Genomic DNA, 70089 nt, shown 5'->3' on the forward strand with positions numbered 1-70089 from the left:
TCTTGTTTAATGTTTCTTGATTATTCCTGCTTAAATTCACAAAGCAGGGAAAAAATCCTTACAGTACAGCAACTTTACTAAACATTGCAACGTGTGCATGTTTGTTGCACGTCACAAACTAAGATCTAAGTTGAAGTGTACTTACAGCAAACATTGCTAGTTAAGTGTTCAGCTCAAATAGCTGATTTTTTTTAGATTGTGTTCAAACAAGGATGTGACTTATGCCAGCTTTCCTTGGCAATTGCAATCATTTGTCTTTGATTTTTAATGACAGTGGCCACATGTTCACATTTTCTGCAACCACAAGAGGACATGCATAGTTTAAGTATTTAAAGAAACCAGTGTACAGTTAATATTCTTTTGTTAAGCACTGAGCTGCGAGGTCAAAAGAGCCATTAAACATTGTAATGCAGCCAAAACATTTTGCTTCTTGTTGACAAACAGAAGAAAAGCGGCCATTTAAAGAGATAAAAAGAAAAATCAATTAGTTGAGCCTAGCTGGATAAAAGAATCAATTAAAAAATGTATAGATCTGTAGCTGTAAGGTTTTATTGTAGCCATCTAGAAGCAGCATACAGCATGGTGGAAACAGGAACAGTTAGATGTTGAAAAAAGAATACACTTATCAAAAACCAAAATAAATTGCATGAATGCAATAAAAACAGATGTGTGCGGGCCAAAAAATAATTTCATAGTCAGTACAGGTTCTAGCTACATCAACTTGGGCCTACTCGTTAGTGCACTATGGACTCTCAGCATAGTTCTAAGTGCATAAAATAAGCATAGGCAAAATCAGATTGGCACTAAAAATCATAAGACATTAACAAAGGATTTTCTTTTACTTTTTTGTATGTTTCTTCTTGCAGCAAACAAATACATTTTCAAATTATATTGAATTGAGACATTTACGATATTGGTGACAATGCAGTTTGTTATATGGAAAATGAGATCAGTTTACAACAAATACTTTGTTGACAATGCTGTTTGTTATATGGAAAATAAGATCAGTTTACAACAAATACTTTGTCAGCTGGATATCATATTCCCCCATTTAATAGGCCTACCAGTTGTTTCCAAACCGTGTTCTTATTGTCACAGAGGTGTCCTAATGAAACACCTTACATTGAAATGTGTGACCTCACATTCAGCACTTATTAAACAAAACTACAAAGGCATCCTGTTTTTTTAATGTATGTTTTATGTATTTTAATTTAATATTTGATACCTCAAAAAATTCATACATCAGCTGATCAACATACATTTTGCCTTGAGGGTTTCTGTGAAATTGTTTGAAAGGGCATATGCATAGTGAACGCATCCAGAAAAAAATGTTGAATGCGTGCAAATACTTTATAGAAATGAAAGAAAGTTGCAAAAACACAAAACGCAAGTTAAGCTTCATCGTGACATTGCTACGTGTCTGGAGTTTATAGTCCAGCGACAGAGTGTCGCTGTGACTGACGGCGTGCGCTAGATGTCGCTGGTCGCAATGACATTTATTTCATACTTCGGGCAACTGCCGCTCTGTGGTCGCTTCAATATTCTCCGAGGATGTCGCTCGGACAAATTCTGCTGATCAAGGTGCTTCGCAAAGATTCTAGCGGTTGATTAGTAGAACCAGGAGCGTTACTGTACTGCTTGGTTGAAACCAGAGACTGTAAAAAATAGGTTGAAACAAAAGCCGACACCCACACTGCCCATTTTCTGGATATGATTGATTGTTAAAATTATGTGATTGCAATTTGCGGTTGGAAAGAAAACCAGCATACACAGGGGGCCCCAGGACCGAGTTTGACTTAGGACTGCCGTCTTCGATAGAAGAAGAGGCCGGTTTAAAAAAGCAGTAGATCAATCACTGGACCAGCGTAATACCAGTGGCTTGTGCAAGCGCGAAGGAATAGGCCTAGTGGTGTGAACTTTTTTGCAGCAGCAGCAGCAGCAGTTGCAGCACTGGATTTTTTAATGGCCTCGTAACACCTTCCCCACTGAACGCAAAGGCATTTCATGGATCTCATTATCGCTTTAACGGCAGCATTTTCTGAGACCAATTACTTAATAACAACACCAGAAGAGGGCGCACACAGCCTATGTTTTTTTCCAATTCCCTGGTTCTTACTATTTTGCACTTCTTTCTAGGCTACACAATACCTTAACGACTCAAGATTCCTCCAGACAGATTGTGATATATAATTGACATATCCTGGCGATCACGCTATGTTGTGATTGATTCCCGAGCGTTATGAAACGCCAGCATGTCGCTGTACGATTATCAAAGAGAATACAATCTATGCATTTGGTATTGGTTGGTATAGTGTTCTTGTAGGCTAATATTACTTCCCAAAACGTCGCTCTCGACCAGATAACGGTACTTACCCCATTTACGCAGTCTATCTATTGCGTTTTAATGGCCAGAACACCTAATATGACAACACCTCCCCTTTAGGTTTGGCGTTTAAAATTTAAATTATTGTTTTTATTAAATATGCCTACTAAAGGCACGAATTCGATTGCCATATCGGGTAACAGGAACATCTGCATGGCAGTGAGAATGACAGCGCTCTATACTATTAAAGAAGCTGGGTTCTCAGCGACTCAGCTTCGTGTCTCCACATTTTCGTACTATTACATCTTTGATACTAGCTCAAGGACAGACTGCGAATTGACCAGAGACTGTAAAAAATGCAACTGACACATAGCATGCCGTGATAATCACGTGATATTGCAGTGAAACTTCAAGTACCACAATGCTGTTGTCGATATGTTCCCCCCCCCCCCCCCTTTTTTTTCTCTCGATAATCCAGTCTGACATCACAGCCGCCAGGCTGTCCTTAGCCAATCGCTGTGTGGGTCTGAGGGCGGGGACGATCGCCTTTTAAGATTGCTGCTCTAAAACATTTTATCCCTGAAGCTGCGGTTCCTTAGTGATTGTGTTATATGCGGATCTATTATAGCAATCCATTCATTTTAGCCTTCTCATTGATGTTTCAGGGGTTTTAGTACAACGTTTACAAAACCAGTGCGTCGCGAAGATAAAGCAGGGCTCTAAAGAAACAGCCACTTTTACCATTATTTCCGTCGTTTTTTTCTTTCATTTTTTATGCCTGATCTATTCGGTTTTTGGGTGGGTGTCGTTACACTAAAATGATCGAGAGACCAGATTCTGCAGTTTCCACCATAGCAGTAAGTATCTGTTAATTTTTTTTACGATCGTGTATCCATGTTTGGCTTCTTGTGAACTGATTTCTATGCTGCCGTTTGGTTTAATATCGCATTCCTTCGCAAAGTATTTAGTGGAGAATTCGTTTTGTAGTAGGCTACCGTACCGTGTTCGGTTTCCTGGAGAGTACTACGAGGATCCGTTCTTATGCAGGGTTGAGCCTCTGCTCTGGCCCTTGGCCGCCCGTATTATATTCCAGGAAATTTCATACCCCGATTTGAGCCCTCCTCTCCCCCAACCCTCAGCGGGGAGACCCCACGGACAGGAGTCCAAACGAAGGGCCTTGGATAACGGGGTGCAGATCTCTCGCCTAGTATACTACGCTGGCTGCGAAAGCACCAAAAGTTAACTGTGCCTGCCCTGAAATTTCGATCTTTCTAAATAACCTGTGCTATTAAGCATTGCCTTGGACAATTCATTAATACTTCAACGTTTTATGTAGGTATTGTAAATGTTTAGAGCATTATTTATTATTATCATTACCCTATTATTATCATTACCCTAATCATTTTAAATTACTCAGTATGCCAAACGTATAAAAATGTTCTATGAAACTATATTTCTTGTGAATTGCAATTTTTTTGGGCGGACCATGCAGTGACTACAGTGAAGGAGCGTGGACACCGCTGGAGATTAGTGGACGTGCATGTTAATTTGTGCTTAGAAAGATGCAGGCGAAATAGGAGCGCGCGTGTCAGTGTAGCAATGAAAATAGTGAAGATGAAAAATGGAGAATGTGTAAGGGAATGCCATTGTTGTTTATTCATGTATATTCCCTTTCTTATATTTATAGTCAGAATTATTTATTTTAATATAAATCGTGTGATCAAAGATGACAGTAACATGATGTAACGTTATATCAGGCCTTGGTTCATGGCTGTTCGTGACCCATGATTGTTGTAGTTAATGTGTGGATCATAATTTGAAAAAATGGCAACATTATCAGTTAGAGTGCGGGTACACATTGACATCTCACATGAGCTAGCTTCCCTCAGTTAAAGAAGATGTCTCTCATTCCTTATCTCCAGCTGGGCAGGTCAGCTGTCATATCTGTCTGATCAAAGAGAGAGGTATCAGTTAAAGCATTACTGTGGCCTCCTTCCAGCTCCTGGGGGGCCTGATTTCAGCTCTGGTCCGGAGCAGCGGTTGCCCTGTCGCGGTCCCTCGGCCTAATTTGCCACTTTTCCAAAGTTACAACATGTTTCAGTTGATGATGGAAATGAGAAATGGCTGATCTTGCCTCTTCCATGCTCAGTGACACCCTTCCACTCCCTTCCTCCCCCCCCCCACCTCTGCATCCGTACATTCATGCACACACATTGACGCGCACGCTCGTTCATGCCTACGCCCACGCACGCACGCACACACGTGGCGGTGACGGACGGCTCCGCTGGAGCGCGATCGATGGAGTCGGATGCCGTCTGCAGTATGTGAAACCGCGTCAGATGAGCTGCACGCCGAACACAGAAACGGCGTCAGGAGAACGTTACGCAACCCGCACTGAGAGCGGCGTCATGGAAACTGCCTCCGGAGGACCGCGCAAAATCACACGACCCCAGTGAGGTCACATGACCTTTACTGTGTGCTCCGTGTCTACCACTGCCAAGTGCAGTTATAGATATTTTTTGCCTTCATGTTTGTGGAGGTGTGTGCAAGTGCTTTCTGGTGCGAGTGTGCTCCCGTGCTGTAGTGGGTGTGTGACCCACGATTTCAGTCTAACACTGGGAGTCCCAGAACTGGACTGGGGAGACCTGGAGTGGGGGTTGGGGGGTGGGGGGGGAGTGGTTGGTTGCTGTGGTGGGTGGTGGTTAGATTTTGATTCAGTCACTATCAGGGTTGGTGGGGTGGAGGGGGTGCTGTTGAAGCCTGTTTTTGTCCAGCACCCCCACCCACAGCCGGAGGGGCCCTGCGGGTGCGTGTGATTGGGTCTCGATGGATACGTGGCATTTGCTTCAGCCATGAGTTTTCCATTGGGCTCCGCATGAGAGAACGGGCCGGTGTTGGGGGTGGGCGGGGAGGGGATCGATTGTGTTTGACTGCTGTAGCGTGTGCACCACTGTGTGGAGAGAGATGGAGAGAGAGCAAGAGAGAGAAAGAGAGAGAGAGAGTGATGGAGAGAGGCAGACTGGGAGAGGAGGACGACGACTCGCAGCTCGGGAAGGCATTGGCCGTCACCTCGTCGGAGCTGCGGCGTCTCCATGACGATGTCAGCCCGATGATGGAGATTATACGAGATGTGCGGAGCCTTCTTTCATGCCCTCCTCCCGCACGCCCCTTTCCCTTACCCTCCGTGCGGTTCTTTAGCCCCTGAGCCCCTCCCGTTGTTTTATCTGCTTGGTTTGCGGTAGCTCTCAAAAAGAAATCAACTGGGAGGCTCTGAACCTTCTATCTGGTTCCAGGCGCATTTTCTTTATGCGTGTGTGACTGTAGTATGCGTAAGAGGTGTTTCTGTTTAAGGGGTGCCTTTGAATTAAGTGTCGTTGGATTGTGTGTGTGTGTGTGTGTGTGTGTGTGTTGTAAGTGTGTGTTAGAGTCTGAGGAGTACTGTTTAGGGCTGTACGACTAGTGAGGAGCTTGGCTCAGGGCATGTGATTGAAGGTCTGAAAGAGGAAAGTTATTGTGTACAGATGTATTGCGCCTTTTGGTTTCTTAAAAAGCTGTCGGTTTGCACTTTGTTACAGGAAATATACCTCAAAGCGGTTTGGTCAAAGTATTGATTTTCTTACTTTAAAACGGTCCTGCTAGTGGCCTGCCACACCAACCCTACCCTTTGATGAGAACCTCTCCCCCTCCCATCTCCCCTCAGGCTGCAGAGCTGGCCCTTGTGTTTGTGGAAGCACCTTGATTTTTTTTCCGTCAGTACCAGACTTAATGGCATTTTATCGGCCAATGACAGAGTAACAGCAGGTTTCCTCGACAAACGGCATTCTAACAATGTGTTTTCGTGGCGATGGACGGAGTAATGATGCGTTGCTCTCTCTCTCTCTCTCTCTCTCGCAGCAGAGGAACCTGGAGGGCTATGTCGGTTTCGCCAACTTGCCCAACCAGGTGTACAGGAAGTCTGTGAAGAGGGGGTTCGAGTTCACGCTGATGGTGGTTGGTGAGTCACTTCCCTCTCTTCAAAGTGTGTGGGTGTGCATGAGCGTGCTCTCTCGTGTGTGAATTTGTATGTACTGTATATATGGTGTGTATGCCCCCCCCGCCCCAATGGGTTGGGAGAGACCATCTGCTTCTCATGCAGTCCTGCCAAGGACTGTGGGAAGCGCGGGGCTGATGCATGATGGGAAATGTGGGCTGCATTCCTTGGTATGAGCAGTGCGTTCTGCGTACGAGAGTTGTGATCTGCTGGTTGTGCCGGCTTGCTTGTCTGCAGTAACCCATGGTAACCTGTCCGCATTGGTAGTGGAGAACGGAGAGCGAGCAGGAGGATTGGGCAGGGTGCGTTCGTGTGTGAGCACGGACGCGTTTGCGCTCGGGCACTGAAAGCGAAAGAGGCGGTTGACTGAGAGATGATTTGGAGTGGAGTTTGTGGGCAAAATGGAAAGCAGCTGCAACTGCAACCCCGTGGGGCTCCGTTTGGCTCTGAATCTGACAGTACTGAGAAGAGCTGTTCTGTGTGTGTGTGTGTGTGTGTGTGTGTGTGTGTGTGTGTGTGTGTCAGTCACTCGCTGAAACAGACACCACAGGATTTTGGCTTCCTTCTATTCCCTGAGCTTGGGGAGGAAAGAATCGGTTTCCTGCCTTTTTACAAGCCTTCCTTCTCTTTCAATCTCTTTCTTTCTCACTTTCTCATAATTTTCCTCACCCCCTCATCTCTAGATCAACAAACACTTATAGCAATCTAGTGATGACTTGAGAAAATTGGAACGTGAGAGTTTAAAAAGAAGAACGAGCCACTCAGCCCAGTTAGACTGAATGTAAATTTGTCCTCTTGTTTTGTTGACAGAGCTGAACTTTATTAGCTTTTGTTATAGTATTAAAATCAATAAAAATCATTCAAAACCTCAGTGCCTCAGTCTCCTTTTCCTAAGATGATAAACATCAACCTTTGGAAGTCTGTCCTTATAGCAAGTTTGATATGTTGTAGGCTGGTACGTTGGCTGCAATGTGAGCATAGAAATGGCGTCGAGTCAGTGTTTCCCGCGCATAGGCTTCACTTGGGCAGACCGCCCAAGTAAATTAACAGTCGCGCAAGTATATTTGGAGACTAGTGCTGAGCAAATAACCAACATTGTGGTGTTTTCTGCAGGCTCGGTGTGCTCATTTAAGTTGTAGTTTTTAAAAGGTAGCTACTCAACACAGTTAGCGCCGAAATAAGCATCGCAATAACTACAATGACCAAAATCCATTGCGCCTACTGACACATGAGTGACGTGAGCAGTGAGCAGACAGGAGCCGTTGGTCAGAGGATCTAAGAGGCCTGGAGGTGGAATAGGGGCAAAGGACGTCAGAAATATAATGTGGCGCCAAATCATGTAGTGCTTTAAAAACAAATAATAAAACCTTAAACTCGATTCTGTATTTCACAGGCAGCCAGAAGCCAGAATAGGGGAGATGTGGTCCCTCTTCTTGGTGCCAGTCAGGAGCCTAGCAGCTGCATTTTGCACTAACTGCAGCCGAGATAGGGATGACTGATTGACTCCCATGTAAAGGGAATTACAATAATCGATACGGGAGGAAATGAAAGTGTGTAGGACAATCTCCAGATTCTTAAATGAGAGGAATGATTTTAGCTTTGCAATGGCTCTAAGCTGGAAGAAGCTACCACGCACAACAGAGTTGATTTGTTTGTCAAACTTTAGGGCCGAATCAAAGATGACACCAAGATTTTTTAGCATGTGCATGTACATTTGAGGACAAGGGTCCTAGGTTGGTGCCTAAACCTCTGGTGGAGTCAGGTGGACATGAACAACGTTGGTGCTTGACCAAAGAGGTAGTCTATATGTACTGAACCCAACACCCCATTAAAACACTTCTGAAAAAAACTGGTAGCCTAGTTTTAACTCTGCCTGAAATTGGTCTGAAAATCTTTTTCAAAGTTACTAGTTAACTTGCTAACGTGTCTCGTGAGGAAAACTGAAAACAGTCGGCTGTTAATGTTCAATGGTGATGCCTGGCTGGCTGGCTGGCTGGCTGCCAGAGAGAAAATCTCTTTACTTCCAGAGTCAGTAGTGTATGATAAGGGAGATCAATTATAAAGTAAAAATAATAATAACAATCATTTTTTAAAAATTCATATACACACCTGAAATTCGTGTACAGTTTTTTAGACATATATATATATTTTAATATGCATATTTTTATATTTTGAAGTGATAATGCAAGTGATTTGCTGTAATGTGCAGTCACAACACTGGAGTCTTTGAAATAAAAAAAAAAATGTTTTGTATCTCTTTTTAAAAAGTTTGTATTTAACATTTCTATAAAAAAATATATTAGGAAAAAATTTCATTTGTCTTAATGCCATGCTACATTCGTATTTCAAAAAAAAAAAAAAAAAATCGAAAACCTTGATTATTTTCCAAAATCAAACCAAACTCAAAAACACTAATTGCTCAGTGCTACTGGATACCCATTTTTCACAATTTTAAAAAAAAATTATTATTATTATTATTATTATTTTAAATTCCGTCCCAGAAAACGGTAAAATTTCCAATCAGTTTACTAACGGGCAATTTGCCATCACTCTAACGTTCTCATCCCTGTTCATTCTGCTTGCGCAATGAGTGGATGTACGGAATCCCGCATGTTCGGCAGAGTTCCCACTTCAACATAGTTTATGTGACTTTGGGCTAGTTTTTTAATGTGCTTTAGCTATGAATTTAATTAATTTAGCAGTTTGTTTATCTTGGCGGTTGGAGTTGTAAAGTGTTACAATGTAAAATTAAGGAAACCTGCGTCAAATGATGGACCATTTGTTATTTGTCATATCTGTTTAATATATGTAAAGTATTTAATGTTAGATTTATATGTTTATTTGCAGTAATGCAAATACTAATATTGGCATTTTAAGAAATAATTAAAGATTGGGTTTAATGAATAATCAATACATATCTTAAGTTACTGGTTTTAGTTGATTCCAGGCTTGGTGTGTTCAGGTTTTGGCTGATAAATTGGATTTGTCTAAGGCTTGGGGTGATGGGTCATTTCAGGTCACAGCTGGATTTCAGTTCACAGGACAGATGTTTCTACTAAACGTTTAAACAGACAAGAAAGAAAAAAAAGAAAGAAAACTTTAATTCACATTACTGTATTCGTCCACGAGAAGTCATGAGGGAAAACCCAGTTTTAAAAAATGATGTAATATTCACAGTGCTGAGCAGAGATTTTCATTCATCTTAAAAGCTGGGGTTTTTGGTCTGTGTTAAGAGTTCAAATATTTGCCGAAACTTAAGGAATTTAACATCCCAAGACAAGACTACATGAGAGGTCAGAGGTCACAGGCTGTTTACAGAATGTCTGGCCACTGAAGAAGGCTGGTTGAGTCTTTAGTTCACAGCATCTGTCAATAATCGGGGTGCAAACAACATTGTTTTGGTGAACTTCTGTGCCATGACCGGTGCTTGAGAGCCTTTTGAATGTACACGCACCAACAGGACACCCATCCTTCATTGTTGAAAGCTTGTCACTTGCAGAGAACTTGCTTGCACTCAAACTAAGAAAAGTCTATGCGCTAAGATAACATTCAAGCAAATCTGCGCCATTCGGTTTTTAGCCTTTTAGGAAAACATGAAAAACTTGAAAAGCGCATGGACATACCTGTCTGAGGTAGCTTTATTGGGAGAGTGTAGGGGGCATGTTGGCTGACCCAGCTGCTGCCCTGGGGCCATTATGTTAATTTAAGGGCTATTAGAGTGTTGACAGATCAAGTTTGCGGAACGCCAAGGATGGTGGAGGGGGAAGTGTCCGGAATTCTCGGCATCTGTCCTGGGGGACAAGTGTCTGTCTGTCTGTCTGTCTGTCTGACTGAGTCAAGCTGAACGAGCGGAAAGGAATTGTGTGTGTGTCTGCGAGTCTGTGTGAGAGAGAATGTGTTTTTGTTTATATGTGAGTGCAGGTGTTTGAGAGAGAAGGTATGGGTGAGTTTGTGTGCAGGCATGCTTCAGACTGTTTATGTGTGTGAGTGCAGGTGGTTTAGAGGGATGGTAAGAATGTCTGTCTGTCTGTTTGTGTTTATGAGAGAGATGGAGAGTTAGGGAGAGGGAATGTCTGCATTTTTGTGTTGCTGTGCTGTACCCTTCACCCGCGTAGCTGTCGTTTTGGTGTCTACTGAGGGTGGTCAGAGTGACTGGCCACGGAAAGTGCCGGGGTCAGGCTTCTGAGCCTCTGTAATGTTGGAGATTGGATCATAAGGCTTGTGTTCTGAGTCTGAGGATGTTTTGGCACCGTTACCCAACCAACATTTTGTGTTTTCACTTCCCAGGTGAGTCCGGTTTGGGCAAATCCACCCTCATCAACTCCCTCTTCCTGACTGACCTGTACTCCAAGGACTACCCCGGCCCCTCCCAGCGCATCAAGAAGACTGTGCAGGTGAGCCAAGAAGCCCTCACTCCAGTCCTGGCCCCTGTACAAACACAACCAAATGCACACACAGCTGTGAGTCAGTCACACGCAGGGTTTGAGGCAAAACGTTTGCGTAGCACAGATTGAGCAGTTATATTTTGTTATTGCTAATTCGTTTAGTTAACAATTTAGCGGACTGTTGTCCTGAGCGACTCGCAAACTAAAACCAAAAGACGTGCGTGGCTCAGACGAAACCGAACGGACGTAGCGATGAGCATTTGGCGCTAATTGGCTGCACTGAACGTACGCGTCCAGCTCAGACTACACCAAGTCAACACGCTCCAGATTATGCAAAATAGAAATTCTAGACTGTTCCGAGCGCACGCGGAGCCGCAGAACCGCGCGCAGGGCTACGTCCTTATAAGGCCATGATAAACAAAGGCGGGAGGGATTTCGGGGCAGTATCTGGGAGATCAGAGAAGGGGTGTGGGGGGGGGAAAGGGGGGTGGGGGGCTGCCTCAAATTCCTCCAGGGGCCGAGAGGGGTCAGTGGCAGGGCCAAGAATGTTCTCACGAAACTCAACACCCCGACACGACTTTCCCACCAAAAACCCCCAAAACTCGGCAAGCTGGAATCTGGCTCGAACATAACAGCTCGATGGTGCTGAATCGCACGCCCACGCGCACGCCCACGCCTCGGTCCTCACATTGAGCGAAGTCGTTTTCACGCTTCATTGTTTACACACGCCGATTGTACGACCCTTGCACACCTACACACTCTCAGCTGTAGCTGAGGCTGCCGGTGGGTTTTTGCGGGAGATGCCACTGGGACACTAGGGAAGGGGGTGTGGGGGGGGTATGGTAGGGCCTTCCAGGCCGCAGGGTAAATTGGGCGGTAAGGCCAGGGGGGGGGGGGGGCTTGCCTCGTGTGGCTGTCTGCTGCGGCCGGCCTGGGGGACGGGCGGATCTGCCGGCAGAGTATTTATACACCGGTCCGAAAAATGCTTATGTACGAAACTTCTGCTCCTCCTGACTGTGGTGGGGGTTTTTCCCCCCCCAAAGCAGCCAGAGATGGTTTATAAACATGGAGCGTTCTTGCATTTTATGACCAGATGTAAAGTGTCAGTAAGATATGTTGTTATGTGTGTGCGCGCACACATAGTTTCACTGCGGGGACAGTCTTGCCCAGTGCTCTGTTTGTGTGAAGCTCAGTGCTCTACTGCGTTCATTTTTTAACATCCTTCCCCCCTGTGTTAAAGGTGGAACAGTCCAAAGTGCTGGTGAAGGAGGGCGGGGTCCAGCTCACTCTCACCATCGTGGACACGCCAGGGTTTGGGGATGCAGTGGACAACAGCAATTGGTGAGCGAGTGAATTTATGCACAAGCGGGTGTAATTGAGTGCAGGATGCCTAACAATTTTTCATGGTTTGCATTCCTTTAAGTTGCTAAAAATGAACAGCTTTTGGAGCATTGTATTTATGTGCTTTGAATGTAAAATAGGGCAGCATGTAATGTGTCTCCCTCCATTTCCTCCCCCTCTCTCCTTTTATGTCTCCTGCTCCCCTTTTTCTCCCCCCCCCCTTTTCCGGTTCTCCCCCTCCCTTCCCTCTACAGCTGGCAGCCTGTCATTAACTATATTGACAGTAAGTGTGAGGACTTCCTGAATGCAGAGTCCAGGGTGAACCGCAGATTGATGCCAGACAACAGGGTGCACTGTTGCCTGTACTTCATCGCCCCCTCTGGTCATGGGTGAGTATTGCACCGGAGCTAGATACGGGCCAAGATGTGGCCAAGACACTGAAGACCAGTCATGTCTTTAAACTCACACACTCAAACGTATACTAACAGATAAACAAATACACACACAAAAGCATATAATTGGATTTACACACAAGCTCTGTGTCTATTACACACACATGCTAGTGCACTGTAAGTATGCCTGGCATTATTCAGTATGTATTGGCAAACGTTAAGAAATATTGCTCTGAAGTAATTCCATTAGCCAGACAAAACAACAGACACCCCTAAAAATAAAAGTGGAGTGATCACCTGGACAGTTTAATATTTTGATAAATTGCAAAAACTCAATGTATTCTGTTTTAGAATTTTCTAGCTCTCGGTCTGCTGGTGTGGGAGCTTGGCTTGGTGTGGGAGTGCTGACAAAATTTAGAGTGAGGAGGGAGCTGGGAAAGTATTTTTCTCATTTTACAAATCCAGATCCTCTTTCTTTTTTTTTCTTTTTTTACAGCTATGGTGGTTTAAGTTTCTGGCTTAACACTGACAAATTTCAAATATTCTAAGCATTAAAATGGCTGCTTTGGTGACAATCTACCAATAGGACTAGTATTGCTTTGTATGAAGGCTCTGTTTGGTTTGGCTATAGTCTTTATTTTTATTTTATTTTTAACACATCAACATTTTAATATTGACATTTGTTAATCGAATGTGATGTATTTTTATTAGTTCTGTTTTTTTGAACACAGCTGACTGCATTGCATGCAGAAGTCTTGCCTTTTTAAATATATCCCCCCTCCCTTTCTTTTGTGGCATCTAGGGCCTGAATTCAGAAAGCTTCAGAGTAGGTGTGCTGATCCAAGATTAGCTTTGCCTTCAAGCTCATAATGCAGTTTGGGAGGATATGCAGTGGAAAACTGTTCCAGGATCAGTACTGTTCCACTTTCAGACGCTGAGTGAATACGGGCCCGCGGTTTGTTCTGTGAGCCTTTTTTGCCTAATTTTTTTTTTGCCTTTTTTGTCCATTGGTGGTACCTGGTTTCATGCCTTCACGCAAATATACTTTCATACTTTTTCATGAATCAAATATGAATACATAAATGAGAGCAAATTAAGGCACTATGTTCCTGAGCTGAAGTGTTCATTTTTGGATGTTATGTAAATCATGGGTTGGCTGTGGTTTGGTGATGGCAGCGTGTGTGTGTGTGTGTGTGAGAGAGCGTGTGGTGTGTGTGTGAGAGAGCGAGAGGGTGTGTGGTGAGTGTGTGTGTGAGAGAGAGAGAGAGAGGGTGTGTGTGTGTGTGTTAACGAGAGCAAGAGGGTGTGTGTTGTGTGGTGTGTGTATTTGTGTGTGTGAGAAAGAGCGTGTGGTGTATGTGTGTGGTGAGTGAGAGAGAGATTGTGTGTGTGTGTGTGAGTGAAAGAGAGCAAGAGGGTGTGTGTTGTGTGGTGTGAGAGAGCGAGAGGGTGTGTGGTGAGTGTGTGTGAGAGAGAGAGACTGTGTGTGTGTATGTGTGAAAGAGAGCAAGAGGGTGTGTGTGGTGTGGTGTGTGTGTGCGCGTGGGGGGGTGCAGCCATGATGAAGGCTGCCAGCGGCCCACATTGTTATATAACGCACTAGTGAGCGCGCTCCCTACTGTGCCATGCGGAGACTGTGATGAGTCCGTCCATCTCCTGCTAGCTTCCACTATGGACCCAGCCAATCACTGCCCGGTCTCTGCAGTGCGCCATTACCCACAGTCCTTTGAGGACTGAGTGCTGGTTACTTGCAGCTGAACAGCTTGGCAGACTGCGTGGTTGTTTTGTGTCAAAGAAACCCAGAGCTCACCGCAGCCCAATTCAGATTTAAACGAGAAGTTATTTTAAGCAACCGCATAAAATATCTAAGTTTTCTTCTGTGTTGTTCCTTTAGAATGTCTTGGCTGTTTTCAGGCAGACTCCAAAAATCCAAAGCCGTTCTTGTGCAGCGTTTTTGTGCATATATTGCTGGAAGAGCGTTTGCTTCTTCGCTTTTGACACATCTGAAGAAAATATGAATGTGTTCAACTGCGGAACACCCCTCCCGTACCTCTAGTCCCTACCTCAGATGAATGGCAGAAAGAGCATTTGCTTCTTCGCTTTTGACACATTTACACTTCTTGTACGTCGCTTTGGATAAAAGCGTCTGCCAATGTAATGTAATGTTAATGTAATGAAGGAAATATGAATGTGTTCAATTGCGGAGCCTCTAATCCCTACGTCAGCCACACTCTTGACCCCGCCCTTGTTTTTGACCCCCATCTCTTAACCGTCTGCTGCGATCTTTCACGTGTAGCGCTGATGTGCTTTCCTCCGTCCGATCCTCCCAACCCCCCAACACTGCTGCCCCGCTTGCACCACACCCCGTCTGTTTCGCGACGCGTTAGAAGAACGACTGTTGGTTTGTCTAACAGAACGGGAGTAAGGATACGTCACTCTTAGGCAAACACAAGCTCCCTTCCCCTCTCTGTTTCTCAGCGGAGCGAACGGCAAAAGAGCAGAAAGCGTCTTTGTCTCTCTTTCCGTGGTCGGCTCAGCTGAGATCAGCTGGGCCTTTGTGCAGTGTGGGGTAGAGTCCCCGCTCGCGTGTGTGCGATTACGTGCGTCTGTCCGTCTGTGTCAGGGGGTGTCCTGCGTCTGGGGGTGGGTGTATAATCACTGGGCTGTGTGTGTGTGTGTGTGTGTGTGTGTGTGAAAAGCTGTGTGGTTTTCTGGTATTTGTCCCCACTATTCTCAGATAGCTGATAGAAGCATGCGTTCTGAGGACCTGTGTAACGCGTAGCCGCTCTCCCACAGGCTAAAGCCTCTAGACATCGAGTTCATGAAGCGGCTCCACGACAAAGTCAACGTAATCCCCCTCATCGCCAAGGCCGACACCCTCACGCCCGAGGAGTGCCAGCTGTTCAAAAAGCAGGTGCGTGCGCATTTATATTTAAATGTGTGACCGCGCGCAAGCGTCTGTGTACTCACTGGCATCTCCGTGGGTGTGTTTGGATTTACGTGTTTGTTCCCCCCTCGTGTTCTTCCTCTTCCTCAGATTATGAAGGAGATCCAAGAACACAAGATCAAGATCTACGAGTTTCCCGACACGGAGGACGACGAGGACAGCAAGCTGATCCGCAAAATCAAGGTAGTGCTGTGACATTTCCTCCACATCTGTGCAGGGTACTGAATAGGTTAACTTCTCAGCCCCTCCTGCACCTTGGCGGGTGAAAAATGTAAATGAATCTGACCAAAATCGTTTTCACAGAAAAGTACGACGAAAATTGGCATTGAGGGTATCATAATTATGATGACATCACATCGTCTCTTACCCACCCATCTCCCCACCCCCCCTCCCTTGCAGGAGAGAATGCCCCTCGCCGTGGTTGGAAGCAATGTGGTGATCGAGGTGAACGGCCGGAAGGTCAGAGGTCGTCAGTACCCATGGGGTGTGGCAGAAGGTAGGTGAGGCATTGGTGGGTGGTGCCTGTTTGGGAGGAATTGTTGTGGGTGTTCGTGGAGTCTGTGAAAGTAGATTGTGGTGGTACTCTGTACTGTCCCTGAATGGCTTCCATCTTTCATAGTTTCTGACAGGGATTCTGGAAAAGGGGACAAGGGTGCATCATGGGTGTTGTAGTTCTTCTCTGTGTCTTCCTCCGTCTCACTGTATGACTCATTCTTCTCACCTTACTTTAGTTTCTTTTATTTCTCTCGGTGGAGGGGGGGGAATGTTTTTTAATTTTCAGTTGTTGTTCTGGTGTGTAAACACGCGTTTATATCAGTCTCGGTTTTCATTCTTTCTTTCTTTTTTCTCTCTTTTTTTTTTTTTCCTTTCTGTCTCTGCTTTTCCATGACTGACAGAGGGCATTTTTGGTAAACAAACCCATCTCTGCTCCTTTCCTCCCTCAGGCCTCCCTCCCCTTCTCACCTTTTTGTTGCCATGACCTTAGGTCAGAGGTCACAGTTCAGCGCTAATTTGTCATGGAGACACACCTGTGTTGCAGCTCCCCTCCGATTGCACTCCTGCAGTACAGCATCGACACTAACTCATATTTCACTACCTCTGCTGCATGTATTGGTCCCCAGCCTGCTAGACGCTCTCTCTCTCTCTCTCCCCTCCCTCTCTCTCTCTCTCTCTCTCACTGGCTCTCTCACTCTTTCTCGTGCTCGGTCTCCCTCTCACACACTCACACACGCACAGTCACTCACCCACACACACCCCTGCACTGGCCTCAAATTCCTGATGATGGAATGTCTGGACTGCTGCGCTTTTCTTCCGAATTTTTTTTTTTTTTTTTCCCTGAAGTCGATCGGATGTCTGAGCCCGCGAGCTTTGCTCCGCTCCGCCCCGTCCCATGCACTGCGGCTGAGGCTGCGAGGCATCCAGACCACAGGCCGTCGGGACCGCTGTCGTCCCCGTAGCACTGCAGACCCCGCCCACCCTGACTGTCTGACCCCACCCACCCCGAACCGCTGACCCTTCCCTCCCCCGAATCTCTGACCCCACCCACCCTGACTCTTTGAACCCTCCCCTTCCCCCCCTTCCCCCGAGCTCCATTTCACGAGTCCCAGTCAACGGCAGCCATCACCATGTCATGTAACCGCCATTCTGAATCGCAATAGGCAGGCAGTCAGTCAAGCCAGGTTCTGAGGCTTCCCCCGGGCCAGACCCGGGCGTGGCCTGGGGCTGGCATGCTCACGGAAGCCCCGCCCCTCCTGCCCCTCAGGAGACGCTTCGCACAGGTATGTGACAGCAGAGGGAGGGGGGGCGACGCCCACAGCTGGCCTGGCTTGGCGCCCCTACTCCGCGGTGCGAGGAGTGTAAGTCACGCCTGTAGCCTCCGGGAGGGGAGGTGGGGGGGGGGGGGGGGGGGGGTGGAGGTGGTCCTTTTCCAGAATCCCGGGTGGCCGGTTGACTAACCGACCGTGGGTGTGGTCTGTGTCTCGCCCGCCTGCCACGTGGCCCCCTCCCTAACGGTCCTCCTCTTCCTCTTGCAGTGGAGAACGGGGAGCACTGCGACTTCACTGTCCTGAGGAACATGCTGATCAGGTGAGGAGGGAGAGTCTCTGTCGATGACGCCTCTGGAATCCGCCGGCGGGAGGGGTCGCCGCGGGTAAAAGCGGCCGAGGAGGCGTGTTCACCCCTCCCTTCTCTCCTCCCTACGTCCCTCTCCTCCGCAGGACTCACATGCAGGACCTGAAGGACGTGACCAATAACGTCCACTATGAGAACTACCGCAGCAAGAAGCTGGCAGCCGTCACCTGCAACGGGGTGGACTCCACCAAAGCCAAGGGCCAGCTGACTAAGTACGCGACAGACAGACAGATTGTTTGTGTGAATGCACAGCTGTGTCTGTTGAAAGCGAACAGTCAGTGATGACTCCTGCCCCTCTCTCTTTCTCTGCCCCCCCTCCCCCCCCACCCCACCCCCCCCCCCGGCCTGCCCGACAGGAGCCCCCTGGCACAGATGGAGGAGGAGAGGCGAGAGCATGTGATGAAGATGAAGAAGATGGAGACTGAGATGGAGCAGGTGTTCGAGATGAAGGTCAAAGAGAAGAAACAAAAACTGAAGGACTCGGAGGCCGAGGTATGTGTCTGCGTGTCTGTCTGTGGCAGTGCCGGTCCTATATAGGGGCAAGGGGGGAGCAATACCCCCAGGCACCACTGTAGAGGAGTGCAAAAATAGCATTACAATGCTATTAATTTGATACTCCATCGCTATACTTATTACTGGTCTAAGTAGCAAAGACGTTTTGCTTGAGCTGTTTCTTCTGAGCAGTTGTATGCACTATAAATATACGTGCGCGTTCAGAGGTGCAGTATATGCAAAAGTCAGAGGCCAGCCTTCTCTTCATTCAATTTTCAATTTCAACCGCATAAGAATGGAGAAAGCCAAAGAAAAACAAAGTTTCCAAAACTGGAGTGAAAGATTATTGCAAGATTACAGAGAAAACGGGGCTCCTAACAACCATGGAAGAACTGGTAGACCGCCGAAGCTATCACTGTTACCAAGATGGTACTTAAACTTAATCTTTATAAGAAAAAAAATCGAGCTCCACTCTTGCTTCAGATCTGAAGAAATCCACAGGTGTGTCTGTCGGTCCTTCCACTGTGAGAAGACTGCTCAATGCTGTGGGTCTGAAAGGATGCGTAGGTATCAGAAAGCCACTACTGAGAAAAGGAAATGAACAAAGAGAAAGAAAATGTGCGCTAGTACGCGGAAACTGGACACCTGAGACGTCGACCTGAAGTTTTTTTTGGACCGATGGGTTTAAATTTGAGATTTTCTGAAGTAAGAGAAGACCAGCCACTGAAGCGATGAAGTGTGTACAACCATCAGTTTACTTTTGCACAGTACTGTGTTTCTTTTTTTCTGTGCTCCCCCCCCCCCCTCTCCCCTCCTTAATGTGATTGTTGGTTAAAGTGACTGTCAGACGGATCGCAAAATAAGTGACAAATTAGACTGACACACTAAGACGAAAAACTAAATATAGAAGCTAGGAAGGAAGTGAGTGACTGGAGGAAAGGCAGCACAGTATCTAGTTTAAAAAAATTTTTTTTTTTTTTAAAGTGTGTGGCCCGCTCCATGTTAGTCTGCAGGTGTGCTGAGGATAAATATTTCTGACTCTGATTTTGCTCATCAGAGTCAGTTGTTTCAAAAGCCAGCTATTGCAGTTTGCCATCTCCCTACAGTATGGCTAATTTTAGCCGGGTTTGAAAGCTGCAGTCCCTGGGACACCTGCTGTGTTCAGATTCCAATATGCCACGTTCTCAGTGCCAAGTTGAAGCGCAGATCCTAGCTTTATCAAATACAGCTAGTTGAAGCCGAATTTTCGGTCGCACACCTGTTCCTCCAAACAAGCCTCGAGTCTGGTGCTGGTCAGAAGGATTTTTCATTTTTCATTTAGGACGGCATTGAAGCCCGTGCCAAGTGTTCTTATGGCATTGGAACATGCTTGAATGTAGAGTGCATCTCTGTCAATGTGCAATCATTTTTATCAACACTGAAAAGTGTTTGCATTGATTTGAAGGATCAGCATGTTGCGTCAGAGAAAAGCACATTTTGTGCAGGTGGCGTTTGAGAGGGATTTTAACAAAGATTTTGTTGACGAATGGAAAGATGGTGATGACGACGTCACTGTCAGCTCCACTGTCAAGAAACAAATTGCTGTGTGCTTAACTGAGGATAGGAGTCTTTTAGCTACATTCTGACTATGGTTGTGCAAACAATGAAATATGACGTTCTTTTAGTGGTTGTTGCTTGGTATTGTCTTGTACCACCAGCCTTTTACCACAATCCCCAACTTTTATTTGAGTTGCTAGGAAGTCATGTGACTGTTATTGCTGTGAACTGTGTAGTGTTGCCCACCCCCCCCCACCATTATGATTTGGTTCTGGCACGACCCAGGCTTGCTTCATTCAAAGATTAAATATTCAAATATTAAATTAAAGACTCAGCAATAGTGTTCATTTAATGAGGGTCTCTCAGTGTTGGGAGTTGTGGTCGACTCCAAAAATCCTGGAGTCTTAGATCCATCACTACTAAAGACACCCTTTTGTGACTATAGTTACAATACAGTGAATATAGCGACATTGGTGGGGGGGGGGGGTGTTTCCCCCTGGTTGCTGTTATAGCTTGGGCAGCTAGAGCTGACTCTGGTCTGTGTGGAATTGATTCTGTGTGTGTCTGCCTCCATGTGATTGAGTATTTCCTCCCTCCTCCTCAGCTGGAGCGTCGACACGAGCAGATGAAGAAGAACCTGGAGGCCCAGTACAAGGAGCTGGAGGAGAAGAGACGCCAGTTTGAGGAGGAGAAGAACAACTGGGAGGCACAGCAGCGCGTGGAGCAGCAGAGACTGGACGCCTCAAAGTGAGATTCACACACACACACACACATACATTCTCACACATGCGCTCACACATGCACACACACACACACACACACACTCACTCACTCTTACACACAGACACACACACATACATTCTCATTCTCACACGCACACACACACACATCCTTACGCTTGCGATCACACACATACTCACACACATTCTCTCTCTCTCTCTCACACACACACTCTTGTAACTGAAGCTGAAATCAATAACACTTTCCCCCTCTCTCTCTCTTTATCTCTGCAGGACCATGGAAAAGAATAAGAAGAAGGGGAAAATCTTTTGAGAGATTTAAGACACACTACCTTTGCATCCATTTCCCACTCCGTCTTATTTCACCGGCCACCAGACATGATCCCCCACCCTGACACACACAGACACACACACACACACACCCGCACTCCTGGGACAGGCAAAGCACACTCCCTGCAATTCAGTGTGAGCATAGTATAGCATTCTGACCGGCTAAATGTCATTCAAATATGTTTCAGATGGATGTTTAGTGTAAGAAGCGCAAATAACATTAACTGCCAGATTGATGAATTTTAAAATGAGTTTTCCATTGATTGCCAATACTTTCATGATTATGCTGTATGTTGGACCAACACTGTATGTGTTTCCATGGAGACCACACAGGACTTGCTGTGTCAGTGATGTTCCGAAGGTCGTTTTCCATCTGCCTGTGTCTGTCTGTGTGTGTGCACTTGATGCATTCCTCCTGAACCATGAAACACAACCTTACTAATGAGCAACATTAATCCAAAATTAACCAGAATGTTGCAGCCTGTAACTGGTGATTCATGAAAATATTTTTATAGAAAACATTTGAATAGATGTCAAACGAAATGCATGCCTGTCCAGAACAGTATTAATGTTATGATGAAGATGATGATGACGACGATGATGATGCCCCCCTTTCCTGACCATTCCCCACATTCCCCAGTCAAGCTACCCTTTTTTATTGGTAGACAAGTATTGTCTTTTTTAATGGGTTTTTTTGTATGTATACCATCTTCAACTCTTACTCTTTCAGTCTCACCCCACCACATAACTGTACATTAATATGAAAAATGGAAACGAAGAGGTCTCTTGTGTCCTTTTTGGCAGTTGTGGGGTCATTAAGGGTCAGGTTACAGAATGACAAAAAGAGAAAGATCTCTCTCTCAAACGCACGTCTGTATGAATTTGCAGACGTACTTGCCCCTGCCTCCAGATGGTCTTTCCGTGAAGTCTGAGCCCTCAGGCTTTGTCACAGTGCCCGCACCTGTCCCCCTCTCTGTTACAGGGTCTCTGTGAAGGACACCGAGGCAGATTGGGGTGTTCCTTTTGTCAGATCCTGATTTACATTCCACTACCTTTTAACCATACAGCAGATGCTCCTGTCCAGACTGAACCGAGTAACTTGCATTCAAGCCACGCTGTTCCACACAGCCTGTTAGCCTGTTAGCCACAACACACAGCTACACTCTGTAGCGTCGCAGACAGACTGCGAAGCCTTCTAAAACAGTTGCTGTGAATGTTCTGTGTTATGCGGCTGAGACAGCATATTAAATGCAGGCAAGTTTGTATCGTGATGGCCTGGCTGTGTCTCTCCGGCGCCCTCTGCTGTCAGTATTGCTGAACAGAGGCCTTGAGTTAATCCAGAGGGGGGGACGAAATGTGTTAAGGAAAGGCCTAGTGCAAAACTGCAATTTTATGGTTTGTGATGTAAATAGGCTGGCCACGTGCATGATCTCAACATTCCAGACCACGTCCTCTGCGCCTAAAACCACATCCTCCTCTTGTCTGTAATGTAAGACAAGCCTTTCCCTGCCAGAGCTTTCAGTATGAAAAACAAGGTTTGCCCTTTCTGCATTGAAAGGATTTGAGGATCTTTTTTTTTTTTCTTTTGGCCTTGGATTTAATAGAATTTTTTATGACCGCAATGTCATGTTTAGGTCACAAAAGTTATGTGAGTGCTGCTACGTATGTTATAAAATAATACATTTTTAACTAAAAGATTTACTCTCTACACTTCAGCTAGTCTGACAGGGACTTGGATGCAGTTTGTTACCGGTCAGTGTTACCAGTGAGATTACCAGCAACTCCAAATAAACAACAATAAATGGAAAGACGATAATGCTTCTCGTTGGTCTTACCTGTAAATGTTGGCCCCATTAGTGGCTGTTACACCTCATAACATCTTGGACTAGCCATATTGAAAGAAGATTAATGCTGGGTCCCCCTTTACCCCCTTTTGGGGTCACTGTGGTGAAAAAATGGATAGCACACTATCCCCAAGAAGGAAAAAAATTCTGATGTGTGGTTAATAATAGACTGGTTCTGTGCACTGTTACTGATATACTGTTTTATGCCTGTGATTTAGCTGACTATGAATTCCATTCATAAGCTAGTTTTGCTTTACTGACACAATGTAGTCTTATGCCATATTGTATACAAATGTGTTTTTCTTCTGAAATAAATCTTTTTATCCCAGTGGCGAGCATAGCTATAAATAGTATTATATTTACAGATTGTAAGGATTTTATTTTTGAGAACTGGAGCCTCAATATCCATCTGCACTAAAGTTATTCCTGACTTTTTGAGGAAAGTGAAGCATTTATAACTATAAAGTAGACACCTGCAAATTTAGACATGCAGTCAGTACATGCACCTTGAAGCTATATACATGCCTCCCCAAACAATTGTTTTTCCCTTTTACAAATACCTGGGGGTGTCTCAGACATTCCCCCTCCCTCTTAACATTCCAGAATTCTGGAAATATGAGTTTGAGAACGAAAGAGCAGATGCAGTTTGGACTGATGAGACTGCAGTTCCTGTATCCGGTTTGTCCGTTTCTCATCTGTAGAAGCCTTCTGGGCCCTGAAGCTCGGAGGCTCATTTATATCCCTTCCCCAAAATGGAATTGTGACTGCACAGTCACAGAAAATGCTTTTCTAATTGATCACTGCTAAATGAAAATAAGAAATAGCAGCGTACGCTACAAAACGCTTATGGCTAGCTTTATTGTAACAATCTTGCTTGTCGATTTCATTCAGCTAGCCGACGGTGCTTCTGATAAACACAGACGCGTAGCAGTCCAAAGCAAATGGTGGTACCATTCATTTAGGTTGCACACGGATAATTAATTCTTATCAAATCGCGGAGTAGGCTACTGAAGAAATACATGGTATCGTATCGTGGATTCAGGCACTGCCTGAAGATCACCTGGTTATAACGCTTCAATGCTCTTATAGCTGCAGTGTTTCATCTCGCTTTGAGTGGCATTTCTTTTTCTGTTGGGCACACTCATTGTTACACTGATTATTGCAACTTTATACTGTCTCTCACTCTCAATACATATTTCTGTGCATTTATACTACTTTTTGAGCACTGCTTGGTTCCTTGTCATTTTTGTGGTTTGTTCTCCAAGATCAGATGTGTAACATTTACTTGCGTAATAATCATTTAATATAACTTGTTTTGAAAAGCTTATTCATATTATCTCCGGCTGCAAGACAAGGACTCCATGAGGGGTTGGTCAACATGGTTATGTTTAATTGCCTACCTTTTTCTCTGGTTGAGAATAAGGGCTTCAAAGCTTTTGTAAATAAGCTGGACCCTAATTACATCCTCCCCACCAGACAGGCCCATAAGAGCATGGTGGCATGTATTGCATAGTGTAGCATATGCTCTTTTTCTTAGCGAGGTAACACTGGTATGCATTGTTTCTTTCTTAATATTTATCTCATCTTAGGTGCTGAACATGAGGAGAATGAGCCTCAGCCCCTCTATAACAGAACAAATATAATTTCTTAATAAAAATGTTTGTGTTCCACTTCCCCACTGCCTTGGCCCATATCTCTCCAGGAGTTCCACAAGCACCATGTCACTCCTGAAACATACAGAAAAATTCACAGGACACAGATTGGTATCATTGCAGATGAGAAAGTACACAGAAGCATATAGTCCTGAATGAAAAGCACTCATAGTCATCACTTCATGCAGAATAAGGAAAACTGGACACAAAGAATGTGTTCTATGGGGCCTTCAATCGTTTTAAAAAGCTGCCATAAACCTAATCTCATTACACAGCATACCACACATATTTTAATGAGAAATACAACGAAAGACAGTGAACGTCACTTATTGTCACGCTCAGCAAATGCGTCTAAACATTCGCATCAATGCTCTCGAATCCGTGTTGTTCCGCTCATCGCTGGTAGAATAGGGCGAACAAAGGTCATTTCAGCGAATGGCCACAAGACGGCAGCAAAGATATGGCTGTCAAATGGTTTTGGCACGCTGATACTGCACTGACACAACTGATTTGGAAGCGGTCAGCCCAGAGACTGTAAAAAATAGGGTCAGCCTCGCTCTGCCCATTCCTAGTGCGGCCTATGGCAAGCCGGTTAAGCCATTTGATTGCAGAGATTCTGCAGTTTCTTTCCTCTGATGGACACTCCACAGTATCCCTGCTATTTGTGTCATGACATGGTCTACCAATTGAATTGTAATATATTGCAAGCCTTCGTAAGCTGCAACTGAGTTATAATAAATGTTGTTGTCCATGCTATTTGTACTGTTTTTCAACGGGTTATAAATCTAAGTTAATTGTTTGTTTTCATTTATTTGTTTTATTTATTTTTGGCTACCCATAGAGTTGTCAAATATATAAAACCGTACGTACAACGTGTTGTTTAAAAAATACTACGTAGTAATAGTAGATTTTTTTAATATTTAATTTTTTTTACAATTACCCATGTCTGCGCCCTGAATGGAACGTAGTACTCGTGTCACGTGATGGGTGAGGTTGACGATGGAAAATGGCTGCTCCCATAGGCTCAATGCTGTTTTAAGCTTTTCGTATGATTCGTGTCATTTGAAGAAATATAACCAAGAAAGGCGAAGGAATTCAGAAATAAGTCGAAGCAATGAAGACATTTTGCGCTCGTGCGAACCCGACCACAGGTGCGCTGGACTGGGTAGAAGAGGGTGAAGAGTATGACTACCACCAAGAAATAGCCCGGTAGGAAATGTGCAATATGGTCCACCTCACACACCGCATAATGGACAACATAGAAAACGGCAAATAAACTGTCTACGTTGGCAATCTGCTATTAGAAATATCGCAGTTCTGTAAGAAGCACTGTTGCTAGTAACCTACTTTTCTGCCAATATGATTTAGTTTAAAAAAAGAGAACCATGACTCGATTATCGATATAAGTTTACTTTGTCGATATAGCAACAGTACGTAACTCCGTATTATTTTATTGTATAAAACTGGTCTACAGTTGATTTCACAAGTTAATTTATAGGCTACGTGGGAATAACGGTCTTCTGTTAAATGTTTTAATTCACTCGAGTTCTGTCTCTTTCAGTGAATTGGTCGTTTTCATACAGTACCATGCCGCTGGCGTGTGTGTTTATCGTCTCTAACAGTTTACTTCGTGAAGTTTCTGAAAGCTTTGTCAATTTTGGAGACCTTCATCATACGATGTTTACCATTGCATGATGAATTATTGCGATGCACGTACCGCACGTTTTAAACGGAACCGAGATATTATCGATATGTTTTTTGGCACACGTATCCACCGGGTGGCGCAGCTTCCCCACATTACTTTTCGCTCTACATAGATTCGATGCAGCAGGTGTTACGAGAGCTTGTTTTTTAATGTTAACTTTCTTGTGAATTTATTGTAGGTCTTGCTACGCGGACATGCTACACGACAAAGATAGGGTGAGTATCCAGTGCGGATAACACCATAATGCTGGATAGCGGAACATACCATGAGCCAGAGGTGCACAAGGAGGGCCCATCTGTTTTGCAGTTTCAACTCTTGTTATTCAGTCCTTTATTTGAGATGATTTTTTTGGCGAGTCAGTTACATAAATACTGCACGTATATGCTTGGTGATTTAAAAAAAAAAAATGAACCAGCATTTAAGACGGTTTAGAAAATAAGCCAGAATAATTGGTTGGAACAAAAGCCAGCACTGGTCCTCTATGAATTGGGTTGTGCAGCTCTGCCAAAAATGATCTTATATACATTTTTTAAAGCACTTTTTGCATATATTCCCAACAGCTATTTGTACTCAATGAAAATATGGAATTTCAAAATCTGAATGTATATCCACAGACCTTGCATTGGATAAGCAAATTTAGTAATGGAGTGCTTTGTGTTCTTTGATCACCACTAAGATAATGTAGCTGCCGTGGTATGAATAAATGGCGCTTCATTATGAATAAAGTAAAATTTGTATAGGAAAGCTGCCTAAATGAAAATATAGCATGGTTTTCCAATTGACATTTGACATTTGAACTGACTGTGGGTCTAATATGCCTGTCTAGAATAATAGCAAATACCTGGGTCTGTTCACCTCATCTTAGATTCTTCCTCCTCATCAGAGGCTGGTGGGGTTGAGTTCCATTATTTTACTTCCAGTGTATTCCAGCTGTTTTAGTTCTTCAGTGTCTGCAGGGAACCGTAGTGGTTTTGTGTGGGTGATCACCCTCTTGGTCTGTCTCTGTCTCTCTGTCTGTCAATGAGTCAGCCAGCCAGTCAGTCAGTCAGTCTGTCTGTCTGTCTGCGAGTCAGTCAGTCTGTGAATCAGTCAATCAGTCTATCTGTCAATGAGACAGTCAGTCAGTCAGTCTGTCAATGAGTCAGTTAGTTTGTGAGTCAGTCAGTCAGTCTGTCAGTCAGTCTGTGAGTCAATCAGTCAGCCAGTCAGTCAGTCTGTCTGTCAATTAGTCAGTCAGTTTATCTGTGGGTCAGTCAGTCAGTAAATCAGTCTGTGAGTCAATCAGTCAGTCAGTCAGCCAGTCAGTCAGTCAGGCACAGTGCCTCTCTGTTGCCATGCCTCAGTATCACCCAGGCTGTGTCTGTCGCCCCCGTGTCGCCCTCAGAATGTGAAGTACTACCAGGGCATCCGGGCGGCCGTGGGGCGCGTGAAGGCGAGGGGTGAGCGGGCCGTGGTTCTGGACATCGGCACCGGAACGGGACTGCTGTCCATGATGGCCGCGAGCGCCGGAGCGGATTACTGCTACGCCGTGGAGGTGAGCCGGGAGGCGGAGGGGGAGGGGAGGGGAGGAGACGTAGGGTCGGGGGGGAAACGGGAGAGTTGGGAAGAGAACAGGGGGGGGGGGAGGGAAAGAGGCGTTTCCCTTTGATGAAAGCCATTTCCCTTCCTTCATCTGTGATCCCGCAGGTCTTTAAGCCCATGGCCGACGCCGCCGTTCGCATCGTGGAGAGAAACGGCTTCGGCGACAAAATCAAGATCATCAACAAGCACTCCACCGAGGTCACCGTGGGGCCAGGTTAGAAGGACGCGCCGACGCGCGGGCGTCCTCGCACGCGCTCGCAGACAAGAACAGTGGCAGTCGCGCAAGTTTCCTGTTCACTGCGTTATCCGTGATTCCCCGTTCTTCTGATGCTCCTCTTGGACAGATGGAGACATGCAGACTCGCGCCAACATCCTGATCACTGAGCTGTTTGACACCGAGCTGATCGGAGAGGGGGCCCTGCCCAGCTACGAACACGCCCATGCGCACCTTGTACAGGTACAGGCTCGCCACACGCACTCACTTAGTACGCATACAGGAAAGGTGAGTCTTAACTTAGAACAGATACAGACACGTACTCACCTAACGCAAGTATAAATGGACTCGCTCACTCCCTCACTTAACATGGATACAAACGCAAGATGACGGTCACTTAGCACAGCTACAGACACATGATAGCAGTCACTTAGCACAGATACAAGGTAGTGGTCCCTTAGCACAGATACAGAAATAAGATAGCAGTTGCTTAGCACAAATACAGGATAGTGGTCAGTTAGCACAGATACAAGAGACCTGTCGTTGAGCACAGATACAATCACACTCAAAGTCCACCTGCGGACACATGAGCATTCACTTAGCACAGATGCAGACAAACCCACATGTACACAGGTAGACGCATGTCTGCTTAGTCTTACAGGTACAAGCATAACTGACGCAGTTATATTTGCGCACGCCCGTGACTGTGGCCCCTCTGTCCCTTCAGGAGGGCTGCGAAGCCGTGCCCCACCGCGCCACCGTGTACGCGCAGCTGGTGCAGTCGGAGCAGCTGTGGAGCTGGGCGCAGCTGCTGCCCGTGGACGCGGAGGGCCGCGAACTCAGGCCGCCCCCTGCGGTGGGCCGCTGCGCGGGCGCGCCCTCCGTCTGCGACGTCCAGCTCAGCCAGGTGTCCCCCGACGCCTTCGCCCCCCTGGGGCCGCTCTGCACCATGTTCAGGTGAGGGAGGGGCGCCAGCGTGCGCTCCTGCGCCGTCCGGCACGTTCTCTCTCTGTCACACACGCGCACTCACAGGTCTCTCTCTCCCTCTCCCCATCCCCCTCCCCCTCCCTCTCCTTCTTTCTCTCTCCCCCTCTCAATCTCTTTTCTCTCTCTCTCAATTTCAATTTCAATTTCAAGGTGCATATTGGCATGACATGCACAGTGTTGCCAAAGCAAGAGTTAACAGTAATAACAAAAATAGATAAATAAATAAAAATGATAATAATAAAAATACTAACAATAAAATAAAAATCAACTATACAACTTATGAACTAATATACACACATAATACACGCATATGACATTAACAGCATACTGCCATATTTGTGACATAATATACACTATATAAAGAATTAAATGCTGGCGTCGACAGTCATTGCGCTTCTGTGCTGATGACAGATTGTCACATACAGTGCAGCTAGTCACATACAGGTGTCTCTCTCTCTCCCTCCCTGCAGTGTGGACTTCAGCCGGCCCGTCAGCAGCGCCGCTCAGTCCCACTCCTGCAGGTTTGAGGCGTGTGCCAGCGGCCGGGCCCAGGTGGTCCTGTCCTGGTGGGACATCGAGATGGACCCGGACGGCTCCATCGTCTGCACCATGGCCCCCAGCTGGACGTACCCAGAGCCCAAGTCCTACCCTGTAAGTGTGCGTGTGTGTGTGTGTGTGTGTGTGCACGTGTGTGTGTGTGTCTGTATGTGTGTGTGTGTGTGCGCGTGTGTGTGCGTTTGTGTGTGTGTCTGTATGTGTGTGTGTGTGTGTGTGCATGGGTGTGTGTGTGCGCGTGTGTGCGCGTTTGTGTGTGTGTCTGTATGTGTGTGTGTGTGTGTGTGTGCGCGTGTATGCGTATTTTGGTTGCGCTGAGAAGACTGATTAGATTAGCCTACTTGTGTGCATGTGGCGCCGTGATTAGCTGTGATCTATTTATGTCATGCTATGTTTAGCTGTGAAGCGCCAGCTTGTATGCACTCAGTTTTGTGATTGGCTGTGCTTTGTGTGTGCACTGCTTTGATTGGCTGCATTCTTTTTCAGTGGCGGGATCACTGGATGCAGAGCGTGTACTTCTTGCCTGCAGAGCAGGGAGTGACAAAGGGGGAGGAGCTCAGCCTCACTGTCTCGCATGATGATTACAGCCTGTGGTACAGCCTGCAGTCTCCAAGGTAACTGCACACACACACACACACACACACACAAACACACGCATATGCGCACACACACACACCACATACTCACACACACACACATACACTCACACACAAACGCACGCATATGCACGCACACACACACACTCACACACACACACACACACACATACTCACACACACATATGCACACACACACTCACACACAAACGCACGCATATGCACACACACACAGAAACACACATATACTCACACACACACACTCATACACACACACACACACACTCACACATATACACACACACACATATCACACACACTAAAACACTCACACACAACACACACACACACACACACACATATACACACACACACACACACACACACACACACACACAACACACAAATACACACACACACACACACACACACACACACACACACTACACACACACACACACACACACACACACAGTGTTAACGCGTTGCTCATTGATCTCTGCGCAGCAGCGAGGGCCCTCCCAGTCGGCCATGCTGTACCTGTCAGGCACACCTGGTATGGACACGCCCGCGCTTCGGAGAGCTGAACGACTCCCAGCGGACCAAGCGCTACACCCGCGCCCTGCTCAGTGTGAGACGCCGCCTTCTGAGTGTGTGTGTGTGTGTGAGAGAGAGAGTTAGAGATTTACACCTCTTGAGGATGGACAGAGTATATACAGTGTATGTGTGTGTAACAGCACGTGTGTGTGTGTGTGTGTGTGTGTGTGAGAGAGAGAGAGTTAGAGATTTACACCTCTTGAGGATGGACAGAGTATATACAGTGTATGTGTGTGTAACAGCACGTGTGTGTGTGTGTTGCAGGTTGTGAAAGCAGACAGCGTGTGTCTGGGGGTCAGTGACGGGAGTCTGCTGCCCATTTTCGCTCATCTTCTGGGGGCCAGGAAGGTACTTTCCTCCTCTTTTTTCATCATCACTTTCTCCCTCATTCTCAAACTTCAGTCTTTCGATCACCATGTGACATCCGTCACTCTCATCCTTATCGTCTACCTTCCGCCTCTCGGTGGTAGTGAAGTTGCATATTTATCCTTCATATCAGTTGGTCTGCGCACCCCCAAATTACTTGGTGGGACCAGTCTTTCTGTCCTCACAAGTATAGTAATTGCGGAACTGCGTGTGTGTCTCTGTCCAGGTGTTCAGTTTGGAGAGCTCTGGCATGGTCAAGCAGGTGATCGAACAGGTGAGTGGAGAACGCGCTGCATGCAGTCGCGCCTGCGCGGGTGTGAGGTTTTGGGATGTTTTGGAGCAGAATGAACGTCGCGTCTTCGCCTGTCTCGCCCACAGGTGCTGGAGGCCAACGCCCTGAAGGGCGTGGTGCAGGTGCTCGGCGTGCGGCCCGACCAGCTTACCACCGGAGACCTGGGAGGGGAACAGGTACGTCTCAGTCACGCGGTCCGCGCGTCTGTTCTGCAGGTGTCTGTGTCGCACGTGCGTCTGTACTGACTGTGGCAGTATTGTCTATGTCTGTCGCCGTTTCTGTGAGCACAAACGCACAGCCCACTGGTACTTTCCGGTAGGTGCATGTCTGCTTACTGTGTCTGTGTTCACAGTGTCTAAACCAGGGGTGGGCATTTCTGGTCCAGGGGGCCGGTGTGTATGCAGGTTTTTGTTTCCACCCAGTGCCTTGGCTAAATGAGCTAATTGGCTGTTTACACTAACGCTGGTTGACGCGTAGATAACAGCAGTCTGGTTGTGATTCATGTGCTTATGAAGAAGTGTGTGTAATGTGTCACATCGTGTAAATGTTAGGGGTAATAAAGTAATTAAGGCCAAAAGTTGGCATGAAAACCAGAAATGGATGTGCTTCCCGTTGCCCACCGCTTGTCTAAATGCTGTGTACGTACTTGCCGCGTCCGTGCCTGCTGTGCCCGTGCCCGCCGTGGGTCTGTACTTACCCGAGTGTGCTGCAGGTGTCGGTGCTGCTGGGAGAGCCGTACTTCAGTACCAGCCTGCTGCCCTGGCACTCCCTGTTCTTCTGGTACTGCCGGACCAACCTGAGCCCCCTGCTGCGACCCGACGCCACCATCCTGCCCCAGAGCGCCACGCTCTGGATGGCAGGGGTAGAATTCCTGGTACGAGAGCGGGTCCGAGACTTCCGAGCGTTAAGAGAAAGTCTGCCGTGTCACGTTTCATAGCTGATGTTTACACGCGTCCCTCTGTCCCTGTCTCCTGTCCCGCCCTCTCCTTCTTACCTGGTTTCAGGACCTCTGGAGAATCAGAGCTCCGTGCGGCTCGTGCGAAGGTTTCGACGTCCGCCCCATGGACGAGATGATCCAGGTAGGAGCTGACCTCTGACCTTTACATGTGGGCACGTGGAAACGTTCTGTTTTTGATAGGATGGTTTTTTTTTATGATCAGTGAACCTAGGAGGAAGAAATAGTGTTTACCAATTAAAAATCAGGACAACTGCTACATGGCACTGCATGGTGTTGTTTTAGCTAATGTACAGTGTTGTGCTATTTAAACTTGTTTATTTGTGTAACAGTTTCTGTCTTTGCACCTGTCGTTTTGTCTCTTTTGATTTTAAAATAAGCATATTCTTGGGGGGCAAGGTGTTAGTGCTTGTGTGCTTGTAACTACGTCAGGTTAAATGGTAGTGTGACGGGGTGCTAAGGTGGATTCAACAGCCTGCTGTGAGACTCTTTTGTCCTCCATCTCATTCTCCCCCTCACCTCTCCTGTCTCCTAGAACTCTCTGGATTTTAGGGAATCCCGTGAGGCGGAACCTCACCCTCTCTGGGAGTACCCCTGCCGAGCTCTGACCCAGCCCCTCCCTGTCATGACCTTTGACTTTCGACAGTGCGTTCCTGATCAGCCACTCAACAGCCAGGGATCGTCACCATTCGTGAGGTGAAAGCTTTTTTTTTCTTGATGTGATTGGGCTTTATTTTTCAATTGTGTTTTTCCTAATTTAATCCGAGGTGTGTGTTACAAATTCCTGCTACTTGCCTCAGTTGTCTTATTACCATTTTTTACTGATATTAACTGTATGCTGTGCGGACCTGATTTCACAATTGTTGATAATGACACAGACATAAATTATGTTAATACCTGCTAGACATCTTCATCCTCACTCTTGATTTAATATGAAGGAGAGGCTGTTGCCATGGAGTGGTGTTGTGGATGGAATACCAGCTGACCGATGACATCACAGTGAGCATGGGTCTGACCAAGCCAATCAATGAGCAGGTACTTACGAAACCATTCAGCCGTGGGTGGAGGGGCATTTTTCTGCTATTCATTTTTCTGCTATTCTGATTCTTGTCGTCGTTTCTTTGGATTTTGCCATTACATCTCGGTAAGAAGAGAAAAAATATGCATTTTCTGTCTGCTTACTTGGAAATTCCCTGTGTGTTGACTGGCACAGTAAAAACAGTACAAAATGTAAAAAAGCACACTAAAGCACTTAATCACCTTGCATTGCTGTGGTTTTTCTCTGGGTCTTTACGTGTGACTTGGTGTCTCTTTTGGTTGTATTGTTATGTCTGATATGGTGTTTCTCTGGGTCATAACATTATGTGTGGCACAGTGTTTCTATGGGTCGGACTGTTATGTCTGATATGGTGTTTTGTCTGGGTCATATTGTTATGTCTGACAGTCACATTGTGATGTTTCCTGACACCCACAGGGAACCTGTGAATGGAGCCCCCACCGAAAACAAGGTGTATACTTCTTCAGCTCTCCCTGGGACAGCTCTGGGGATGGACAGGCCGCTGTGTCCTATAACCTGACCTTTGACCCCAGTATTGGCGACATCAGAATGGACTTTTCTGCATCCCTTTGTCAGTGACTCGTGACCCTTAACCCCTGACCTGGCAGGCTTCACTGTGTCTCTGCACCACAGCTGCGACTGGACATGACTTATCCAGCTCCCCTTAACTACAAAACTGTTTTTCCAACTGTTTCATTAAAAGTAAAATTGCCCAACTCTGTCTTATGAAGACGTGTCCTACAGAGTCTTGTTCAGAGTAGAGTAGTTCTTTTTAGTTTTTTTACATTCTGTTCTTGTGTTATCCAGTCTGACTGATAGACTGCTGACAGTGTTTCATGTGGTGAGAAAGGGAGGCATCAGCCTGTTCAGCTCAATCAGGGCAGGTGACACAGTGGAAGTCGTCACCCAGGTAACACTGGAGTACATGTGACAGGTTCAGGCCAGTTCACTGCGGTTTCCTATGGTTTAAATAAGGTCTTATTTTCTTCACAACCAGACTTCTATCACGCCGATACAGTAGAGTTTGAGCGCTATAGCCAGAAACCAAGAGTCAAAATTGTATTTAACAGAAGAAATGGTAATAAATTTGTTAACATGAACAGAGCATTCAGCCTAAAAAGGTTTGTCATTTTTCTTTCTGTCTTGAGCAGGGCTACCCAACCCTCTTCCTGGAGATCTACTGTCCTATAGGTCTTCAGTTCGTCCCTAAATTGACACGCCTGATTCAGCTAATGGGCAGCTCAACATGATCTCTAATTGTTGAATGAGGTGTGCTTTGGAATGAAAACAAACTATGCGGTTGTTCCCTGCACTTGGAACGGTACTTCTCTCTAGGGTTTTCAACACACTTGTTTCTGGTTATGGTTATACATTACATTACAGGCATTTAGCAGACGCTCTTATCCAGAGCGACTTACACAACTTTTACTTAGCACTTTACATTGTATCCATTTATACAGCTGGATATATACTGAAGCAATGGAGGTTAAGTACCTTGCTCAAGGGTACAACAGCAGTGTCCTTACCCGGGATTCGAACCTACGACCTTTCGGTTACAAGCGCAGTTCCTTACCCACTGTGCCACACTCCGTCCTGTACACTTTGTTGTACGTCGCTCTGGATTTGGCGTCTGCCAAATGCCTGCAATGTAGTATAAAACCTACAGGACAGTGGATCTCCAGGAACAGGGTTGGCCAGCCCTGATCTATAGTGCATCCAATAGTGTAGAACTCGGTTGTGTACATTTAAAGGGTCTTGCATGTCCCTGCTCTGGTGCTCAGAACTGGGCAGTGAACACAGTACTTAACATTTGGCTATGCTACATTTATTTTAACAATGTCCCCCTATTCCTTTCCTTCTTTGCATCATTGGCAAATTAAACTATTTTGCTGTTCACGTATGTCCATTTAGGTAAACATGGAAGTGCAGATGTCCCAACACCTTTCACTAGAGGTCTCCACTTCCACTTTTCAATTTCTTTTAATGAATGGATTTGAAATGCAGTATTTTTGAAATCATGTTCTATTTCCTGTTTTCTCACAATTTAAAAAGTTCATCCCAACACTGTCTAATACATATACTATTGCAATCTTTTGCCAGTTCAAGAAAGTGTATACTTGCAATCAGTGTGAAATCAGTCCCTGCTTATTCAACAGTACACCAGCTGAGCTGTATTGTGTGGACTATATTACATTGCTCATGAAGGTAGACTGCAGGTCTCATTTTACCATTATTTATAAGTTTAAATATACACACACGCAGACAATGAGTTCCATAATGTTTGGGACTAAGTCTTTTTTCCCCTTGAGTTGGCTGTGCTCCACAATACAATTTTAGATTTGTAAGCAGACAATTAACATACAGTATGGTTCAGGTGCAGATTCTCAGCTTTTATTTAAGGGTATTTTCATACATTATGGTTTCACCATGTAGAAACTACAGCACTTTTTAAATAAATGGTCTCCCCTTTTCAGGGCATCTTTGGAACAACTCTGGTCCTCAATAACAGACTCCAAAGGCAATCACAAGGCTAGACTGTGAACTTGATACTGAAAGCTCTCTTACTGTCTTATACTTGAACTTAGGAAGCAACTGAACACACATGGCTGGTCAGAAACACCTGTGACCCCATTTGTCCCAAATATAATAATGCCCTGAAATGGGGGACTATATGTACTGTGTGTGTGTGTGTTTTATTAGCACACATGTATTTGCATTATCACCCAGTACTAATTATGGTGTTTGGCATTTGTATGGCTGTAATACACAATGTTGACATGGTTCATAATTGATACTATTGTTGTTGTCTAATTATGGTAATTTTAGGGTTTGTGATTTGTTTTTTAGGATGGTGGTTGTTTCTGTAATGACAGAATGAACACAATTCAGTTTGGCAGTGTTTATTATTATTTTGGCAGTGATCTATCGTAAACAATGCTGCAGTATAAAAGAATTCATGGTGAATTGTCATAACTCATTGAAGTGTACTGCCTCTGGACTAATGACTGCAGTTGAGTGTTTTCATTTTGTGGGTGGCAGTAAATGACAGCCTGTCATTGGCCTTCTCAAAAAGTTATTTATAATGTGTAAAAGCTATAACTATAAGAACATGTTGGGAGGCCTTACTTCTTTGGCAACTCAGTGAAATATTTGTGTGTGTGTGTGTGTGTGTATATATATATACACATATATATATACACACACACACACTGCATACACACACACACACACACACCCTATATATATATAGGGTGGATTAAGCAAATGTGGGACACTTTTTGGTAGATTCAATAGGAGAAAAACTAGGATCAAAAACTTTTTTACTGACCACGCCCACTGCAAAGACGTCAGTCCTATAAAAACAATTGTTGAATGACAGTAACTATTGTAGCAACAATTCAAGAATGTTTTTTTTTTTTGATTGGCTGGTGATTCGTACATAGAAGAGTAATGCAAAGCTTAAGTGTCCCACTTCTACTGATGTCCCACATTTGCTGAATCCACCATATATATATATATATATATATATATACATATATATCCACTTATGGGCTACAAATTCCCCATAAATAATGGTTTTCTGTCAACATGGCAACGACGTGCAGAAGTACTGACGTATTTCATATGCGCCGGAGAAAAACTGTTAGCAAGCGACCTAGCTGCTTCTTGTTTTGATTTTGCTGCACGTTATGGCGGTGCTGCTCAGAGGACTTCGAGTGGGACGGGCCCTGCGCTGTTTCAGTAGCGGTGAGTCAGACACTTTTTGGGGGTAACATTAATTATAGCTTTAGCGCTGATGTCTGAGTTTAGTGCCCCGAATGTGTGAGGGTGTTGGCTTCTTACCTAGTGCAGGAAGGTGATTTTGAAGGGCAGACATTAGCTAGCTAAAGCTGTATTGACATAATGTCTGGGTTAAGTACGCTAACATTCTAGCTCACAGATGAGGAGGCTGAACTGACAAACATCAGTAGAGTTCGCTGTTTAGCTAGGCTATAGCCATTTCTGGATCTGTCTTCCGTCTGTCCTTTGCAAGTTAGCTAGCTATGATATCTAATTTGGGAATGTGAATGTTTTAGCGAAAGCTAGTTAATCTAACATTTATTGTTATAGCTAGGACCTGCAAATTCTCAGTGTATTCATGTGTAGGATACTTGTACGAAAATTACAGAAATAACTTTACAGATCTTAGTCTAATGTTCAATGTTAATGTTCAAAATAATTTCCATAACGTTTCTTGAGTGATAATGAGCACACATCGTCCCGCAGTTCAGGAAATGTGGGTATGCGGCTATTGACTTAATGTATATATGTCTATGGTGGACCCCGTAGAGTCGAGTTGTCTTCTGGTACTCTTGACGAAGTTGTTTTGATCTTCGATTCTGCCCTCCACTCCAGTGTCTGTTCCGGTGGGCACCAGCCCCCAATGCTGCGTCGGGCGCCGCGGATTTCACCGAGCTGCTCTGCTGCTACAGGACAGTTCCAAATCTGATCACACTGACCCTTCTTCCTCCTCGTCTTCCTCGTCCACTTCCTACCACCAACATTACCAGGCTCACCCATCTGAGTCCGAGCAAGCCGCATCTGCACCAGAGGAGGAGTCTCAGAAGCCTAATACAAGGTCAGCACTCAACTAGATAGCAGGTAACTGACCCCCCATTGCTGATGTAATTAGCAATAGGAGATCAAGTTTTCTTGAACTCCATTATGAATGGAGATGCCATGTGTAACCAATCAGACTTGGTTCAGATCAGTGGCCCAGTATTGGTGCCATCCATGCTGGATTTAATGAATCCAGCCTGTATCCAATCAGAAGCTGCGACATTACAGCAGCATGACAATATTGCCACGGTGTAACAAAAGCTTTGTGGCGTCAAAGTGTGTTGTATTATTTAGTAGATGTTTACTGGGTGGTTACACACAGATTTTGCAGCTTTGCTTCCAACCCTGCACCTGTCACCTTCTCAATTTTGTGCGATGGTGTGTGTTTGTTCTCCTTGGCTGCGCAGCTATGCAGACCAGAGTGGGGAGGAGGGTGAGGACTATGAAACGGAGGAGCAGCTGCAGGTTCGCATCCTCACCGCGGCGCTGGACTTTGTCCCGCAGCACGGGTGGTCTGTGGAGGCCATCTCTGCTGGGGCTGAGGTGAGTGGGTGGGGCTTGTGTGAGGAGGTGTGGCTTAGAGACATGTATCTATAGTGAGGGGGTGAGGTTTGGGTAATGGGGTTAGAAGGTGGGGGGTAGATTGCTGGAAGGTCATGCTTCTTGTCTCTCTGCTGCGTGACAGAGCCTGGGCTTGTCCTCTGCATCGGCTGGCATGTTCACCAATGGGGCAGGAGACCTGATCCTGCACTTCGTTGCACAGTGTAACAGCCAGCTGACCGAGTCCCTGGCTGAGGAACACAACCAAATCCAGATGGGCCGCGCAGAGTAAGCGACTAAACGCATACAGAGACATACACGCACACGTGCACACACTCACACACACATATGCGTGCGCAAACATTGATTTCTAAACATGCACACATTGACGTTGAGGCCACCAATGTTGAGGTGGGGGGAGTTTCCGTCTATCAAGTGAACTCAAGTGATAGTTTATCGTTTAGGTATTCATCCATTTCTGTTCATATAATAATAGCAGTAATACAAAATGGGTATTTTTCACATTTTCCATATTAATCTCTAAAAACCGTGTTCAGAACTGTTGAGGCTTTAAGGAAAGCCACCTCATTTGCCCTAAAATTATAACCCTGCCTTTGGGCTTTTTTTTCATTTTAATCTCTGAAATACTGTTCAAACCAATCAAGGGAAAAAATCTTCACTTGCAAAGTCATGGAAGATCGGCTGATTTAACTATTTAAAAGGACATATATTGTTGTGCCCTCTGCATGCTTTCAGAATTGATTAATTGATTGTAGAGCTTACACACAAGCCAGACGTCCAAGCATGGATTCAAAGTAAAAGTCTTATTTTGTGGGCTGGTGGCGTATAGCTCAGAGGTGACCGATGTCGGCAGTAGTTCGTTCAAACCGCCTGGCATGTAGTGTCCTTGAGCAAGACACAACCAACTCTAATGCTCTGGAATGAGGCTCAATTGTAATGCTTTGGAAGCGCTATAAATGCAGTCTACCATGTTGACCAACGTTTTCAGAATTTGAAACCAAGTGGGTTATTATTGGAGGCAAGTGAATTGCTTCATTCAATGGGTGATGTTCGGTGCTGAATATCAGTACTTTGGTTTGGAACTTGACAATAAACTGAAGGTCAAATTCTGCATGAAGTCAACATGCAGGAAAATAGGACAATGCGAAGACAGGCTGGTGTCACATGCTAAGACCATAACTTCCTGTCTGTTTCAGGCCCAAGGACACGGCACAGTTCCTGAGAGATGCTGTGGAGGCCCGACTGAGAATGCTAATTCCGTACATCGACACCTGGCCACAGGTAAACCTTTTAGCACGCCCGGCTACAGGTAAGCCTGGTACCGCATCTGGCCACAGGTAAACCTTTTAGCACGCCCGGCTACAGGTAAGCCTGGTACCGCATCTGGCCACAGGTAAACCTTTTAGCACGCCCGGCTACAGGTAAGCCTGGTACCGCATCTGGCCACAGGTAAACCTTTTAGCACGCCCGGCTACAGGTAAGCCTGGTACCGCATCTGGCTACAGGTGCGCTTCCCGCTACATCCTGCTAAAAGTAAACATTTTTACCGTGTCTGTCTACACGTACATTTTCTACAGTTCTTGCAAGGGTTCTACACTAACATTTTTTCCAAGGAGCTCATGTGCTCCTAAGTTGAAAAAAATTAGCAGCACACTGATGCATCCAAATTTGTAGATACCAAAAATGATTGTGCTACCAAAATTATTTTTCCAATTAGCACACATCAGTTTTCATTAGGAATTGCTCCTAAAATGGGGGCACTGTAGAGCCCTGGTTCTTGGGCATGGGTAAAGGCCTAAAAATCTGGACTTTCCCCGCCTTCTGGCTTTCCCCAGGCCATGAGTATCCTGCTGCTCCCTCACAACATCCCCGACAGCCTGAAGCACCTGTCCACCCTGATCGATGACATCTGGTACTACGCCGGAGACCGCTCCACAGACGTGAGTGTGTCCAAATCTGCGTCCAAATCTTCCTCCTCTAACTTCATCTTCTCCCCCGGCCATCAACGCCTCCACTCAATCCGGCCTGGCTCCTCAAAGGTTACTACTCCTCCTCCTCTCTCCCTCTCCTCCTTAATGTGCCCCCACTCTCCACCTCTGTCCAGTTCTCCCTCATGCTCTTCCTTCTCTCTTTCTCCTGTCTTTACCCTCCTCTCTCCTTGTCCGTGTCACTTACTCATTAATCGATTCCTCAGTTAACCGCAGGGTAGAAGAAGCCGGTCTAACCTTCTCTTCTGTCCGTTCTGTGCTTTCTTTCCATATTTCCCTCTTTCTCCTTCTCTTTTGTTGTCTCTTGCGCTCTCCCTCTGTCCTTCCCTCCTTCGTTCTCTTGTCTGTCTCTCTCTTCCTGCTTCTCCGTCCTTCTCTCTCACTCTTTCAGTTGAACTGGTACACACGCCGGGCCGCTCTGACGGGGATCTACAACACCACAGAGCTGGTGATGCTGCAGGACTCCTCCCCTGATTTCCAGGACACGTGGGCGTTCCTCAGCAACCGTATCCAGGATATGATGAACATGGCAGACACAGCTAAGCAGGTACATATTTCCTTTGTAGGCTGTCTTATTTTTGCCAACCTGAGCTGACAGGTAGCGTCTGTTTGCACAGGCTGAGCTCTGAGACCTTCTGTTCACTTTGTCTGCCCGTTGGTCCTGCAGGTGCAGTCCACCGGGGAGGCAGTGGTGCAGGGGCTCATGGGAGCTGCAGTAACTGTGAGTGTTTGAGAGTGTCTCCTGATTGGTTCAGAGAACGTGGCCTATACATTCCTTACCTAGAGTGTTTTTAAAAAAAAAAATTTTAATCTCACTGTCTCATTTTTCTCCCTCTTCCTCCTGCTCCCCCCCCTTCCTTTTCACTTATTCTGCTCCCCGCCCCCCAGCTGAAGAACCTTACAGGAGTGAACCAGCGGCGGTGAAGTATAGGTGTGCACAGACAGCCTCTCTCCACTGTACCCACAGTTCTCTGCTGTATATGTTTTAGTTTGCTCCAGTCTTCACGGTCCTCCATATTCTGCCAGGGTTGGTTTTGTCAGACACTCTGTCCTCCAGTTCAGGGTTTTGTCCTCTAGACAGGCTCTGGAGTCACTGTGCCATAGGTTTGCTCCTCTCTAATTTGGATCAGGAGGAGTTCAGTTTCAGGGTCCGCTAGTGTAGACATCCACCCGTCCATTTGTAAAAACCTGTGACCCTTATATAACGTAATATGAAATATGCATTGCACTTGAAACATTTTGTTGTCTTTGATCTATGAAAATAACTTCAATAAAGCAAAATTAGTTCTCATCTTGTGATGTGCTCAGTGTTTTTTTTATGTCCACAAACATACAGGAGAGAGAACAAGCAAAATGGAGACTACAGCATGAAATAATTTATTAATGTGCTTCTGAGAAATTAATCTTCATTGCATCTTTTTAAATGGCTCTTCTGAACTAATGCAATTATACTACATGATACTAATTATGTAATTTCTGTTTTATGTGGAGACTTTGACACATTGGCAAAACATTGACGATTATAATGCAAATTGGCACTACATTCTATAGGCAATATTTTTTCTTGAGTCAGTCGATCCAAAGAAAGGTAGAAGTTAACCGGAGAGCCAGGGTATGTGGAGAAGTCCGGACTGGGTGGAGGAGTGGTTGGAAGGTGCCAGAAACATACTGAATTGAACAGGGGTGGGTAATTCCATTCCTGGAGGGCCATTGTATATGCATGTTGTTGTTTCCAATTACCCTACCAAAATGGTTTTCAACAGCAAGTGGTGGTTGTAGAATACACTTCAGTAAAGCGTTTTGTAGTCAGTGGAGTCATTAAGTTGGCAATAAACGCACCTAAAATGTGATATCACACTTACAATTTGGTTAATACAATAAGAGCAGCAGTCGGCACAAAATCCAGAAGCAGACGTGGCCCTCCTTGCCAGCCCTGAAACAACATCCCAAAAAAATCACTCACAAAAAAAAGTACAATACTAGAGCTTTTGGAGAATTTAAGGATCTGCTAAAGTTTCTAAAATAAGTTTAAATTTTCACCCCAGTAGATAAGTGAAATTGTAGTTCTGTGCAGGTTTTGTTAGCAGTGTATTGCTAACAAAAATGTGCTATTCAGCTGCCAGCAAGACGGCCGCTGTACCTGCTTGCCCACAGCTTCTGCTCGTGTTGGAATGTTCCGGAGACCATTCCAACTACCATTACAGTCCAAGAGTCACACAGTAAATTATGACCAGCGTTTTTTTTTCTTTCTATTTGGTACATGACGCATAGATTGAAACATTAACTCAAGTCTGACCAGGGACTTGGCTGAAGTGTGTGGGAGTATGTGTATTGCTCCAATCCGTAATGAAATTAATTTCAAATATGTTCTAGAAATATGTCTGAAATAAATACAGGGTATTTCTGTGTGGTGTACTGTGAGGTGGGTACTGCTGTATGTTGCTGCTCTAAAAGTGGGCAAAAATCCCAGATCAACAGCCGAGCCGGTAGCTTTTCTGCCAGCTACAACTGAGCCTCTGTTCTCTGTCTGCAGGACCAGACTGAGCTTCAGATACTCCACCCAAATAGGCAAACTGGGCCTGTATTCATAAAGTGCCTCAGACTAGGACCGCTGATCTAAAATCAGGTTTCCACTGTCCATATCCTAACCGTATCCATTATAAGACGAAATGCAAAACTGATCCTAGATCAGCACACTTTCTCTGAGGTGCCTTATGAACGTAGGCCCAGACTACGCTCTGGAAAAGGAAGGTGGGAGTGCAGGCCCAAAGGATTTCACATCACCAATGAAACACTGATGTCAGTTCAGCCACACGTTGCTTAACCAGGCTGGAGCGCTGACTGCAGAGCTTTGGAACACAGCGAGCTGGGGAAACTGGGCAAGGCGAATAAAGGTGCTTTTGTCAGGAGGGGTTAGCGGTCTGGAGCGCATATGAACGTTGCCTCAGTCCGTTCTGACATCACGCTCCCTTGTTTACTTTCTCAGTACATTTCGGGAGGTGGGAGGATGGGGGGGGGGGGGGGGGGGGCGGGGGGGTTATGGAGTTCAGGTTGGGTGGTGGAAGAATGGGCGGAGTCACAGATGGGTTTGTGATCTCATTGGAACGTCCAGGTTTTTTTTCCCTCTGTAATTATTCAAACCCCTCTTACTTCTCAATCCCTCTCAACCCCCTAACGTCACATGGAACATCCTGCTCCATGCAGGCACTCCTCGCACCCGTGAGAGAAGGGAGAGTCATGGGGCTCTGTCTCTCAGGCCTCGAGCTTCTCTGAGCATGATCCCCGTCCTGAGGTCAGTGCCCCGTCCCTCACTCTTAAAGTACTGCTGCTGGTGTTCCTTCTACTGCTGTTGTGCTGCGGCTCGTTCTGCTATTAGCATTGCTACCGTTGCTGTACTATTACAAACGCTGCGCTTGAACTGCACTGATGCTAGCCCGCTACTGGCACTGGTGATTACCGGTTGTTGTGGCAGCTGTAGCTGCAGTGCTGGTGTGGTCACGAAGAACGCAATGTCTGCAGTAGAGCCGGAGACAGAACCACAGGCAGGAAGGAGGCCTTTGGTGCAAAACATGTCTGTGGTTCTGTGTCCAGCTGTACTGCGCCCATTGCGTTCTACTCTCACTCGTGTCTGGTGATGTATATACACACAAACGCATGTGCTCTGTGCAGTTTGAGCTCCTGTGTCATCAAGGTAGGCCATCTTTAATTTAGGTATTATTTTCTTCCAAGTAAGAGCTATTCTAAAATATTTTCTGATATTTTCATGTGATACACAGGACATAGGACGTAACACACAAAGCAGTAAAGCTTTTAGATAAACACTGGCAATAGACACATAATCTTTTAATTTCTCATCAAGAAAAAATCTTTTGCATGAAATAGCAATTAGTGAGATTATGGAACAATGGAAGCACTGCTATCTTATCTTTATCTAAAAATAGTGTTTTCATTCTTTTCAAAGAAGAAGGGATAGTAACCATGGATCTTGTGTTTACACAACTGGTTGTCTGTTTAATCCAGGAAGCTATGGTTAGTCATCCATGAAGAAAGAAACATTACTGCAAGCAGTGCACTGTTTAGCCATTTGAAAGGATTCAGAAGAACAATTAAAAGAAGAATGAAGCCTTCTTCCCTCGTTTATTTCACGGCAGAAGAAAGAGCAGGGGAGGAAGGACAGAGCCAGAGGCGTGTTCAGCACGGGTTTGAGTGAAATGCCACAAGGGCGTGTCAGTTTTCGATCAGCGCTGCTAAATTCACCACTGGGATCCTGGTCCCTTCCGTTATTCTCAACTGCAACCAGTTTCACCAGCAGAATACAGAGGCAACCATAAGTCTTCTGTTAAGGAAACTACTAGCCGTGCAGGTGAGTCATGATTTTTGTATCAACCCAAAAGTATTTGAAGTATACTTATTTGTGAATAAACATAACCAAGCAACATATTTGTTTATGAATATGAAAATAAATGTAATATATTCTTTAAGTATGAGGTATAATTTTGTTGTGTGTCATAAAATTGTGTACTACAGTACATCATATCATAAAATGCCTTTACGTTGTTTGCATTAGATAACACAGATTCAGATTATATCCCTTATTTTATTTCTGATAAATGGCCACCATGTGTGTAGTTTTCCAGCGTGGGTTAAATTTGCTGAGTTGCCATTCCATTCTGAGAGGTGGGGGCAGGGTTAGGGTCAGGGCTGGTGGGGGTGCGTAATTCACAGCTGTGTGGCCTACACTCATGGTCTCTCACAGAGGCACCAAGGGAGGCTGAGCATTAATCTGTACCTTCATTATGATATGCTCACCACGCAGCCGGAGAGCCCAGAATTCAGGGTGAGTCTCATCAAGTGTGAGTTTGTGTGAAAGAAGGGAAGTCCGATGAATGTGCACGTGACACAGAGCATTTGTGTGCATGTGTGTGTCTCTCAGAGAGAGCCGATCCTCAAGAATTAGATCGTAAGTGAAATTCTATAAAATATCTTTTGAAAACCATTACGAGAATTATTTTTTTTGAATAACAACAGTACTGGGGGTGTGAATTATTACCAGCCAGTCCTGGAACTACAGGGCCTAGCTGGTCACCAGCCAAAGCCATTTTCTATAAGCTTTGGATATAAGTTAGAAATGAATGATATGTTAATAAAACCCTCTTTCTTCAGCAGAAAAATGTGAATCGCTAAATAAAAACTTTTTTCCCCCCATTGACAGATGGCATGAATACGCTAATACACCTGCACCCCAACCTACAAAAGATGATAGAGTGGTGGCACTACGCACACCTCATAATGATGTTTGGAAAGCAGTTTAAAGCTTAAGAGGAGATAGGCACAGTGCACTTATTTCTAGTTCAATGGTTTCTGCATATGTATGGTATATGAAATATTTTTTGCACTACAAAAAACATGCAAATTAAAAATCCACCGAACTCAGGCTACAGACTGGATGAAATCTTAACCACCCCAGCCCTAAATGTGACCGGGAATCGCAAGGGATGAAATATAATTAGCCACGGCATTGCTGAGAGGGGATTTTCCTCACTGCGGCATTGCTCACCAGCGATAATAATCGCCCACCTCTGGCCAATAAGGGAATTGCAGTTTGCTCAGCTGGTGGCCCGTGGAGCGGAAAAAACCAGTTGGCTGGCTGCGCTCATTTTGTGGGGGGCAAGTGCGACGGGATGGGATGAGCCAGCAGTTGTGATGGGACATTCCAAATTGGGCTAAAACACTAGGAAAGGATGCCTAAAACTGTAACGCGTATCTGTGTGTGTGTACGTGTGTGGTCCATGTGCAGGTGTACTTGTGTGCGTCGAGGTCGGTATGTCAGGTGCGTGCGTGTGTGTGCGTGCGCGTACGTGGTTAGCGCAGCGATATCTGCGTCCAGCTCTCCTGGTGTCAGCGGTGGGTTCTGTGTGCCTCTGTCTCCTGCGTCACGCCAGTGGTTTTACCCTATGGTAGGTTACCATGCTGTTCTACCACAGGGTAGAACCACGGACGGGATGCTGGGAGGAGTCTACGGGTACCCCCCGCGTCACAGCCTCGTCTCAAGGGTCAGACTCGAGGGTCAGGACAACACACTCTGTCCATTGTGTGTGTGTGTATGTGTGTTTGTGTATGTGAGAGAGCGTGGGCGTGTCAGCAGCAACAGCACTTCAGTCATGTCAATATATTATCCGCTTGCCAATATGTAACTGTTTATGTCTGCCGCTAGTTTGATGATGGGTGTGTGCTATTGTTTATTGCGGAATGCACATGTTGTTGCGTATATGTGTATATGAGGGTGCAGTGGTGCATTTTTTCGCATGTTGTGTGTCACTGTGTAGATGTTTTTGTTGTGTGCTGTTCTGTTGAACCTGGGCTGGACGGAATATTCCTCCAGTTTAATTAGAATGTGCTGTTTCAAGGAGGACATGTGTCACCGCATTGCTTGTGTAGGTTAGCAGGTTATTGAATGCCCAATAATCTGGTGCCAGCCAAAAGCATTCTTCTTCATTCTGGTGTCTATCTGATGTAAAGATGTACGGTTGTAATGATAAAACCAATAAAGCTCCCATTTAAAATGAAGACCTGTCTGTCATTCCAGGCGCGAGGGCTTTGCTCTTTCTCCCGCTCTAGTTCTCCACCACACCCAGGATATGTCTGCCTTCTCTGTCTCTCAACGAAGCCCAGCATGTGTACTCTCTAGATATGTAAGGGGACAATGAGGTAACTGCGTATAAAAAGGACTGCAATTCCTTCACTGGTCACTCGATATGGATGCAAATACCCTCGAATTAGAGCTGACAGTCATCACTTTAACCTCATATTAACAGTTTCGTTTCAAATCCAATACACAGCCAAAACTACAAAAGGTATGTCACTGTCCATATACAGCCTGTACTGTATATAGCTTACCTTCATTCTCACCTCACATTCATTTGGGTGTCGAAAGTGGGCATTGTAGGGGGTGTGGCTAATGAAGGGACTGTCATGTCAGCTGTCTGCTGCCTGCACAGAGAGAAGAATCTATAGGAGCATGGCTGTGTAGATGATTCAGTGTTAAGAGGCATAAGATTAACAATAAAGACAGGAGAAAACATTTTAAATTTATTCTTTATTGGTTAGGTCATCCAGCTACCTTACCTTTCAAATATTAAATTCTTTAAAATATAATCTTAAGAAAACAAAACCCCAAACAACAGTAAAACAAACAAACATTTGTTATATAACAATAAAATGAAATAAAAATATCCAATACAGAAAATCCTCCATGACCCAGTATACACAAAATGGCACTCCATCTTTTCGTGTTCTTCACTAAACATAATTTAAACAATCTAACGATGGATACAGCTTCAATACAATATTAGAGTACAAGAGATACAGATGCATCCATAATATGGTTAATATGGGGATCATTCTCTTGTTCTGCTTTCTTCCGAACGACAAGTTTGTCTACAGTACAATCAAGCTTGTCTGAAGGGGGGGGGGGGAGGGGTGGGTGGTGTGGCGTTCGGTTGAGGGGGAAGGCGGGGCGGCGGTGGTCAGCCAGGGGTCAGGCTGAGCTGCTACGAGGGTCTTAAAAGCCAAACGTGTTCTCTCCGCTGTACGCCACGTACAAAAAGCCATCCTCGTCCTTCTCTTTCTCGTACAGCTGTCCCATCGTTAGGCTGCAGGGGGCGACAAGGAGCAGTGGCAAGTTATTTCACTCAAACTTGATGGCTGGAGATAACCTCTCTCTGCAGGTCACCTGTCCTGTGTGTTTACAGCCATATACTAACGAAAGCTCTGTTAACAACTGACATTACTGTAAGTCTCAGGAATACTTTCACTACCTCACCATCCTTAGTAACCATTGCAAAACAGTGATAATAATAATAGAAAATTCTAAATTTCAGATAATATTCAAAAATGTTAACAACATTCACCGTGATCACTGTATGTGACATATACAGGTAGTGGAAAATGACACAGAACCATGTATAAGTGAAATCAAAGGGATTAACGATGCAATAGTACACTTCATTATTCAGCAGACCTTTCAAATTAACACACTTTCCATTGAAGAATCATATGGATTTCTGGATACTGGATTTTTTCCCCTATAACAAGTACCCCAATTCTAAAAAGATATTATTCAAGTCCACAGGCTTTTTGATGAAAAACAGCAAACAAGCCACTGTCTAGTGCACATCCATTACGCATTTTAGGCATTTAGTGTACAACCTTATCCAGACTGATTTACAAAGCCTACATTCTTTCCATACAATCTATTTATATATGTGAATATTTACTGAAGCAATTCAGGTTAAGTCCAACAAAAGTACAACAGCAGCACTCCACCAAGGAATCAAAATTATACGCTCAGAGTTACAAACCCGGTTCTCTAACCATTATGCTACACTGCCTCCCCACGTACTCTATGATTTAAATCCACAAAAGTAACCTCCGCACTCTCACATCTGCAAAAAGCGAACGGAATGAGCAGACTGCTCTGCACAGACATTTGAGAAACGCTGAGACCGAGGCTAAGTGCACTTTTCCATATTACGCTGCTAACCGCGCCGTCTGCTGCCATAAAATCAATTAGCTTTAGCCGGGACTCGCCGCGTGCCATAAAACAGCGCTCGCAGTCTCCCGTAAAGCATTTTGACAGCCGAACGGACTCGCAGACTACTTCTCTTGCGCGAAAACGCGGCCGCTCTCTGACCTGGACTGCGGGACGGTTTTGTCGACAAACAGGAAGATAGCTTTCTCGGAGGGCAGCTGGATCCTCTTCCGGATGATCCACATGAATTGGGCCACCGTTATGTCCGAAGGAACCAGGTACTTTCGCTTGTCGATGTCCACGATCTGCGAGCCGGACACCTTCTCCACAATCACCTGAAATCAGCCCACAAAGAATGGTTATGTAAAGAAAGGGAAAACTATTTAAAAAGGGTCACCGTACACGAAATAAAACATTACATTGCACTCGATATAATATACATTATACCCCTGTTACTCAAATCACGGTTCTCCAGGTCCAAGAACTGCTGGTTTTCTACCCTCCCTTTATCTGGAAGTCAGGTGTGAATAGAGTCTGACCAATCAGTAGCACTAATTGCTTTGTTAATTACCAAGGGGGAAAATAAACCAGGGCTGGATTTGGATTTGAGGTCCAGATTTGAGTATCCATGTATTATACTATATATTTAGCAGACACTCTGGTCCAGAACTATCTACAATTACGCAAGCTAAATTTCTGTGGCTAATAAAAACATCAGCTGAACTCAGCTTCTGAAGGCTTCTCACTCATAAGTGAATAATTGTAATTTCCACATTATCTTTTTCTTTTTTTATCTTTGTTATTCGCACCCTCACAGGTGAATGTGTTGCTAAAACATTCACTGATCATTCAAGTGCTTCTCTGTGCCTTTGGGTAAGCTCAGATGGTTCCCTTCAGAGGATCCCTCCCACCCAAACAGACCAGATAATTTTTACTCTTAAACGCAACACAGCAGGAAGAGGAAGACAGCCAAACACACACACACACACACACACACACACACACATACACACACACACACGCACACAATCTTACCGGAACCCTGTCAGGGTATTTGTTGCGGATTTTTGCAGACTCCACACATCGGTGCTCTATGAAAGACAGAGTTAGAGGAATTTAGTAAGGATACGCCAGGGAGCGGCAGGTTCAAATCCTATCTGTGGGGTACAGTATTCGCCCCTCGCATCCTCCACCTGTACCTCCAGCTCTATCAAAGGACGGATCTGTCAACTCTATTGACACAAATCATGCACGATGTAAAGAACGGGCATTGCAACAGCTCTCTTTCATAGCCCAAATCCCAGAACGTGTTTCCAAACACTGGACTGTCGCACACTGTTTGTTTATCATCTATAGAAATGTACAACTGCAGTGTCTTTGTCTGGATGGACAAAAAGACTTAAATACAGCCTGTCTGCTGTCTTATGGTGACCATAAGCTGTTCTGTGTGTCCAAAACACATAGATCAGCTGAAATGTAATTCAATACCTGTGACTCCATAATGAAATGTCACTACCTTTAATTTTTCCCTCTTATAGTTGTTGACCATTTGTTTCTAGCATTCTATGTGTTCCGCCATTGCAAGCAATCTGTGTATGTTTGTATGTATATATGCATGCATGTATCTGTGTGAGTACAGCCTGGTGTATATCTTTCTTCCTCAAAGCTTACTGCCACTGATTTCAAGCAGTGTTTTTACAATGCCTGTTGTTTACAATATGCCGTGTAAACTATGCAAGTTAATTGACATGAATGATTTTGCAATTCAAAAGGCTGTGTTCTTTACAACTGTGTTTACTTGAATGCAAGTAAACCCCCTTACACCCCCACCATCCACTATGTTCCTATGCTGTGCATTGGTCACTAGTGCAGTTAATAGTGCACCGCAGTCATTTCGGTGGCCCGATAAAGTGGCCCCACACGGCTCAGATCTCCCTCCAGGACACGGCTACATTAAATTATTATATTTTCTTATCCTAAGAAATTATCACAACACCATCACGAGGTCGAGGCTAGGCATTGCCTTAAAAGAATAACAGCTTATGGATCTACTGTCCGACGTCCGGGGAAGAAAAGGGTAATGAAAGAAAAAGTAAATTACTCCTTCGCTCCACCTGCTAGCATTGAGGCGTGCAGGGTATGCGGGATTACAGGCTTGCCTAAATTGCTTGGTTTCTACGGTTTGTGGATTTCATTGAGGCCGTCGATGTTTATAACGCAAACACACGGGCTATCTCCAAATGCTTATTTTACGCAACAATGTATCTTGTTCACACACGTAATTCTAGCTCCGTCTAAACCCGAGAAAGGGTGTTGTTGTTTTCAACCTTCCTTATGTCAAGTTGCTTTTAGTCTTTTGTTCAGTCAATCTGTAATACGTGGTGTTGAAACGACACATTTGTATTTATTTCGTTTTTTGTGATTTGCGACACCACAGTTGAGTGGACACAACTGACGACAGAAGCCATATTATGAAAGCGCCTGATTCTAGAACGGCCGAACAGCGTTAAATTGTCTGCTTTTCTAGCCAGTTAACATTTAACCTCATTGTAAACATCCCGTGACATAGGGCTTCGCTTTACTTCAACTGCGTATCTATATAAACTAAACGTACGTGCGTTCTGTTTTTCGCTGTTTCCATTTTATTTTACCCCGACCAAAAATGTCAACACGTAGCTGATCATGTAGGCTACTTGCATTCTGTATGAAAACGCGAGGAAGTAATATGTCTGGCCATGCCACCCCTTGAGCTAGGCCTCTACAACGCAAAATAACAAGGCAAAAAATCAATGTCTGGAATCAAAAAATGGAAATGGTGATCATCGCAGCAAAAAATAAGATAAGATAAGAATTAAACCATCATACCCAGGGAATGGTCCTCTTTAAACATCCATTTCATTTTTGCAGATTCTTCTAGTAAATACTTAAAGCCAAAATATTAAAAACTATGGTAGTTGAAGAAAAAGATATGAATATTATTACGACTTTCCCAAAAACAAAAGTACGCTGAAACAGATACGACACTTACAGTACGTAGCAAAACACAGTTCTAACATTCGAGTCCAACCTTGCAGCTGACGTCATTATTTGATCATACCATTTCAACTACTTGGGAGGGGGACACACTACGGCGAGATATAGATTCTCGTGCTTTTCTTCTACAGTAGTGTACTTAGGAACAAATTGGTTAAATAAGCAGCCGTATTACAACTAACCCTTTATGATTCATATATGTACATTGCAATTTAAATACAATTCAATATAACCATTCTGTTTTCATTTTGAATTCTATGATGTAATTTGTTGTACGTTGCACTGGATAGCAGTGAGTGTAATGTAAATGCTATACAGATTCTCAGTTATTTTGTTTGTGAACTACCTCATGTGGTGGTTTAAATAAAAGCTTTTACACAGCATGGATGAAGGCAAGCCTTTCGATGACCTTGAACCCACGTTTAACGTAATACTTCTGCTTGATTGTATATAAAACGGTAAAAAAAAAAAAGAAGTGTGGCTCTAGTTATAAATCATAAGGGTGGAGGCAGATGCCACAATTTGTATTTGTATCTGTATTTGTTCAACCAACAAAATGATTTGTAATAGTATTTCTATTCCGTACTAAATGCCAAAAACCCTCATTTCTACCATTATAATCACTGACACTGTGATGACGCTATATTGAAACTACAACGGTTGTCTCGTGCAGGCTGGCTAGTATGGAAACTAGAGAGATGGTTTCCAGCATTATTGCAGTTTCAATATAGCAACTAGTTAGCAACTTACTTTTTAAAATCACATAACACCTTCGAAATCCACGGTTGAGATATTAATGGATCTAATGTATCTCATAGTACAAAACGTGAAAGTGAAACTCTCTTAGACTTTCGTTCACACACACACACCTTATTTTCGGCAGAAAACGAAATCATTATGGGAAAAAAGCATTGGAAATCTGCCGAGAGAATCTGGCTGAAAATGCGAACTTACTTCCTGGTTTTAGGACTACAAACGAATGGTTATGTAGGTAACATCGGTTCTATGAATAAACGTCAACAGGACACTGTATGGGTCGACAGTATAGCAAATCAGTCAGTCAGGGATGTAGTGGAGTAATGGACACATTATTTAGATGGAGCAAATGTAAAAATAACCACTGGGAGATAAAAACACCCTGAATCTTAAATTATATTCAAGGTTTCTCCGCTGTCCCGAGGACAGAGGAGGCAACATAGACGACGCCACGTCCAGGCGACAAAGCCTGGCAAACGTGAGGGATGAAGCCCAGCCAGCCACCGCACATATGTCAGATAGCGGGGCACAACGAAATAAAGCCCAAGAGGCAGCCACACCCCGAGTGGAGTGAGCCACCACACCTGTGGGAGGGGGCACACCAGTGCTGCTGTATGCCATGGAAATTGCATCTACAATCCAGCGGGCCAAACGCTGTTTAGATAAGGCTTGGCCCTGCGCAGCACCTCCATAGCAAATAAAAAGATTGTTGGTTTTCCTCACAGCCCCTGTGTGGGAAACATAAGATCGCAAGGCCCAGACAGGGCACAGTGAGTGAAGTCTGGCCTCCTCAGGGAAGTCATGAGGGGGAGGATGAAAAGCCTCCAAAACCAAAGGCCGAGAAACGTACGACCGCGAGAGGACCTTAGGCCGAAAAGCAGGATTAGGAAGCAGAGAAGCCGCAGAGCCACCGTCACCCAGCCGTAAACAGAAGGGGTGCACGGACAGTGCATGAAGCTCGCTTACACGCCTCGCAGAGGCAATGGCGAGCAGGAAAGCAGTTTTTAGAGAGAGGAGACTGGCTAAGGGCTCAAAGGGCGGCTCGGTGAGGGCATTCAAAACCAGTTGTAAGTCCCAAGAGGGGAGCGAGGTTGACCTAGGTGGGCGAAGCTGCCTGGCTCCTCGGAGGAACTGGCTGGCAAGGGGGTGCGAACCCACCATCAGACCATCGATACGCTCATGGCAGTCAGAGATGGCAGCCAGGTAACCTCTCAGCGTAGACTCCGCCAACCCCTCTTCAAAGAGGGACTGAAGGAGCGCTAAGACCACTGGAATGTCACAGAAGACCGGGTCAGACCCTTTTTCCCGGCACCAGCGGCTGAACCTGCCCCATTTCCTGGGCATAAAGTGCCCTCGTAGAGGATCTAGGTCCCGTAACAACCTCCATCCACGGGCCAAACGTGTAGGCTGTAAATCCCCGGGTTTGGATGCCATAGCAGGCCGTGGGCCTGCGACAGCATACCCACCCTGGTCGGGAGGCGCCCTCATGGACACGCCTTGAGCGTGTGTCCAGACCAGGAGTTGGTGTGCCTTGACATGCAGGGTCGGAGACTGTACACTGCCTTGTCGGTTGATATAGGAGACAGCGGTGGAGATGTCTGTTCGAATCAGGATGTGCCTGCCCCGGACTACTGGGAGGAAATGGGCCAGTGCCCGAAGAACTGCCTCCATTTCTAGAAGGTTTATGTGCCTCCCCGCCCATGGGGGGGCTCCACAACCTTTTCAGGGACCGACCCTCCCAGATGGCTCCCCAGCCGGTCTCGGAGGCATCCGTGGTGATAGTCACTCTTGAACACACTGGCCCCAAGGGAACACCCTCCTTGAGGCCAGGGGTCGAGAGACGCCAACCCACCACCTTCAGGCACTCCTGAGTAACAGGAAGGAGTCTCCGCCCATCCTCGTGTGGGCTCACTCCATGTGCCGCCAACCACCACTGTAACGGGCGCATGTGCAGCAGCCCAGGTGGCACGACCTGGGCCGCTGCAGCCATCAGGCCGAGCAGCCTCCCACAATGCTTCACTGTCACCTGCCACTCCGTAGCAAACTGTGACAGACTCTCCCGCAAAACACGCTGCCTCTCTGGAGTCAGAGAGGCCCGCATGGACACAGAGTCCAAGTCCAGGCCTAGAAAGACCCTCTCTCTGAAGGGGATGAGGTGGCTCTTTTTTTTAGGGTCAGGCCCAGGCTAACTAAATGGGCCAGCAGGGACTCTGTGTCCCTTCCGGCCTGCTCTTCTGTTGGGGCACAGATCAACCAATCCTCTAGGTAATTCACAATGCGAATTCCTCGACGACGGAGTGGGATCAGTGCGGCATCCATGCACTTTGTGAAAGTGCGTGGAGCTAGGGCCAAGCCAAATGGGAGGACCGAGTACTCATACTCCCTGCCCAGAAACGAAAAACGGAGGTACTTCCGGTGATCCCGATGTTTGGGGATATGGAGGTATGCATCCCGCAGGTCCACCGAGGTGAACCAGTCGCCGTCCCTCACTAATGGGAGGAGGCGGGACAGGCGGAGCATGCGGAAAGGCAGGCATCTTAGAAAATGATTGAACCCTTTCAGGTTTAGGATGGGGTGGAAGCCTCCATCCTTTTTTGGTGTGAGAAAATAGGTCGAATAAAACCCCTGTCCTGCTGCCACCGAGGGCAGGGGTGTTATCGTTCCTTTCTCCAACAGCGCTGCAATTTTGTCGGGGAGAGCCTGCGCAGCAGCCCCGTCCCTCACTCGAGTTGGAATGATCCCACGAAAGCGGGGGGGCTTGGTCTTGAACTGGAGCCTGTACCCTGCTGAGCACCCATGGGCACTGGGTGCACAGGCGCCATTGGGTGAGATGGAGAGGGGAGAAACGCGGGGCTGGAGGCTGCCAACCGTCAGCGACGGGACTGGCTACCAGGAGCAGGCTTGCTGGGGGGTCTACGGGATCGGCCCTGGTCCTGAAAGGAACGCTGGGGCCCAGGGCCCGAGGAGTTGGGTGAGGGCCCAAAAAAGACCTGGTGTCCACCAGAGTGGGTGGGGCCAAAAGATGGAGGTGCTCCACGACCAGCACGCCTTCCAAACGCACTGCGTACTGGGGGCCTTGGTGTCGGAACCTGTCTCACAGAACGCGCCAGATCTAGACATTCTTTGAACATAGGATTCATTAATTTTTCTATTTAGGAATTTATTTTGAATTTAAATAATGAGAATGTTCTGTCAGATATTTAGCTGGTTCCATTATACATGAACCCCCCCCCCCCCCTTCAGACACAAACACACACACATACACATGGACTCTAGTTTAAAAAAAGTTCCTGTAATTTCTTCTATTTATACAATAAAATTTACAGAAAATGACATACCAAACAATAAACAAATCAAAAATGGGACTTTTGAATGCATTAATGACTGTACAAAAGTAACATACCAAATTGCCTTCACACACATGTAAGGTGGTTTACAGAAGCTCCTTATCAGACTTCCAAAAGAAAACAGACTGTTTACTGTGCTGACAGGGAGTCAGAAAGTGTGATAGAGAGACAGTGCTCAGTTGCAAAACATCTGATTAGATCAGCATTATGTAAAACTTAGGTTCACCATAATAGAGTGTAATCATGTTTTGTATTGTTTGAAAGCTGATGACATGGGGAACAAGTTTGTGTCTCAGCTACAAAGGTTAACCCAGAGTGATATGCTTACAGAGATAGCCCAAGCAGGATTAATTGTTGTACTGTTTTGTCATGATTGTGTCTTTATTTGATGACTTGGGGCTTTTCCTAGTATTTAATGAGAGAAGTGTAATGGCCCGGGGAGACTCGAAAATACGCATATGCATATAGCCATTTCACTACACACACTCTTCTACATCTGTTTATTATGATCATTCCACATGCTGCAAAATAAACCGCATTCACTTTTACCTGGATTTACTTTTTGACTGTTACCACTGCACACCTAGCATTTTCAGGGTCCTAACATAAATTTCGAACTCAGCATATCTGCACCCCCTGGTCACTCGCCCATACACTAGTGCCGTAGCAAGATACACAATTGTATATGCAGGTTACACACGCCAGAGGCCGTGTGTACTAGCTACGATAGATAGCGATCCGGATAGAGCCACACTACTGGCAGATCACGTGCAGTCTCCTTCTGTGCACAACTGTTAGCACAAATGAAAGATTAAAACATTATTTTGGAGTCAGATGAAATGAAGTTAATTTAAATTAATCCAGTAGCACCGGGTAACCCTACACGCGTTCCTTCGCCACTCTGATACTTCCAATGTTTTGTGTATATGAGGGTTCAACTCAGCAGGTGTTGTGTAATATGCAGTTACAAACTGTAGGCCTGATTAGAGCTGCCTTAATTGAGTCCCACCTGTCATTTTGATTCCCATATGCTGCCAACTGCAATTGAAGCACAGAATATAATGAAAAATTATTACAGCAGGGGTCCACCATATAGACGTTGGTAATTTTGACAAACTTTCAATCCCTAATTTCTACAATAATTTAAATAATTCTATCATCAGATATTTGAACTAATGAACTGTCACACGGCCCTCCATGGCACGAGTTTGACACCACTGGTGTATATGAAGGATTTCTTACACACAAGGTGTTGTCGGTACAGTATGCAGTTAAAAAACTGTAGGCTGCTGATTAGGAAGCTAATGACATATAGACTGAATGCACCCTGTCATTTTTGTTGATTTCCTTCTAATGCTAAAAGCTGACCTAATGAGGCAGACAGGTAGGGCTTAATGCCAAAAGCCCAATTACACAGCAGGGGGCTCGTCAGACACTTGATGACATTATAGAAGTTGGTTGAATATCCCGAATAAAAAACATTTTCAAATCAATAATATTTTCTTCATATATGGATTCTCAAAAATCAGATTCGTTCCCATCAGATATTTAGGTGAAACAACTTAACTGTCACAAGCCAGTGAATTTGCAACAGGATGCATATGATATGCAAATTAGCTGTATGGAAATGGCCACAACACTAATTTTCAATCCAGTCCATTAAAAATTGCAGCAATATATTTTCAACATGAAATAACCAAATAAACTATGCTAAACTGCCCCTGTTGACCTGAGTGAAATTTGGTTAATCTTGGGCAGGCCTTTATAAATTTAGTTCATTTGAGAGTTTTTAAGTAAAATAATATGCCCACTAAGGCCAAGGATATGAAACTACAATTCTCACAACTTTATTCAGAAATGCAATGAGCTCTATAATGTTTGGAATGAGGACATTTTTTTTTTCTTGATTTGGCTCTGTACTCCACAATTTTAGATTTGTGACCAAACAGTTCACATGTGGTGAGTGCACATTCTCAGCATTTATTAAATTGGATTTTTTCGTTTCACCATTTAGAAATAACATAACTTTTTATATATAGCCCCCATATTTCAGGACACCACAAGTTTGGCACATATTAATATTACGTAAATGAAAGTAGTTAGTACTTTGTTGAATATTCTTTACATGCAATGATTGCTTGTGGTCTGTGACCCATCACCAGGTGTTGAGTATCTTCTCTGGTGATGCTCTACCAGGCTTTTACTGCAGCTATCTTCAGCTCCTGCTTGTTTCAGGGGCTTGTTGCCATACGTTTTCTCTCAAGCATTAAAAACGTATTTTTAGTTGGAATCAGATCTGGTGAATGACTGAGCCAGGCGAATTTGTTGCTTTAGCGGTATGTTTAGGATCATTGTCTTACTTTAGGAAGCAGTGCTCTCCAATTAATTTGTAGGAATTTGCTTGAAGAAAAGTGAGCCAGTAACTGTTGCAGCCATACATGCCCAAACCATAACACCCCTACCACCATGTTTCACAGGTGAGGGAGGTGCTTTGGATCTTGGGCAGTTCCTTTTGACCTCCAGTTTGCTCTTGCCATCACTCTGATACAAGCGAGTTTCATCTGTCCACAAGACCTTTTTCCAGAACTCTGCAGACTCTTTTACTGTAAGTACTTCTTAGCTATCTGTTACCTGGCCATCCTGATTTGTGGCTAACTAGTGGTTTGCATTTTGCAGTGTTGCCTCTGTACTTCTGTTCAAGAAGTGGTCACTGGCACATCCGTTGCCTGCTTCCTGAAGAGTGTTTCTGATCTGCCTGATAGGTTTTTTTGGGGTTTTCTTCATTATGGTGAGAATTCTTCAGTAATTAACTGTGGAGGTCTTCCTTGGCCTACTAAACCCTTTGCGATTACTGGGATCACCAGTGGCCTATTTCTTTGTAATAATGTTCCAAACTGTTGATTTTGGTTAGCCTAAGTTCTGGCCTATATCTCTAACTGTTTTTGCGTGTTTCGCACCCTAATAATAGCTTCCTTGACTTTAATTGGCTCAGCTCTGGTCCTCATGTTGACAAATGCCAATAACAGACTTCAAAGTCAATCAAAAGCCGTGAATCAAGCGCCCAGGCTCACTGTCGAGGTAATCAGCACATTGTCAATCAATCAAACAATTAAACATCGGTGCTGATTAGCAATCCTCAACAGCTGTGGCGCAGAGACCGAGAGCCGCCCCGCCCACTCTCTCTCTGCAGCCAACGCAAAACCACGGCCACCCTACCACACTGCAATTTAACCACTTGTGAATTGTTTGATTACAAATTTAAAATCATGAATTACAGAGTCAAATCCAGACAAAATATGTCTTTATCCCAAACTTCATGGAGGCCACTGTACATGTAACTTCTCATGTTTTCAGAGGTGATGAGGACAGCTCTTCTTCAGGGTAAATATTGTCTTCATATGTTGTATTGTACATTTTAAATATAGATATTTTGTTATTTAATGTGCCAAATTCATTAAATAATAAGTTCAGTTACAAATTCTGTTTGGTTTACAAATTCTAGGTTTCTTCTCCTCCCTGCAGCCCATCCACTTACCCATTAGACTTCAGGAAGCTCTAATTGTGTCTATAGACAGAGAGCTGCTCCAAGTCTTCAGGGTCATTTGGGGCCCATGTAGTGAACGGTTAAAAAATCAAGTCTTCAGAAATACACACAATGCTTCAAAGCGTGCATCCAATATAAATGAAAAGGTGTGTGTCTGCAGGACTCTTTCAAGTTTAATAGAAAGGAGTTAGGCTTCTTAGACCCTCTTTGAGGGCTAATCCTGTGGGTTTGAGAGGTCATTGCAGACGTTCTAAACACAGTTCAGAAACATTATGCAACACCTTGCTTGTAAAAAAACAATGTCTGTCTCTCATTTTATATTCTCCTGTCAGAACGCAGCCTCACCTGTAGGAACTAATAAATAATATATATAAAATTATGGAAATAAAAATGTTGATGCCTTCACTGCCCTGTGTACGATGTGAGTGTATAGTTTTTGTAGTAATCATTGATGGAAATACAATGCTGTTGACACATTCATTCTGCACACATAATTCTGTTTCTAAGGACTTAGACAACAGAGATGAAACAATGTAGAAATGCTTTGAAAAGACCATTATTTATTTATTTTTACATTTCAGAAGGTAAAATCATATTTTGACTTGTTTGCTATCTCTGATGTAGAACTGAAAGCTTTTTACTCAATTTGTTGACCTTGGTAGCTCAATAATGTTAGCCAGTGTCAATACCAATTTTATGTTTAGAAAAGTGAAATAGAAAAATAAATACTGTACATGACTCTTGTAATTTTATTATTAATGTGTGACAATTACCCAATAATTACACACCAGCTAAAACAGCCCTTTTAAAAAAATTGAATGTACAGGTACTGAACAAAAAATGGAAACACCAAGGTATTACTTAGGTTGTGGGCCCCCATACGTGTTCAGTACAGCTTGTATGCACTAAGGCATAGAGCCCTCAAGCATGCAAAACTGTGCAGGGAGAATACAGCACAACTGTTCCACAAGAAAGACAATCAACTCGTGTTCAGTTCGTGTTTCCATTTCATGGAAATGGAAATACTCTGTGTCAGGTGTCACTCCAGGATAAATGCTGGTTTGGGCTCAGATTTTGGTGATTTCAGTGAGTGCCATGCCCCCCAAACCACTAGGCATCTATTCATGCTCTGTGCTCTGGGTGGCAGTGTAGTATAATGGGTAAGGAGTTGGTCTGCTAACCTACGGGTCACAGGTTTGATTCCCCAGTTGGGCACTGCCATTGTATCCTTGAGCAAAGTACTTAATCTGCAGTGCTTCAGTATATATCCAGCTGTATAAGTGGATACAATGTAAATTCTATGTAAAGTCAGTCGCTCTGGATAAGAGCATAATGTAAAAAGGGGGCATTCTCACAGTGAAATATATCACAGGAAAACTTTAACATGGGGCCAAGAGGATCACAAAGTAGGATAAAATAACAATTGCTTTTTAACCATGCTAGAAAAAACCTTTTTTGCTCACTACCTCTGTATTTATCATCAAAAGAAAGCATTCTGTATACCATGAACTTGGTACATATGTGCAGAGAACTCCTCCCATCAGATGGTGGCACTGGTGTGCAGAGTAAGACAATAGTTATTTTCAATAGGTGTTTTCACATTGGTTATCATTTCAGATTGATTGAAAAGAATGTGCTCTCTTTGCTTTCACAAGGAAGCAATATTGTTGCATGTTTATATTAGCATTACACTTGTATTGTATAATGTTCACTTATTTTCTTTTCTTTTTATAATTCCTGTATATGTCAGCAGTTCCAAAATGTGGACAGTGAAAGAGTCTCAGTTTTCAGTTCAGTTTCAGTTCTAGACTTTTAGAAAAAATTGTCTGGATTACACATTCTTGGCAATCCTTGGTGATCATTTTAATTAGTAGCTGCACTAATTATGTGATTTATAGAGATCCATGATATAATGAAATCTTTACTAATGCTTCCAAGAAATAGTGTATAAATACCCATTTGTATTGCAACTGGCCATGGATTTTGGTTAAAGATGTGCAAAATTAAAATTTAAAAAGTTTATGGTTATGCCATATTAGTCTGAATATGTTTGTATTAATATATAATGATACCTTAATCAAGCTGGTGCAATATTTCTTAATCTTATTAATCTGTCATTTTGAGTTACTTCACCTAAATATATTCTATTTTACTTGGAGGAAAATGTGGATGGAGAATGGAAATGTATTTCGCCATGGCAGAATTCAGTTCCAATGGCCGACCTAGCGGGAGTCTTTTCTACTTCAACTGAAATGTGAACACATTTCTTTTCATTATCCCTAAGGAGGTTTAGACCTACAGATAATAAGATCCATAAACCTTCTTGGTCATCCCATACTCCAAATCCCCCTTTCCCAGCCGTCCCATACACGTGTTAATCTTTCTCGTGCTGGTACTGGTGCTCCTGTGCGTCATACTGCCACGCCCCTGCTGTCTCCACTCCCACCGTCACATCAGATCAAATACACCTGTCACAAGCTGTTAACGATAACGCAGTAAGCGTTCTTTAACGTGAGTATTTACAATGCTGAACAGCTTCTCTTTGAAGTCTTTAAAAGAAAATATTTTAAATGGGGCCATGTGCCGATTTTTCAGGGGAAATTATATGGGTCTTGGGAGTGGGAGAGATGGGGTACTGGATAAAGTTATGTGGTCAGAGTGAATGTCCTTGCTCCCCTAATTTATGTGGAACTTAGCTAGTACGTCATTTTAACATGTAGGCGGGGGCTCTCCAGCTCAAGACAGGGGCGGAGCTGAGGCTGCGCTGCAGAAGACCGCACGCAGTCAGATTCACACACAAGACAGTTCCCTCTCATAAAACAAACACACGCACCGCGCTGTCTGGGAGCGTCCTCCCAGTAACCATCTCCCTCCGTTTCGCCGCAGGACGTTTCTGCGGTTATTGCGTATGCACGTTTGCCCTGTTCTCCTGGCCAGAAGGAACTGTCTGCGTCGCGTCAGGTTTGTCTTCCTGCCCGCCTCCTCTGTACCCGCTGCTGCTGATTGACATTCCTGCAGATCAAAGATTGCTTCCATTTGCTGTTATGGAAACTCGCAGCTGCGGCAGTTGCGCTTCCTTGCTGTGAAAAGGAAAAGTGGATGGGAGAGAACAGACCATGACTCTGGAGCGGTCCTCGTGAAGAATGGGGATACATATGCAATCATGGCCAGATCAGCAAACGGCAGAGCCACTGATGGGGACTCTCGGGTGTCAGCCCCGCCGGACCGGGCCGAGGTCCGGGACTTGTCCGACCCAAGGGAGCTGTCTTTAGAAGAAGTGCTGAAATCCTACGAGCAGCCCATTAACGAAGAGCAGGCGTGGGCGGTGTGTTACCAATGCTGCAGCGGGCTGTGCGAGCCGCTCCTGGCGGCGGAGACCAGATTCTCCCGAGTGAAGGATCCGTCCTCTATCCTCTTGTACAGAGATGGGACAGTGTCCTTGCAGAAAGAGCCAAGCACCAACAATGGTAGGAGTGCATTCGTTTGCCTTTTATCAGCAAATTTATAGAAAAATGATCCCAAGAAGAACTTTACAGCACTTGGGGCATCAGTGTTGGGCTACATTCGTCAGAATATAGGCTTTGACATTGTTAAATATGCTGATTCATTTTTAACAGTTTGTCTAACTCCGGACTCCCCGTGGATAAATATGGCTTGGAATATGCCGGTAAATGATCAATTATTCATACAGCGCAGTTGTCACTGGCAGCTGGGCGCAAGCTTGACAGGGAATAGACATTTTTTCTAGCACTAACGGCTGCCCCGTCTCTCAGATGAAATAAAACCGATAACAGCGCGGTCGGCCAATCCCAATGCACCACCGGTTTGAAACATTGTCTGCGTATCAATAAAAATACCAGCGCAATGGACTGCGGACCTGGAACAGTTCAGGGGAAGTTAGTATTGTTGTTGGCAGCCAGTGCGCTCTTACCGGCCTACATTTATGGTATTTATCTTATCACGGGGGCCTACGGTTATAATGAAGTACGGTAATTCAGTAAATTAACTGTAAAAGACCCACAATCATACAAACACGCATATACACCGTAGGCTACGTAATAAAACAGATCTGAAATATGAAATTTCAGCGTTGCTCTGTTTCATGCTTTGACCACATTAGCACGTTACTCTGACACGTTTGTCAACATTGAGGAGTAGGCTACATTTCCAATATAATGTGATATTTCTGATAGTCTTATACACATGGGATATTTAATGTTGCAAATAATCCTCGGAGTAAAAGGAAATGGTTTCCTCTGAACCCTGCAGTAAATATTTTGGATTACTGTTGTTGACAAACATGCCTGTTAAAATGTGACGTGGAAGTAATGTGTTGCTAACACAACATTTTTCACCTTTCCATGGGTCAAATTATTCTTTTATTTATTAACCTTCTTGTATTTTGTGGTTTAGGTTCTGACCGCTCAGGTTTTATGTTGCTTGTGTTCATTTTTGTCCCCGTCCTTCGCGGTAAGCTTTGTGTTGAGCCTTGTCCAGGAAAACTGTCCGTCTTCAAGATTTTCAGGGGGATCTTTAGGCTGTCCATTAGACTCAAATTTCCCTCCAACCAGTTTATCAGCTTTAGCAGAAACAGAAACGCAACGTCTGCTTAGATTGTGTCCTGCCATGGTGGATATGTGTGAATGCATATTTGCACCGTTTAAGGTTAAATGTACGCTCTTGCATATTACTCTTCATTTCTTTGCCTCACCTCACCTTTGCATTATCAAAACAAACCCATCAATGTCTAGAGTTAAACATCATATTGTTTTAGGTTTAGTATATGTACTACATTTGTTTCCAGTTTCCAGAAATTTTACTATAATACCAATAAGCACATTGTTGCGATTATTATAAGCACAAACATCTACAACTTATGATATATTAATGAGTATAACTTACTATAACTGTCGTGATATCATGATGCTGCTGCTTGTGTGTAAGAGAGGAGGAAAACACTGAGCCTGCTATATGCATAGAATAGGTGGCCGGAGAGAACCTTGTGGACATGCTTCTTCAATGGCATGCCAAGTTTAAAGGGATTTAGGGCACCATTGAAAATGGTTACATTTCTGTGTGCTGTGGCTGAACACATGGTCTTGTGATCAGAAGCTAGATATCTATGTTCAGTGCCGCTGGGCAGTTGACTCTAATGCAGAAGTAAGCTCTTGCAGAAGAAGACTTTGCCTGTTAAAAATGTTAATCGAAAGATAGATTTCAGACCACTTTTGTGAAAAAGGCACTGTGGGCACTGAGATATAGGAAATTGCTTCTTGCACCTAATTGGCTCCTGGGGGCCCTGTTTCAGAAGCAAAATTTTCCTTCATGATTAGAATAATTGTACAATATACCAACTGGGCTACCATTTGTACATCTTCTGAGGTAAGAATTTTTCCTTCACAATTTAAATAAGAATAGTTTGTCTCTTGGTTTTTGACCTTTCTGAAATTTAGAATTTATTTAAAATATGTATTTAAATAAATAAATAAATAAACAAACAAACAAATAAATAAGTATGAGACAGCATGCAGGATTCTTTTTTAATGCAGAAAAAAATGTTATTCAGTTTTCAGTTCAGAATTGTCTAACAATTTAGTGTAGCATACAAATGGCTGGGTATCTTGCTTAGGCCTACATAACACACATCACCCTTTGCAACAGCAACAATGTTGATTGACAGGCTACAGTACACTTTTTGGTTTTGGCTGTGGATATGCAAACAAACGCCCAGATGAAAGACAACACCTGTAGGAGAGCTAGCTATCTAGGTAGGGTACAGAATTATGGGGGCTAATATTGGCTGATAAATAGTATAAACCTTCCACAAATAAAAACGAATATTTTTTCATAACTTACAAACAAAATGATTTGTTCACAAATTATTACAGTGTGCAACTTTTTACAAACGACACTCTATATGAACCAGTTAATTTCATGTGAACCAGTAGCGATATTTGTGATTCTCATTTTATTTGAAGATGGTTCTCATACTATTTATTTATTTATGAGACAATAATACCCTTATATTGAATACTTGCCAACAAACCAATTTAGACCTTATTTAACTATCCAGAATGTAGGCTCTCACATCACTTCCATCATGTTACACTGTTCTCTCGTAGCGCTAATGCACGAATAAAGACTACTTTACTTCACTACTCTCTCATTCCGGAAATAGAAGTGACAGCTACAGTAACTAACGTGACTAGCTAGCTACACCATGGACTTGAGAGTCTGGCAATTTTATACTGTAAAATGCAAAGAAATTGTATAGCTACTTCAGCATGATTTATTGATCAAATATAGCCCAATTAGTTGTAAAACATAGCCTTGAACATAGGCCTACAATTTCTTCTACAATTTTTCCACACTTTTTGAATTGAAAAAACACTTAAGAAAAAACATAGTTGCTATCTGTCTTCTTGTTTATTAATAACATCGGTTTGTTGAAAATGCAGCTGAAGTTGGTCAAAAATGAATATTTTTTTGTGGCCAGAATTTTGAATATAGCACATTTCTGAAAGTTTGTGCGGCTTATGAATAATGGAAATAATCATCTTTATAACTTTGAGCAAATAACAGTATTGGAAAATGTTTTATTTTTTGCCATTGAGCTATGTGTCCCTCTGTCTGTGCAGCTGTAGACAGAAGGAACTTCTTACTTTCCTCAAAGTAAATGGTTATTCTGTATTTGTTACTTTTCTGGAGAACATTAATGTATGCCTCATCCTGGCCTGTCTCACTGTGATCTCACACTCCATTTTCTATTGGACTGCATTCCTCTGTGTCCCCCTGTTTCATTGGACATTGTGATCAAAACAAGGTCAGCCTATGTATCATATTTCAACACGGAATAGATATATTAGGATGTGTGAGTGTATGTGCATGTGAGTGTATATTGTGAATTAATCAAAGTAGCCTTCAAAGCCACTAGAATATTGTGTTTACAAAAATGCAACTACTTATTATTTTTTTGCCATCATGGCAAGATGCATTGTTTTTATTTTAAAGTAGATACAATAACAACAGCAATGTGGATTCCAAACAGCAGTGGCACAAAAAAAGCATAAATGTATGAATAATAAATGGATTGTTATTATTGTTGGGATAATAATTTATAGTAATAATTTAAGTAGCATACCTATGTCCTATGAACACACAGCTTGCTAGTGTTCTAATAGCAATATCACAACAGTGCCCACCATGTACAACAATGACTCATAAGTGCGCCATTACTGTGAATAATACAACCACACTCACAGTAACATTGGCCTTAATGAGTTGCATTATACTACACTGGATTCCACTTAGGGATGGATATATCCGATAATATCTGCCAGACCGAGGACATTTCCTGATTGTATTGTTAAATTGACATGTTGTATGTCAGGGTCCCTTAATATCGATGTGCTGTGATAATCTACGTGTTTGTACTCACCTGGTTCATTACTCTTACACTGAACAGATGGTTTCTGATGCAGTTCACACGAGGTCAGGTCATGCGTAAAACTGAAAGCAGATGAGCACACCTTCAAGGTGCGAAAAAGTGGCATTTGGGTGTACGCAGATGGCGGCGTACCCCTCCCCTCTCCCTTTCTCTCTCTCTCTCTCTCAGGTTTTAACTCTCGCCCCCGCCAGGCTTTTAGTTTCCACGGCAACAGCGGCAGTCCATCTCAAGGAAGTAAAGTGCGATAGGCCTTTGGGGGAAACGTTCCCGTGCCTGTCAGGACAATGCAGCCTGAAATCTCAGCCGATACCCAGAGAGGTGGACTGGGGAGGAGGCAGTCCGGCCCTTTCCAGGGGCGTGAAAGAGCGCGGTCTGCGCGCTTTGCTACCGGTCCGGCAGGTTCTGGGCCTTTCCGCAAGCCCAGCTGTGTTTTTGTCAGGGCCTGAAAGCGAGAGGGGATCATCTTTCACTACCAAAGCGCTGCAGTTCAGTGATTGTGTGACACCCTGCTTTGTCTGTGTGGCATTGTTCCCTGAATCACAGGCCATGTATAACTTTGACCCCCCTACAATCTAGAGTTCTCTGTGTAATAAGTTCAGCTCTGCACTGTTTACTGGTCATGCGCTTGGGCCCTGAGGCAGGGTTGTTGTCCTTTGAACTTTGAACTCTTAATTTATCAGAGGGAAGTATTATTACATCAAAATAAATAAAAAAAACATCCCCAAAAGTCTTATCTGTGTGTGTGAAAGCAGAGATAAGATGTTGGGTTGAGAGACGGCAAATATGTGCATAACTGCCTCTTCTGTGGGGTTAATGGAGGCTTTAGTTTTATAGGAATGTACAATGCTGGGCTGACGCTCTGAATTGTCTGTTAAACTTCGAAGGGTGTGCCCTGCTAATAAACCAGTTGTCAGTTACTGTTTGTGACGAACCATGATCTCATGTAGCTGGGGCAACAATTGGAGGTGACGATTCTAGCCAGCTCACCCTCTGACCTACCGTATGTTGCTAAAACTGGTTACAGGCGGCTCCGCTAACCACTGCACTGAAGATTAACTCACTGTTAGCGGTTAGGCTAGCCTCAGGTGTGCACAGCATACAGTGCTGTAGTATTGCAGGTCACCAAACTCACAGATCGAATCTTCCCTTTCCAGACACTCTAGAAAATAGCTGGGCAAGAACTGCTGTGTTTGTTTCAGGATTCCATGCTAGCTTCTGCTGTTAATTGCTTAGTCAGTCCTTTATGTGATATGATTTTATAGCTACCTTTCTTGATAAGTAATTGAACGACAGCTGAAGACTTCCTGTGTACCTATGTGAAATGTTTAACGGAGATCTAATCTACAAGTGAACCTACATTAGTATTCTACAGCCAGTTAGCTGATTCAAACAAAATCCTGCATACACTTTGCCCCTCTAGGAATGGCATCTGGGGTCATGATTAGTGGATGCTGTACTCTGGTCCTCATGTTGCCTTCAGCTCATTGTTTTTGTTTTTTTTATTGGTCAAAATCTATACGGGCAAAGAGGGGCTTGCATTCAAAACTCTGGCAATCGATGCATCCTAAGTGCTCAGAGTGCAAGCCAATTTGCTACCGGCTAAGGACAGATCTGGGACTGGACCCGCTGTGGGGAGCAAGGAGCGATAGAGCAGTTTGGAGCGCGGCCATTATCTGCAGGAAAGCCCTGCCGTCCGTTCCGTTGTGCTGCGCGGGATCAATGCAGTAAAGCGGTTTGTGCAGAGCTTGATCACTGCAGTAAAAAGGTTCGGGTCCCGAGACCGCAGAGACAGACGAGCAATCGGATTTCTCTGCGGGTGGGGTTACAGATGTCTGCACCGAGGGTGGAGTTGCGGAAGAGTGCGCTGCTGATGGGATCACGTTCGCCGAGTGGCTGGATGGCTACCAGAGACGCAGTGCGATTTGGGGTGGGAATGGCAGCACTCGGGCCCAGACAGGGCAGCCATGGAAAGGCTAAGAATTGCTCACACGGTCCTCTAGTATCCCAACGTACATTGCGTTGTGCCGCTCCGACGGTCATCGATCATTGTTGTTTCTTCTCTTCCCCAGACGACGACAGGAGGCCTCACCCACTTCCTGTGCCAGAGCGTCAGGTAAATTTATGTTACCCACCAGGAAGATGCATTTGTACCACTTAATTCCCCCCCCCCACCCCCCCACCCCCACTCCACACTGGCAATACACAAACTTATATGTGTGAATAGAAAGACAGTATCCATGTAAACAGAAAGTTATATGAATTACTAACACACTTTGCACATCCCTCTTTATAAAATAAAAGTGGAGGATTGGGGTTTTGTTTCTCCCTTTTAATGTATTTCTCTAACATTTATAAACTAACATTCCCCTCGTCTGACAGATGGTGCAGTCCCTGGGCGTGACTATCTACCGTGCGCTGGACTGGGGACTGGATGAGAGTGAGGAGCGGGAGCTGTGCCCCCAGCTGGAGCGGCTCATTGAGCGCATGGCTGGGGGGGAGGCTGGCAACGGCACCGCAGACGAGGGTTACAGCGGCCAGGAGGAAGAGGAGGAGGAAGATGAGGAAGAGGGAGCGCTGCGTGCGGTGTGCTCGTTCCGTCAGGTGATGGCGCTATGCGCCTCCCGCCTGGCCAACCCAGCGCTGGCCCCGGAGCACTACCAGGCCGTCTGCCGCGCCCTCTTCGTGGAGACCCTGGAACTGCAGACCTTCCTCGCCAAGATTCGAGATGCCAAAGAGGTGTGTGTGTGTGTGTGTGTGCGTGCGTGTGTGTGTGTGCGTGTGTGTGTGTGTGTGCGTGTGCATGTGTGTGTGTGTGTGTGCGTGCGTGCGTGCGTGTGTGTGTGTGCGCGTGCAGTACATTTTTTCTTGATGTTTACTGGAGAAGATTCAAGAGCCTGGAGTGAAACGAAGACAGTATTTCCAAGTGTAACAAAACACTTCCCCGTGTGTCAGACGCGTTTGCCCCAAAGATATAGGCATTTGGTGCAAAATGAGTGTGAGACGAGGTGTGAATGTCTGGGGAAAAAGTTGATTCTTCTCTTATTTCAGCCCTTTGGATCATGCTGCTGTACACCAATTGCAGCCTTATATGCCTGTCTACAAATTTACCAGCTCATTAGAGAGGAACTACCAATCAGAGCCTCTGTTTAAAGGAAGGCTATTAATGAGCACTTCTGCCAGCAAGTTATGTATTCTTATTTTAGCCCTTCAAATTAAAAAATGAATAACTAAATAATT

At 44.7% G+C, this 70089-nt stretch overlaps 5 protein-coding genes across 12 annotated transcripts in view; 4 read left to right on the top strand and 1 right to left on the bottom strand.

Annotated features, from left to right (window-relative positions):
- The first annotated feature begins 2842 nt into the window (after positions 1 to 2842).
- On the top strand, positions 2843 to 21424 carry LOC135255145 (septin-7-like). The gene is made up of 13 exons (XM_064335927.1): positions 2843 to 3180; positions 6218 to 6317; positions 10641 to 10747; positions 11979 to 12079; positions 12334 to 12468; positions 15268 to 15385; positions 15509 to 15601; positions 15818 to 15914; positions 17452 to 17503; positions 17635 to 17760; positions 17905 to 18040; positions 20181 to 20323; positions 20590 to 21424. The coding sequence occupies exons 1-13, from the start codon at positions 3142 to 3144 to the stop codon at positions 20627 to 20629; spliced, it is 1287 nt and encodes a 428-aa protein (XP_064191997.1). The 5' UTR covers positions 2843 to 3141; the 3' UTR covers positions 20630 to 21424.
- Positions 21425 to 25108: 3684 nt separating this feature from the next.
- Positions 25109 to 34152, top strand: prmt7 (protein arginine methyltransferase 7). 2 transcript variants are annotated; one of them, XM_064335928.1, is made up of 17 exons: positions 25109 to 25351; positions 26026 to 26062; positions 27232 to 27381; positions 27534 to 27642; positions 27773 to 27885; positions 28370 to 28599; positions 29100 to 29280; positions 29671 to 29798; positions 30288 to 30411; positions 30642 to 30725; positions 30970 to 31017; positions 31122 to 31211; positions 31748 to 31909; positions 32040 to 32114; positions 32526 to 32686; positions 32929 to 33025; positions 33465 to 34152. In XM_064335928.1, the coding sequence occupies exons 1-17, from the start codon at positions 25257 to 25259 to the stop codon at positions 33624 to 33626; spliced, it is 2046 nt and encodes a 681-aa protein (XP_064191998.1). In that variant the 5' UTR covers positions 25109 to 25256; the 3' UTR covers positions 33627 to 34152. The 2 variants fall into 2 exon arrangements, with proteins under 2 accessions (XP_064191998.1, XP_064191999.1); XM_064335929.1 differs by having other exon boundaries at positions 30291 to 30411.
- Positions 34153 to 36635: 2483 nt separating this feature from the next.
- On the top strand, positions 36636 to 41486 carry LOC135255147 (ubiquinone biosynthesis protein COQ9-B, mitochondrial-like). 2 transcript variants are annotated; one of them, XM_064335930.1, is made up of 9 exons: positions 36636 to 36794; positions 37443 to 37665; positions 38054 to 38189; positions 38332 to 38474; positions 39404 to 39488; positions 40043 to 40246; positions 40587 to 40742; positions 40863 to 40916; positions 41084 to 41486. In XM_064335930.1, the coding sequence occupies exons 1-9, from the start codon at positions 36737 to 36739 to the stop codon at positions 41117 to 41119; spliced, it is 1095 nt and encodes a 364-aa protein (XP_064192000.1). In that variant the 5' UTR covers positions 36636 to 36736; the 3' UTR covers positions 41120 to 41486. The 2 variants fall into 2 exon arrangements, with proteins under 2 accessions (XP_064192000.1, XP_064192001.1); XM_064335931.1 differs by having other exon boundaries at positions 40043 to 40147.
- A 5790-nt stretch (positions 41487 to 47276) lies between these two features.
- On the bottom strand, positions 47277 to 51792 carry LOC135255148 (gamma-aminobutyric acid receptor-associated protein-like 2). Its single transcript, XM_064335932.1, has 4 exons — positions 51591 to 51792; positions 49761 to 49816; positions 48888 to 49060; positions 47277 to 47847 (listed from the first exon to the last, which is right to left on the bottom strand). Exons 1-4 carry the CDS (start codon positions 51622 to 51624, stop codon positions 47757 to 47759), a joined length of 354 nt encoding a protein of 117 aa, XP_064192002.1. The 5' UTR covers positions 51625 to 51792; the 3' UTR covers positions 47277 to 47756.
- A 6275-nt stretch (positions 51793 to 58067) lies between these two features.
- Positions 58068 to 70089, top strand: part of spire2 (spire-type actin nucleation factor 2) — a 24325-nt gene continuing 12303 nt past the window's right edge. The window contains exons 1-5 of one of the 6 annotated variants that reach the window (XM_064335937.1): positions 58068 to 58197; positions 58339 to 58465; positions 59207 to 59242; positions 68922 to 68965; positions 69232 to 69588. In XM_064335937.1, the coding sequence (XP_064192007.1) occupies positions 59221 to 59242; positions 68922 to 68965; positions 69232 to 69588 (423 nt within the window). In that variant the 5' untranslated portion in view covers positions 58068 to 58197; positions 58339 to 58465; positions 59207 to 59220. Of the gene's footprint in view, positions 58198 to 58285; positions 58467 to 59100; positions 59243 to 61837; positions 61917 to 62019; positions 62873 to 68921; positions 68966 to 69231; positions 69589 to 70089 lie in introns of those variants that run through there. The other 5 variants (XM_064335939.1, XM_064335938.1, XM_064335936.1 and 2 more) reach the window with 5 other exon arrangements.

The sequence above is a fragment of the Anguilla rostrata genome, chromosome 5 (assembly GCF_018555375.3).
Source record: "Anguilla rostrata isolate EN2019 chromosome 5, ASM1855537v3, whole genome shotgun sequence".
In the NCBI taxonomy this organism is placed as follows: Eukaryota; Metazoa; Chordata; class Actinopteri; order Anguilliformes; family Anguillidae; genus Anguilla; species Anguilla rostrata.

Excerpts from the sequence above, each read along its gene's own strand:
- LOC135255145 (XM_064335927.1), top strand. The coding sequence starts at position 3,142 with ATGATCGAGAGACCAGATTCTGCAGTTTCCACCATAGCA. Across the intron at positions 3,181-6,217 it reads CTGCAGTTTCCACCATAGCA|CAGAGGAACCTGGAGGGCTA; the intron begins GTAAGTATCTGT and ends TCTCTCTCGCAG. Across the intron at positions 15,602-15,817 it reads AGCTGATCCGCAAAATCAAG|GAGAGAATGCCCCTCGCCGT; the intron begins GTAGTGCTGTGA and ends CCTCCCTTGCAG.
- prmt7 (XM_064335928.1), top strand. The coding sequence starts at position 25,257 with ATGAAGACATTTTGCGCTCGTGCGAACCCGACCACAGGTGCGCTGGAC. Across the intron at positions 26,063-27,231 it reads TGCTACACGACAAAGATAGG|AATGTGAAGTACTACCAGGG; the intron begins GTGAGTATCCAG and ends TGTCGCCCTCAG. Across the intron at positions 29,799-30,287 it reads TACAGCCTGCAGTCTCCAAG|CAGCGAGGGCCCTCCCAGTC; the intron begins GTAACTGCACAC and ends ATCTCTGCGCAG.
- LOC135255147 (XM_064335930.1), top strand. The coding sequence starts at position 36,737 with ATGGCGGTGCTGCTCAGAGGACTTCGAGTGGGACGGGCCCTGCGCTGT. Across the intron at positions 38,190-38,331 it reads CCATCTCTGCTGGGGCTGAG|AGCCTGGGCTTGTCCTCTGC; the intron begins GTGAGTGGGTGG and ends GCTGCGTGACAG. Across the intron at positions 40,917-41,083 it reads TCATGGGAGCTGCAGTAACT|CTGAAGAACCTTACAGGAGT; the intron begins GTGAGTGTTTGA and ends CCCGCCCCCCAG.
- LOC135255148 (XM_064335932.1), bottom strand. The coding sequence starts at position 51,624 with ATGAAATGGATGTTTAAAGAGGACCATTCCCTGG. Across the intron at positions 49,817-51,590 it reads TAAAGAGGACCATTCCCTGG|AGCACCGATGTGTGGAGTCT; the intron begins GTATGATGGTTT and ends TGTCTTTCATAG. Across the intron at positions 47,848-48,887 it reads AAAACCGTCCCGCAGTCCAG|CCTAACGATGGGACAGCTGT; the intron begins GTCAGAGAGCGG and ends CGCCCCCTGCAG.